General features: G+C 35.6%; 1 protein-coding gene across 4 annotated transcripts; it reads left to right on the top strand.

Moving 5' to 3' along the window:
- The first annotated feature begins 33,040 nt into the window (after nucleotides 1–33,040).
- Nucleotides 33,041–57,532, top strand: LOC106066910 (uncharacterized). 4 transcript variants are annotated; one of them, XM_056041431.1, is made up of 9 exons: nucleotides 33,075–33,150; nucleotides 33,248–33,285; nucleotides 39,481–39,581; nucleotides 41,663–41,839; nucleotides 53,228–53,517; nucleotides 53,859–53,963; nucleotides 54,255–54,413; nucleotides 54,675–54,889; nucleotides 57,299–57,532. In XM_056041431.1, the coding sequence occupies exons 4-9, from the start codon at nucleotides 41,752–41,754 to the stop codon at nucleotides 57,453–57,455; spliced, it is 1,014 nt and encodes a 337-aa protein (XP_055897406.1). In that variant the 5' UTR covers nucleotides 33,075–33,150; nucleotides 33,248–33,285; nucleotides 39,481–39,581; nucleotides 41,663–41,751; the 3' UTR covers nucleotides 57,456–57,532. The 4 variants fall into 4 exon arrangements, with proteins under 4 accessions (XP_055897404.1, XP_055897407.1, XP_055897406.1 ...); XM_056041429.1 differs by lacking the exon at nucleotides 33,248–33,285 and having other exon boundaries at nucleotides 33,041–33,150; XM_056041430.1 differs by lacking the exon at nucleotides 39,481–39,581 and having other exon boundaries at nucleotides 33,081–33,150.
- The last annotated feature ends 14,557 nt before the right edge of the window (nucleotides 57,533–72,089 follow it).

The following is a 72,089-nucleotide window of genomic DNA, read 5'->3' as shown; positions in this document are numbered from 1 at the left end:
AAGGCACAATTGTAAAATAAATTTTCACAAGAATAATAAAGATTATTATTATTATTATGTTAGAAACGAACGATTAGTCATTCTTTAGCGCTGCCAGGGTTGGGTTTCGTTAAAGGGAAACAAAATAGATTCGGTGCGTACAACCACCCCATTATTTACACTCAATGGAGATCGAGTAGCCAAAGATAGAAAAATGGCCGACTTGCTTAACAAATATTTTGCTACAATAAGCAAGTCCGAAAGAAGACAGCCACGTCTATAGCCCTCAATCAACAAGGAGCGTAAAAAACTCGAGAAGAAATCGGATGGATCGGAAGACTTGGACACGTGAAATGCGCCCTTCTGCCGTGCTGAGCTGGACAGAACTATAAGAAAGTGCAAAAACAGAAAGGCTCCGGGGCCAGACAAGTTCACTCCCAGGATGGTAAAACACCTAGGGGGTCTAGCGAAGGGCAAACTCCTTCAGTTTGTGAATCAAACCTGGGTGGAATCCAGACTACCCAAGGCGTGGCGCTGTGCTACCATTTTTCCCATACTCAAAAAGGGCAAAGACGCGACTAGTGTGGAGTCCAACAGACCCATATCCCTGACCTCCACTATCGGTAAGATAGTAGAACGGATGGTCAGCAAGCGTGTGAAGCTTTGAGAGTGCCGGTATCCTAGCGCCAGAGCAGGCTGGCTTTAGGGCAGGCTTAAGCCCGATCGACCAGGTCACAGTTTTAATAAAGGAGGTGGCCGATGGGTTCCAGAGGTCCGAGAGCACATATACAGTATTTATAGACCTAAAACAGGCTTATGACCGGGTGTGGAAGCAAGGCCTCTATCTTAAACTTAGAGCCATGGGCGTACGCGGGCGGACCTACAACTGGATAAAACAGTTCCTAACTGAGAGGAAAACACGAACACAGTTCCAGTACTCTCTAAGTGGGGAAAACACCCCTACAAGAGGGTTACCCCAGGGATCCGCCCTCTCATGTATCCTTTTCATGGCCTATCTTAACGATTTGCCCAGCTCCGATGTCACAAACTGCTATTTGCCGATAGTATTGTCCTCTTGTCAACCGGGAAGAAAGCTGATCAATTAAAGCAGTAATACAAGCCGACCTCCATACCAGAAAATATGTCTGGCAGGAGCATACGATTTTTCATTTGGTAAATGCCTCTATTCTTATTAGAAAGATAATTATTTCTAGTCAGGTATATGTCAAACTAGTGCTCATCAAAATGAACTAAGATCTAGCTTCAGTTACAAAGTTTGCTGTCCTATTCACTAGTTTGAGGGCAGAAGCTCTGAACAGCCACAAAGCTAGTAACAACATCAGCTTGTTTACAATACAACTACTGTTCGTTCACAAATTTCATGGGGTTAATCTGGCATATGGTGGCCAAATATTTGTACTAGAAATAGAAAAACTTAGATGTGGGTATCCATGGTGTACTGTCAGCTTATAGTTAGTGCTAATAGCAATTCAGACACAATACAATAATAATAATAATCTGTTATGTTATTTGCTATGAACTATAGATAGCATAAGTCATCTGCAACTGTACATCTGTCTGAGGATTGTTTTAGACAACACTGACAAGATGTCCTTGTGCAAAATCATGCACTGTAACTTTCACTTACTTGATGGCTCTTCATTAAAAACAAATTAGAATCTTGCACTGTAACCTTGATCTACTTGACTACTTTTGGAATGAAGCAAAGGAAAGATTTATAAAGTAGACATTGACAAGCCAAACTTTAGGCAAAAATGGAAAATCTGCAGACATGATTCTGGCTATTTTAAAACAAAGGTATGTTTTGTATCATATGTGTTTCTATTACCATGCGATAAAATATAAATGGCTAAGTCCTAATGCAAGACTTTTTCAGTCTCATAAAGATAAAATAGACTTAGAAGCAAACACATTTTTTTTTAAACTAGAAGATTATTTCAATTTTTTCTTTGATTCTACATATATCTTTTAATAAAACAAATTTAAAATTAGGTCAACTATAAATTAAATTATTTTTAAATTTATTATTTGGAGAAAGACATTTTCCAAACATTACATTTAGTGTTTTAAAGAAGAAACTGGTGAAAATTAATTTAAAACATCTAATTAGGTATTTTAGCTTTAGGGTTTAAGGAAACTTTTTAAAACCAGAACATGGTTTAAAGTTGGCTGCCCAATTGTATGATATGTCCTTTGGACTGTCATTCAATAGCCTTGATGGGCCTGCTCGCCACCAAACCCTGCTATTCTGCTGAAGTTTAGGTCTAGGAGGATGTCATTATCTTTAAATCTGAACAGACATCTGATACAAACATTAGAGACAATCAAATACCATGTGAATACTCATCAAACAAAATGTAAGTAAATGCTGGCTTTAATAAATAATAATTTAATAAATTAAACAAACTTTCCAAACAGAAAAAACAACTATTTTTAAAAATTTAAAGATAGCAGTCTTGTTAATACTGACTTGTATTTGTATTATCTGTATGGCACTCCTAAGACTAAATAAGGGAAGTAAAAGCAGTTTTTAGAGGTTATAATACCTCCAAGCACTCACTGCCCAAGTCACACCCCAATGACTTAAAGTTATCATTGGTTATCATTGGTACACCCACTGAGATCCATCAACACCTTTCTTAACAAGAGTGTGAGAAAACCTTCTTGCTAATCATTCTTTCTAATCAATACACATAATTGTGAATTATTGCTACTTCCTTATTTCTAATTTGCCCTGTATAATTTATAGAACATCATTACTTAGAATATATAGCTGGCCTACCCTTTGCATATAAATGTTGTGAAGTTTTTAAATTATGGTTTTAATGTTACCCTCATTTTGCATAACAATTGTTGCTTGTTGCTAATAAAATACAAATTATTCATTGACTTTATCATCTGAAAAGGGAATAGATTTGTTCCTATCAATTTTAAAATTAGTTGATGAGCATTACAAATGGAAAAGTGTACCATTATTTCAATTTCCTAGATTTTAAAATCAAAACCAAACTTTGATAGGGAGTAGCAATAAATGGAGATTAATGTGTTCACTCTGTCAGTTGTACATTTATGCTTTTTTTTGGTATTGTCACTGTGGATCTATTTAAATTGTGTCATTATATTGCAAGAATTCTATGTGTCTGCTTATTCTACAAATCAAGTTTGTAAAATTATTTAAATATTTCAATATTATTCATTGTAACCATGTTTCTACATTCTAATCAAACAAATCTGCTGTTTGCTATCATACTGTGCCCTGTGAGTGGGACTAGACTTACATCTAGCATCACTACAATGTGAAAACAACACAGAACTAAGTCAATGACTAAAAAAAGATATAGTAAATTGGGGAAACACAAAATAGCTCAAAAAAAAACTTAGTAAAAGTTATTTCATGTTTTGAATCAACTGTAGTCAGTGTAAAATTTGAAAGCCTAGAAAATTTAAAGTAATAAAACAAAAAGATCAATTAAAATAGAACATTCTGACAAAGAAAAAGATATATTGATATTAAAAACTAAGACGTTAAAAAACAAAAAACAGCAATATATAATGGCATTTGGGTTCAGTTTAAAATATTAGTTTTTGAATGTAACATTTTTACCAGTGGGATGAAGTGACCAGGAATGAAGTGACAATGGTATGAAATGACCATGAGATGAAGTGACCAGGAATGAAGTGACAATGGGATGAAATGACCATGAGATGAAGTGACCAGGAATGAAGTGACCAGGTATGAAATGACCATGAGATGAAGTGACCAGGAATGAAGTGACAATGGGATGAAATGACCATGAGATGAAGTGACCAGGAATGAAATGACCATGAGATGAAGTGACCAGGAATGAAGTGACAATGGGATGAAATGACCATGAGATGAAGTGACAATGGGATGAAATGACCATGAGATGAAGTGACCAGGAATGAAGTGAACATGGGATGAAATGACCAGGAATGAAGTGACCATGGGATGAAATGACCATGAGATGAAGTGACCAGGAATGAAGTGACAATGGGATGAAATGACCATGAGATGAAGTGACCAGGAATGAAATGACCATGAGATGATGTGACCAGGAATGAAGTGACAATGGGATGAAATGACCAGGAATGAAGTGACCATAGGATGAAATGACCATGAGATGAAGTGACCAGGAATGAAATGACCATGAGATGAAGTGACCAGGAATGAAGTGACAATGGGATGAAATGACCATGAGATGAAGTGACCAGGAATGAAATGACCATGAGATGAAGTGACCAGGAATGAAGTGACAATGGGATGAAATGACCATGAGATGAAGTGACCAGGAATGAAGTGAACATGGGATGAAATGACCATGGGATGAATTGACCAGGAATGAAGTGACAATGGGATGAAATGACCATGAGATGAAGTGACCAGGAATGAAGTGACAATGGGATGAAATGACCATGAGATGAAGTGACAATGGGATGAAATGACCATGAGATGAAATGACCATGAGATGAAGTGACTTGGAATAAAGTGACCATAGGATGAAATGACCATGGGATGAATTGATCTGGAATGAAGTGACCATGGGATGAAATGACCATGAGATGAAGTGACCAGGAATGAAGTGACAATGGGATGAAATGACCATGAGATGAAGTGACCAGGAATGAAGTGACAATGGGATGAAATGACCATGAGATGAAATGACCATGAGATGAAGTGACTTGGAATAAAGTGACCATAGGATGAAATGACCATGGGATGAATTGATCTGGAATGAAGTGACCATGGGATGAAATGACCATGAGATGAAGTGACCAGGAATGAAGTGACAATGGGATGAAATGACCATGAGATGAAGTGACCAGGAATGAAGTGACCATGGGATGAAATGACCATGAGATGAAGTGACTTGGAATAAAGTGACCATAGGATGAAATGACCATGGGATGAATTGATCTGGAATGAAGTGACCATGGGATGAAATGACCATGGGATGAAGTGACTGGGGATGAAGTGTCCATGGGATGAAATGACCATGAGATGAAGTGACCAGTAATGAAGTGACCATGGGATGAAATGACTTGGGATGAAGTCCGATGAAGTGACCGGGGATGAAATGACCGGTCACCGGGTTTATCATTTTCAACTTATTAAAAGCCAACCATGTGTAGCTGAAAAGGTTAATTTGTGGTTTTGTTTTTGTTTTTAAGTTAATGTTACATTTTTTGAATTTTGTTTTTCTTATTGTTGTTACCGGTTGTTGACTTGTAGCACCAAACTGCTTGTAGACAACTAAACTGTTGTAGGCTTAATGAATCTTAGCTAATAAAAACACAGATAAATTGAAAAACTTGCTTTTGTGAACAAAGTAAATAACACTTTATTTATAATAAAATCAACTTGTGATAAATGAAACAAATGTAGTAAATCTAACTCTCTACAATAACAAAACCTTTTAGTCTCATGTAGCCCCTCCTAACTGGGACCAAATGATGACAATGCCACCTATGTTGCATCATTCACAACCCATCGCTAACCTCTTCCCACCATATAAACACACACGTACACTCCATAACACACATGCCATTAATGGTTTGCTGTACTTTATTTGTAAGGTTTTAAAATATGAACATATAAAAAGTAGTCAAGGGGAGTTAAGTGTGAGGTATTGAGTGTACTATTGTTGCATGTTCCTTGTGTCTTTGTGAATCTTGAAACTGATCATTTATCATACATATGTTTAAACCTTTTTTTTTTTTTATTAATCAGTTTCGGAATCATTTTATATTCAAGTGTCAATATATTTGTGTTGTAAGTATGAGCTGGCATTTTCTTTTAATGTAAAGTGTAGGTTATTCAAAACTTTGAAATTCTAAAAGTAGCCTTGTAATTTTAAAAATTGTATCTATATTGATCACTTGTATTACACTATTGATACCAAGTCATGCATGTGTGTAATTTCAATTTCTATCAGAGTAAATATAAAATATTGCTTACATCACATTGTTATTTTTCTTTAAAATAAACAAATTGTTATATGTCAAAAAGCTAAATTCATTTAATCATATTACTTGGAAGATAACACAATCTTATGTTTGGTCTGATTGCTAAGAAAATATGTATGTGTAAAATCAAATCAATATTATTCTAAACTGGTATCAGAAAGCTTAGTTTAGACATTCACCTTTTACAAGACCGTTTCATTTGTTCCAATGCTAACATCACGCTGGAGATAAGTTGGCAGCTCATCAGTATGCCTTCTTTTATTCACTACTAATTTTCAAAAGAATGTCAGAGGGTTTGTACACAATAAACTCTTCAATTTAAACATGTACATTATCTCCCTTGTAGAGATTTGTATTGAGTTTACAGGAGCACAGCTCAATGTAGACATGTGTGTATTGTAAGAAAATGTCTCAAGGCATTCAATACAAAAAGATGAATAGAATATGACTGACAGAAACGCAAGAATATTAAAAACATAAATTCAACTTTAATATGATTGTATAACGTAAATACAAAGAGTTAACATTACCCAAGAAATGCGTCACACACATTAAGAGTTAAATATAATGTATCATTTCTTTTGTATTGCTTTCATCGAAGACTTGTGCTGTGATCCACTCTCTGGAGTAGACATGGAGGGGGCGGGGATATATGGAAGAAAGTTACGGTGCTGCTTTAACACGCCAAACGAACTTGGCTCGAGACAAATCAATAATTAAGAAATCTGTACATCAGCATTCGACCTCAGAGGGCTCTGCCACTCAGCCCCACATTTTAGTGACAATAGGGCAGTTTTTTAAAAGTCATGAATATCAGTACAAGAACAATGTTGTTACAAAGCTTTTATCAACTCACCTTCCCATTCACGGACCAACTTTACACTATTATTCAACGTTCCTTATCAACACACGAATCAACAATATCAATTAAATTATGAGTGCTAATTAATAATTTTGTTGGGTATTAAAAAGGGGAAACAATGCATACAGTATTGAGATATGTGGCTTTCAATGTTGAGTTCTTCCCCTTAGATATATTTTTTTTTCTAAGTATTTTGCTTGTCTGTCATTGAAATACTTGTGTGTCTTCCTAGCTATCTGTAGCATACAATTTCACTATGGAATGTCCTAGACCCCATAGAGCTTAGATAAACATACAACAATGCAGGGATGAATAAATGTCCTAGAAAACATGATCCAACGTAAACAGTGAATGAGAACAACGAAAGCAGTTGTTGAATGCTCCATGGTCTCCACCAAAACAAAAACGTGATTTGGTAGTACTAGAAGTGCAAACACTACAGAAAGTAGTAGGGGCATTACATTACCACTGCGAATGTAATTTTCGATAGTTACAACCTGATCACAATCGATATTGGTTTTATTACTATAGCTTATTGATTGAGAACCCAGTCGGGATGTTTGATCATTTTGATAGACCGAGGTGGTAAGTAGGTCACTACACACCCAGAGCTGTGTTGATGAGTTGTGAAGGCAGTCTCTGTTTGTGGATGTTTGGTCTTTATATTCAGATGGATCAATAAAAACGCCAGTCTGTTTCTTTAAGTCTGTATTTGGGACCAAGTGAACTTTTAAATCCCAAGATTTGGGGTCATAAATTTCCCCAGAAGTACCGTGCGACTTGCTATACTGAAATATCACAGACAGAGTGAAAATAACAAGGGATAGGGACAGAGCAAGCGCTAGTGGTAAAAACACAGACAGTGTAGTTATAATGAACACCGTTTCTCTACTTATATTATTTTCATAGTCCATCCTCGCCATGACCAGAGGGTACACCACAGTAGCACACATCACCCATGGCAGAGTGCTCATTATCACAGCATAAGAACAGCCCCTTCTGGTCACTTTGTAGAGGCGCATCAAAAGCATGTCCAGTCCGATAAAGAAGAGGCCAACGCCGTAAAGGAAATGCACCAAATACAATATACAGGCTTTACAAAACATGATCTCATCAAACGTCCCTGGTCTGGAATTATAGAAGAACCTATTTCTCAAGATGATCACTACAGGAGCGTGTGACTGGACAATGTCTCCAATCGCCAAGGAGATGAACATCATGTCTTTTGGACTTTGGTAGAATTTTGGTTTCTCTAAAATCGTACGGATGAGTATTGAATTACAGAAGAATGTTAGCGTGATCGCTATTATGAAATCTTCCATTTTTGAGATTGTAAATTCATCCATCATACAATTTTCTTATTCTGTATAATAATATATCTCTTGTCGTCTGCGCTAGCCAAAATTATTTATTGTACAATATACATTTCTGCGTATATTTGGTTTTATTTATTCTCCACGTTTATGATGCACTGAACATTCTGACTGCCTTTTTTATATGTAATTTCTTAGCGTTGTTCTTCTTCTAGCCAGATTTTTGCTTCTGAGCTGTGCGCTCTTTTGCAGTCAATGCCAAGGAATAATAGTGCGCTGTTCTGTTCAGTTGTTCAGCACTGCCGTACAGAGTGTTGGTTATGTTGGGCTGTAGTGGTAGTAGGCATCTGCCTACACTAATTGGCTTTCAAGAGGAAAGAAGATTCAGAATGTAGTTTAAATATAGCCAGATTTTTGCTTCTGAGCTGTGCGCTCTTTTGCAGTCAATGCCAAGGAATAATAGTGCGCTGTTCTGTTCAGTTGTTCAGCACTGCCGTACAGAGTGTTGGTTATGTTGGGCTGTAGTGGTAGTAGGCGTCTGCCTACACTAATTGGCTTTCAAGAGGAAAGAAGATTCAGAATGTAGTTTAAATATACATGTAGATCCAAGTATTCCCTGAGTTGTAGCCCAAAGCTTGATGTGACCTGCCATCCTGTGTCTAAAGACACATGAACATCTGCAATACAATCATGAATGTTAAGGTATTAAATAAAACAAGTAGAGCTATACATAGTAGACACACAGAATGATAAACACATAGGATGATTGACACATAGGATGATTGACACATAGGACGATAAACACATAGGATGATTGACACATAGGATGATTGACACATAGGACGATAAACACATAGGATGATTGACACATAGGACGATAAACACATAGGATGATTGACACATAGGATGATTGACACATAGGATGATTGACACATAGGACGATAAACACATAGGATGATTGACACATAGGATGATTGACACATAGGACGATAAACACATAGGATGATTGACACATAGGATGATTGACACATAGGATGATTGACACATAGGATGATGGCCAAGAATGCACATTATCACCAGACTTCATTTAAGTTACGGTTTGAGAGGTTCAAATCCTCTCTAGCTAAAAACAGAAATCCTGTTGTTTTGCGTAGTCCATGTATGTTACCATGCAGGTAGAAAAGATGTGATTTCCTGAACCTGTCGAGACGAAGATCAGCAAGTCTGGGGCAGTCTACAACAATATGAGAAACGGTGCACCGTGAGCCAAAGTTTGGACATAACCGTGAGAAATCTGAGCCAACAGGACAGAGGCCTGTCCTCTGATTATCTATAATAGCTTGCTCAAACTGGACAGCCTCCACCATGGGAAGCGAGGTCATGCACTCCCAGCCTCCGTGGGTTTTTTAGCGCTAGTCCGAACACTCAAACCACTTTTCCATTCATAGTTTTTGGGGTAGAGTTATAAATAATAAACACAAAATAATAATTAGTAAATGATAATAAACATGTCTTGCTATTACATATATGCCTATTTAAAAGCATCATGGTAGAAAATTGTTGACCGATCAGCATACTTCCAACTGTCTCCTAAACTCTATGTAGCCTAATCCCATCGGCACGTAATTTATACTAGTGTACAGTAGGCCTACCTGATTTTACTAAGGAGGAGTGGACCTGAGCATCTACCTTCATCAAACTTCGATATGAATCCACTTACAATGATAAAAGTAAATCTACGAGCTTGACTGCTTTACAAAGAAAGCATTAGAGCCCTTCTAGATGGGATCTTATTTCATTTTTTTTAATGCCTGTTTAATAAGCCAGTGTTTATGTGTTTTGAGAGTAGAGGTCCCTTGAAAGTCAAGGCTCTTTATGAAGTTGCACTTTTATCCTACTGTTGTAGATCCGGCCCTGACATGATTTGTTATGTAAACATGTGGGTCAAAATCTCTAATCTCTAAAAATAGATATGATTATCCTTTATAATATTAGCGATAAGGTATTGTTTTTAATTTAACTTATTAAAACTTACCAGAGCCATGAATAATTAAAACCTAATAATCTCCAACACAATCTCTTATTAAGTTCAGACGTGTTGTAATAGAGTTGTATGTACTAGTCTAGAACTTTGCCGGAGATTTAAAAACATGTTTGTCACCTACCTTAGACTTCTGCTTTGAAATAAAACATACAACATATGTCAGCGAATGTTACAAAGTCAATAAAACTTTGGCCCACTTCGTAGTCTTAGCACATTGCATTATTAAACACCGAATGAGAATAATAATAAAGAAGAAAACCATCCAAGTATGATGTGCGATATGTGTCAAGTTTTGTTAGCTTGTAAAGAAGAAAATAATTAAAAGGGGAGGATTAATAAGGGAAAGAGAGACAGACAGACAGACATAGAAAGAGAGAGAGAGAGAGATGTAGCCACATAGGGGTAGAGACGGGTTTGAGATTTAATGAAATATAGAAACGTATAAAGCAGCCTATGGACCTCATTCACCAATCGTAAACAAACAACATTTAGCCACGTGATTCTCTATCTCTTCTATACAAATTACGATCTAATTTTAATACACAATGGATATCACCTTTTTTTGGTTTTATCAATATTATCACATAACTAAATGTTGTTTGTTTACGATTGGTGAACGAGGTCCATTTTTGAGACCAAATGTTATAGAAGGCCTAAGCACTGACCACCAACGTCACAACCTGTAGGCAATTTAGACCAATAGCTCGTTGCCACGTCACAGGTTTGTACAACGTAGCAACGAGCTATTTTTCTAAACTGCCCTCAGATTGTGACGTTGCACGTCGGTGTTGAGGCTTTCTATAACGAATGGCTTCGGTTTTATATTCACGGTAGGGCTAAATATAGAGCCTTACTCTACCTCGGGTGGGGAAAGGTTGATCATGGCTATCACGAGGGGTGAGATCCTGGTCGATAGGTCCACTTGAATATTTGTATGAGGAGTAGGCTCTACAAGCTGTCTAGGATTTTGAGTTAATTGGTGACTGGGCTCTGTGAGAAAGAAAGTGCGGATATTGTCGGAGACTGGAGTTTGATAGATTTAGAGTTGATGACTGGAGTTTGATAGAGTTAGAGTTGATGACTGAAGTTTGATAGAGTTACAGTTGATGTCTTGAGTTTGATAGAGTTAGAGTTGATGACTGAAGTTTGATAGAGTTAGAGTTGATGACTGAAGTTTGATAGAGTTAGAGTTAATGTCTGGAGTTTGATAGAGTTAGAGTTAATGACTGAAGTTTGATAGAGTTAGAGTTGATGTCTGGAGTTTGTTAGAGTTGATGACTGGAGTTTGATAGAGTTAGAGTTAATGACTGAAGTTTGATAGAGTTAGAGTTGATGTCTGGAGTTTGTTAGAGTTGATGACTGGAGTTTGATAGAGTTAGAGTTGATGTCTGGAGTTTGATAGAGTTAGAGTTGATGTCTGGAGTTTGATAGAGTTACAGTTGATGACTGAAGTTTGATAGAGTTAGAGTTGATGACTGAAGTTTGATAGAGTTACAGTTGATGACTGAAGTTTGTTAGAGTTGATGACTGAAGTTTGATAGAGTTAGAGTTGATGTCTGGAGTTTGTTAGAGTTGATGACTGGAGTTTGATAGAGTTAGAGTTGATGTCTGGAGTTTGATAGAGTTAGAGTTGATGTCTGGAGTTTGATAGAGTTACAGTTGATGACTGAAGTTTGATAGAGTTAGAGTTGATGACTGAAGTTTGTTAGAGTTACAGTTGATGACTGAAGTTTGTTAGAGTTGATGACTGAAGTTTGATAGAGTTAGAGTTGATGTCTGGAGTTTGTTAGAGTTGATGACTGGAGTTTGATAGAGTTACAGTTGATGACTGGAGTTTGATAGAGTTACAGTTGATGACTGGAGTTTGATAGAGTTACAGTTGATGACTGGAGTTTGTTAGAGTTGATGACTGGAGTTTGATAGAGTTAGAGTTGATGTCTGGAGTTTGATAGAGTTAGAGTTGATGACTGGAGTTTGATAGAGTTACAGTTGATGACTGGAGTTTGATAGAGTTAGAGTTGATGACTGAAGTTTGATAGAGTTAGAGTTGATGACTGAAGTTTGTTAGAGTTACAGTTGATGACTGAAGTTTGATAGAGTTAGAGTTGATGACTGAAGTTTGATAGAGTTAGAGTTGATGTCTGGAGTTTGTTAGAGTTGATGACTGGAGTTTGATAGAGTTAGAGTTGATGACTGGAGTTTGATAGAGTTAGAGATGATGACTGGAGTTTGATAGAGTTAGAGTTGATGTCTGGAGTTTGATAGAGTTAGAGTTGATGTCTGGAGCTTGATAGAGTTACAGTTGATGACTGGTGTTTGATAGAGCTACAGTTGATGACTGGAGTTTGATAGAATTGATGACTGAAGTTTGATAGAGTTACAGTTGATGTCTGGAGTTTGATAGAGTTAGAGTTGATGACTGGAATTTGATAGAATTGATGACTGAAGTTTGATAGAGTTACAGTTGATGTCTGGAGTTTGATAGAATTGATGACTGAAGTTTGATAGAGTTAAAGTTGATGTCTGGAGTTTGATAGAATTGATGACTGAAGTTTGATAGAGTTACAGTTGATGTCTGGAGTTTGATAGAGTTAGAGTTGATGACTGGAGTTTGTTAGAGTTGATGACTGGAGTTTGTTAGAGTTGATGTCTGGAGTTTGATAGAGTTACAGTTGATGACTGGAGTTTGATAGAGTTACAGTTGATGACTGGAGTTTGATAGAGTTAGAGTTGATGACTGGAGTTTGTTAGAGTTGATGACTGGAGTTTGTTAGAGTTGATGACAGGAGTTTGATAGAGTTACAGTTGATGACTGGAGTTTGATAGAGTTACAGTTGATGACTGGAGTTTGATAGAGTTACAGTTGATGACTGGAGTTTGATAGAGTTACAGTTGATGACTGGAGTTTGATAGAGTTACAGTTGATGACTGGAGTTTGATAGAGTTACAGTTGATGACTGGAGTTTGATAGAGTTACAGTTGATGACTGGAGTTTGATAGAGTTACAGTTGATGACTGGAGTTTGATAGAGTTACAGTTGATGACTGGAGTTTGATAGAGTCACAGTTGATGACTGGAGTTTGATAGAGTTACAGTTGATGACTGGAGTTTAATAGAGTTAGAGTTGATGACTGAAGTTTGATAGAGTTAGAGTTGATGACTGGAGTTTGATAGAGTTAGAGTTGATGTCTGGAGTTTGTTAGAGTTGATGACTGGAGTTTGATAGAGTTAGAGTTAATGACTGAAGTTTGATAGAGTTAGAGTTGATGTCTGGAGTTTGATAGAGTTAGAGTTGATGTCTGGAGTTTGATAGAGTTACAGTTGATGACTGAAGTTTGATAGAGTTAGAGTTGATGACTGAAGTTTGATAGAGTTAGAGTTGATGACTGAAGTTTGTTAGAGTTACAGTTGATGACTGAAGTTTGATAGAGTTAGAGTTGATGACTGAAGTTTGATAGAGTTAGAGTTGATGTCTGGAGTTTGTTAGAGTTGATGACTGGAGTTTGATAGAGTTAGAGTTGATGACTGGAGTTTGATAGAGTTAGAGTTGATGTCTGGAGTTTGATAGAGTTAGAGTTGATGTCTGGAGTTTGATAGAGTTACAGTTGATGACTGGTGTTTGATAGAGCTACAGTTGATGACTGGAGTTTGATAGAATTGATGACTGAAGTTTGATAGAGTTACAGTTGATGTCTGGAGTTTGATAGAGTTAGAGTTGATGACTGGAATTTGATAGAATTGATGACTGAAGTTTGATAGAGTTACAGTTGATGTCTGGAGTTTGATAGAATTGATGACTGAAGTTTGATAGAGTTAGAGTTGATGACTGGAGTTTGATAGAGTTAGAGTTGATGTCTGGAGTTTGATAGAGTTAGAGTTGATGTCTGGAGTTTGATAGAGTTACAGTTGATGACTGAAGTTTGATAGAGTTAGAGTTGATGACTGAAGTTTGATAGAGTTAGAGTTGATGACTGAAGTTTGTTAGAGTTACAGTTGATGACTGAAGTTTGATAGAGTTAGAGTTGATGACTGAAGTTTGATAGAGTTAGAGTTGATGTCTGGAGTTTGTTAGAGTTGATGACTGGAGTTTGATAGAGTTAGAGTTGATGACTGGAGTTTGATAGAGTTAGAGTTGATGTCTGGAGTTTGATAGAGTTAGAGTTGATGTCTGGAGTTTGATAGAGTTACAGTTGATGACTGGTGTTTGATAGAGCTACAGTTGATGACTGGAGTTTGATAGAATTGATGACTGAAGTTTGATAGAGTTACAGTTGATGTCTGGAGTTTGATAGAGTTAGAGTTGATGACTGGAATTTGATAGAATTGATGACTGAAGTTTGATAGAGTTACAGTTGATGTCTGGAGTTTGATAGAATTGATGACTGAAGTTTGATAGAGTTAAAGTTGATGTCTGGAGTTTGATAGAATTGATGACTGAAGTTTGATAGAGTTACAGTTGATGTCTGGAGTTTGATAGAGTTAGAGTTGATGACTGGAGTTTGTTAGAGTTGATGACTGGAGTTTGTTAGAGTTGATGTCTGGAGTTTGATAGAGTTACAGTTGATGACTGGAGTTTGATAGAGTTACAGTTGATGACTGGAGTTTGATAGAGTTAGAGTTGATGACTGGAGTTTGTTAGAGTTGATGACTGGAGTTTGTTAGAGTTGATGACAGGAGTTTGATAGAGTTACAGTTGATGACTGGAGTTTGATAGAGTTACAGTTGATGACTGGAGTTTGATAGAGTTACAGTTGATGACTGGAGTTTGATAGAGTTACAGTTGATGACTGGAGTTTGATAGAGTTACAGTTGATGACTGGAGTTTGATAGAGTTACAGTTGATGACTGGAGTTTGATAGAGTTACAGTTGATGACTGGAGTTTGATAGAGTTACAGTTGATGACTGGAGTTTGTTAGAGTTGATGACTGGAGTTTGATAGAGTTAGAGTTGATGACTGGAGTTTGATAGAGTTAGAGTTGATGTCTGGAGTTTGATAGAGTTACAGTTGATGACTGGAGTTTGATAGAGTTAGAGTTGATGACTGAAGTTTGATAGAGTTAGAGTTGATGACTGGAGTTTGATAGAGTTACAGTTGATGACTGGAGTTTGTTAGAGTTGATGTCTGGAGTTTGATAGAGTTAGAGTTGATGACTGGAGTTTGATAGAGTTAGAGTTGATGTCTGGAGTTTGATAGAGTTAGAGTTGATGACTGGAGTTTGATAGAGTTACAGTTGATGACTGGAGTTTGTTAGAGTTGATGACTGGAGTTTGATAGAGTTAGAGTTGATGACTTGAGTTTGAAAGAGTTAGAGTTGATGACTGGAGTTTGATAGAGTTACAGTTGATGTCTGGAGTTTGATAGAGTTAGAGTTGATGACTGAAGTTTGATAGAGTTAGAGTTGATGTCTGGAGTTTGATAGAGTTAGAGTTGATGACTGGAGTTTGATAGAGTTACAGTTGATGACTGAAGTTTGTTAGAGTTGATGACTGGAGTTTGATAGAGTTAGAGTTGATGACTGGAGTTTGATAGAGTTAGAGTTGATGACTGGAGTTTGATAGAGTTACAGTTGATGACTGGAGTTTGATAGAGTTACAGTTGATGACTGGAGTTTGTTAGAGTTGATGACTGGAGTTTGATAGAGTTAGAGTTGATGTCTGGAGTTTGATAGAATTAATGACTAGAGTTTGATAGAGTTAGAGTTGATGACTGGAGTTTGATAGAATTTGAGTTGATGTCTGGAGTTTGATAGAATTTGAGTTGATGTCTGGAGTTTGATAGAGTTAGAGTTGATGTCTGGAGTTTGTTAGAATTGATGACTGGAGTTTGATAGAGTTAGTTGAGAGTTGTTAAGAGTGAGAAAGTTTTTCCTATCGGAGATAATCTGTGTCACACGATATCCTCTTTGTTAAATTGATCTGATGACCCACATGACGGATATGTTGATAGATTAAGTACTTGATTAAAGTGTTTAGTTACTAAATATCTAATAAGAGTCTATTTGGACAGTGTGTTATTGCTCCTCTGTTTTATGTTAAGATGTTCCTGTCGCCAAAAGAGTGAACTATAGGACTCGGTGTTGCTCGCCAGTGAGCCAAACCCCTAAGCAACCACCTTCACAACCACCCAGGGCAACTCCTGTCTAGAGGCGGTTTATGACTCTATAAGAAAAGGGTGTCTTTAATCAAGATAAGAAAAAAGGAGGGGAGAGAGTCACCTCATAGTCTATAAAGTCTACGTCTTAATTTCTAACCCTATGTAGGCCTATAACGCAAGTATTCTAGGAGGATATTTAAGCAATAAATTTACTGCCTATTTTTAGGTATTCGTTTCGTACTTTTAATATTAGATGATCCGTGATGGGGACACCCCCCCCCCTTTCTTCCTGTGGTAGACAAAGGGGGCATATACATTATAGGAAATGCTAGAGAAAAGGCAGATCAAGCGACGGGAGGACAACATAAAAGAATGGACGGGGTCTGCTATTGAAAGAGGTTCTAACTAAGGCAAAGGACAGAGAAGAATGGAGAAAGATGGTCGACGAGTCTTGCATGGTGCCCCAACGGTCCAACAGACTAAGGGATAGGTAAAGGTAAAAAGGTAAGACAACACAGAATAACTTACACCAGTTCCTTCCTTTGAATGAAAAAAAAACTCATATACTACAAATGTGTTTCATCTGAAGACTCCGCATGAAATGTGAACGCATGCTAAGTAATGTCATGGGCTACATTCAAACACTTAGAAGTATTGTTTGCCCGAGGCGCACACTTCCATTATACGAAGTTCATGCACACCATTCGACGATGATCAATACTAATGTCCAATGTATATTTATAGCAGTAGGTCATGTTTACTTCTCAATAATTTAAAAATAAGAATACATCAAGATGATACTTATGCAATGGAAAGGTCTTCAAAGATGATTTCTTTTATCATTGGGGTCCTCTAACAGCAGGTCTTCTAGCATTAAATCTTGTAATATTAGTTCGTCTGATATTATGTCTCCTAACGTTAGGTCACCTAACATTGGGTCTTCTTAAATTGACTCAAATTAGGTCTTCTCACATAGTAGGTCTTCTAACATTAGGTCATCTAACATTAGGTCATCTAATATTAGGTCTTCTAACATTAGGTCATCTAATATTAGGTCATCTAATATTTGGCCATTTCCAATTGACTCAGATTAGGTCTACTCATTAGGTCTTCTAACATAAGGTCATCTAACACTAAGTCATCTAACATTAGGTCATCTAACATGAGGTCTTCTAACATTGGTCGTCTAATATTTCATTTTCTATCATTAGAACTTCTAACATTTCTCCATCTGTGATTAGGTCTTCTAATTTTAGTCATCAAAGTCTGTCATTTATACGTAAAGACCAGACAGAAAACTCAAGAACATATGATACAACCACACACAACACAAGCAGAAAGAAGGGTGATAATGCAACGGCGCATGGTGATCACATATGCCCAACTTGCGATCGCAGCTGTGTATCAAGGATTGGCCTCTTTAGTCACACAAGAAGTTGCAAAGGGAAAAGATCGTCTCTCGAGACCTGAAATGCCACAGATATATATATATAGATAGATAGATAGATAGATATAGATATAGATATAGATATATATATATATATATATATATATATATATATATATATAAATATACATATATACAAGTCAGAACATAAGAATTAAAAGTAAAGTAGCTATAATACAAAAGACACTAAACCATAATTTACTAAAACAATAACAAAAACTAATGAAATACTCCGAAAGACACAAAAACCCTGACAAAGATAGATTCACACTTCTTATTTCATACGCTAGATTACATATGTACAAGTGCTCTTTCTTCCTTAGTGACATTATAGAATGGAATGGGTTGCCTGAATCAGCCAGGAAAACCGACGACTTAGCAGAGCTTAAGTCATAGATTAACATGTATAACTAGATTAGCACATGAAATGCATTGAAAGTAATTTTTTTGAAGTAACGTCTTTAATATATAAGATAAGATACAGGAGACATATCTTGTTACAGTTCTACCTTGATAGGTAGCCGCATATACCAGGTTAACGATATCGAAGGCTCGTTTCTCGATCTTGCCTTTGTTTTGTTATGTTTCCTACACTATTGCCTTGATTAAGTGTTATATTTTAGTTTGGTTTTAACTAGTAAATAGTAATAAACAATGTAAGTCACGGGAATTACATACTGGTAGATTTAGTACTCTATAGATTTACAGATTGTTGGCTAAGCTCTCTGAAAATGTAGCCTATCAATTACAACTATGACGCTCCAGATCTAGACTGCATAGCTATAAAACTATGCATAACTATATGGACCTAAGATGGAATTATAAATACCCTTTATTAATTCAATCCATATTTAAGTTAGTCAATGAACAGATATAATTGTTTTATTTTTATACTTCACAGGTATTTTTCTTTGCTTTTAGTGAGCTACTCATTCAGTGGGTACAAATGTGTTTATTTGGTGCTGTACTTCCGTTCAAGTTGGTGCGTACACTTACTGTTTCTTATGACCTTTCAAAATATCTTCTTCTCCTTGTTGGCCTTCAATCGTAATAACTATGGTGCATCTTGTGGAACTCTTTTTTCATGTGGTTGTGGAGCCTTATTTTGGAGAGACATTTTATTTAACCTTGGTTAGAACAATAATAGAATATGCATCCTCTGTCTGGGAACCCTCATCTCAAGAAAACATTAAGAAACTGGAACAGATACAAAATAGAGCTGTGAGATTCATAACAATCGAATATTTACATTTCACTAGAGTAACACCTTTAGTAAAATCATTAAATTAGAAAGCCTCAAGGACAGAAGACTCAAAAGTAAAGTAGTAATTATACATAAAACATTGAACCATAATCTTCAAATACAAAAACAAAATTTAATAAACTGCTCAGAAAGACACAAAGATAAAAGCACATTCGTCATCCCATATGCTAGGACAAATTTGTACAAATACTCCTTCTTCCCAAGTGCTCTTAGAGCGTGGAATGGGTTGCCTGAGCTAGACAGGAAAACCAGTGACTTGGCAGAATTTAAGTCATCGGTTAATATGCATGACTGAAAGCATGACGTAATCATGTAATCAGGGCGTAATCATCTTCTTTTTTGAAGTAACGTCTGTATTAGATAAGATAAGATAAGACATTCCCGTCCACTAAGGCTTTGAATAAGTGAGATGAAAGCCTGGGCATTGTTTATGGTCGGAACGATGCCGCCCACACAGCAGTCCCCCCCCCCTCTCCACGCAGCTTATGTGACCAAATAAAAGGGATATCCAATGTTTTTGAAGATCAGTAGAGCAGCAGGCTGTGTCAGGTTATAGACAGGGCCGACTTACGGGTGGGCAGGCGGGGCCCCTAGAATAAAGAGAAAACTCCTTATTTCGACTTGTTAGCAATTTTACATATAATATTTAGATTTGCATTTATACTTTCATTTTACCTATTTTCACCTTTACAAATTTTTTTTTGATAACACTGTTGTGGTTAGGAAGTGTCCGGCGACCCGTAGGCAGTTTGCAGCACACAGTGCTATACCATGACAGAGCCTGCGACGCCGTTAACTCATAACTGACTCAAGAGTTTAATACATTAATATTCTGGAAAAGTTTGCCCATTGACTTCTTGGTCTAGATCTCAAGGCCTATCATTTGAAAGAGTAGAAGCTTTATACCTTCGCTTCATCAGCATTCTTCTCGGGGGAGTGGGGTAGCAGGCTAAAAATGTTCCAGTGTTTTTATTCTAGCATTCATAAGTTATTAACATAAAAACAGCCGCTCTCTAAGTTCTATAAAGGAGGTTTTGTCTGTTTGTTTTTAAATGTAGGCCTATTTTTAATCTTTTTTCTTGTTTTTTTTTTACCAGTGTACATTTCACCATAATTGCTCTAAAACTTTAAAAACAAAAGGGGGCTAATTCAGATTATACCACCACATCAGTCAAGAATGATTTCATTCCCTTGTTCGAGATACCAAAACAAAATAATTAATTACCAATAGTTAATTTAACTAATTGTTTCTTTTTTTATCTTGATTCTTGTGTTGGCATGTAGAAGAAATAATATGAAAAATTTCAGGTAGATCCGAGATTGGGTGCACACACTTTTTAGCAGAGAGACAGAGTTCTTATAGGCTTTGTGTAAAGACACCTTTAGTAAAATCACTAAATTTAGAAAGCCTTCAGGACAGAAGGCTCAAAAGTAAAGTAGCAATAATACATAAAACACTGAACCATAATCTTCAAATACAAAAACAAAATTTAATAAAATACTCTGAAAGACACAAAGATAAAGGCACATTCCTCGTCCCATATGCTAGGACAAATTTGTACAAATACTCCTTCTTCCCTAGTGCTATTAGAGCATGGAATGGGTTGCCTGAGCTAGCCAGGAAAACCAGTGACTTGGCAGAATTTAAGTCATTGGTTAATATGCATGACTAAATGCATGACGCGTAGGACGTAATCATCTTCTTTTTTGAAGTAACGTCTGTATTATATAAGATAAGATATGATAAGACAGTAGTCTAGGCTAGGTAACTGGATCTAGTCAGAGATTTGGTAGTGTAACATCTTTTAGTAAAATCACCAAATTTAGAAAGCTTTCTGGATAGAAGACTCAAAAGTAAAGTAGCAATTATACATAAAACACTGAACCATAATATTCAAATACAAAAACAAAACCTAATTAAGTACTCGGGAAGACACAAAGATAAAAGGCATATTCCTCGTTCCACATGCTAAGACAAACTTCTACAAATGCTCTTTCTTCGCTAGTGCTATTAGAGCAAATGGGTCACCTTATCAGCCAGGAAAACCAATGACTTTGTTGAATTTAATAGCTTGCAAGCTCAAAACATACAATGTCATATATATATATATATATATATATATATATATATATATATATATATATATATATATATATATATATTGTTATAAACCTGGTGGTGACACAGATGGGGGTAGTGGTGTGTGTGTAGTCAGCCGACGCAAATCGCCCCAGGCCAGCGCTAGACGAGCGGTCAACCGTGACGAGCTACGACGGTCAGCTGAGACGAGTATCAACATGAAGGTTCGAGTAGGATCGGCATCGTGAACAGAGCTCAGGAGCGTCACGAGAGTTGTAGTCATCTGACCACCTAGAAACGTCGAGCGGCGTTCTGTCCGGTTCGAGAAGGCCAGTAGGGACCCTATATAAGAGCGGAGGTGTCGCAGTCAAGACGGTTCAGAAAGGAGGTTCACGACAAGAGTTCAGAACACGGTCGACTACAGCACAGTTCAGCGGTATGGTTCTGTACGGAGCATTACGACGATTCAGTGCGGAGTACTATCAAGTACAGTTGAGACGAACGGCGTCTTGATCTTGGTCTACGATTGAGTCCGACACAACGAGCCTAGTGTGTGAAGTCAGTCCTGAACTGTTGAACCCAGTGCAAGCCCGGAACGAGACGGAGAGGCCAGTGCAAGAGTTGATACGGCGGTACGGTGTTATCGGAGAGATATTTGTACAGTGTACGTGTTGCCAATTGTACAGTATTGGCTGTTATTTATTCAACTATTAAAGTGTTACGTTACTTTGGAGCCCTGAGTTGTCAAGTTCTTTAAGTTGGTGGTGCGGTTTGCAGAGAGCCTGGATAGTGAGATTCGTAACAATATATATATATTACAATTGTAAGCCAATTTCATGCTATCTTGCTATTCATATTGGTATGTAAATTTCTGGCCATGTTGCACGTGTTTCACACATAAGACACATTTATTAGGGCCCCTAAGTTCCTTATCTCATGTCATGATGTCGAATGGCAAAATGCAGGGCTCCCTAAAGAAGACAAGCCTCCCTGGAACCCCCTAATTTTGCTACGCTGCTGTGTGTGTATATATATATATATATAGATATAAGTCAACTAAAAGCAAAGATTCGCAACATTTAAACTGGGTGCCACTGATACCAGCATAATTACAGTCTGTATCTCCTTCTACTTAAAAGTTGTATTACGTAGTGATCCGTTGTGTTGGATTAACGTTTGAAAAACAATGTTGGAAGCGTGGTCGAGAGGCCAAGTGCGCTTGAACTTGGCTTGGCTTGGCTACCTAGATGGGGGCTCGAGGTTCGACACCCGACTCTGGCAGAGTTGTGTTTACTGAGCGCCTAAAGTCAATTCCAATTCCTAGATCCCCCCTCCTCCCCCCCCCCCCCCCCACTGGTTCACAAATGAGATTGGACCAAAGCGATCTGAGCATGAAAGTAGCGCTATATAAAAGCTATAAATATATATATAGTATGTTTTACTCACATTATACCCAAATTAAAACTCTACCCAATCGGTTTAATATCTTCTAAACATATAGTTACTCACACACTCACACCGTTTGTCCATCTGTCTGTACAGAAAGTTATACAAGTTAATATTTTTTTTTCTCGCTCTTAACATTTTTTTTTTTTTTGGATTAAGGGGAGATATCCCTGAAAATCTTATTTTTGTTATTTCTAAAGCTAGGCCTTTGAAATTTGTTATGGTATTATGGTATTTGTAATGATATTATAAAATAAATAATGCTAAAAAAGTTTTTTGGTAACAACTTAAGGGGAGGTATTGTTAAGTTGAACATGTGCACTATCTTTCCTTGTCGATGAAACACATCAATCGTTTTAAAAACTAATTGGTTTATTTTTTGTTTATAGCAAAAGGGAGGTAAACCTTGAAGTATTAAGAGAAATGGCAGCGACTGCAATATGCTCTCTCCCCACCTTTTATTTTAAGTAATTTCATATTTCTAGTATTACTGCATGGAATGGGTTGCCTGAGCCAGCCAGGAAACCAATGATTTGGCAGAATTTAAGTCATTGGTTACTATGCATAACTATATGCATGACGCGTAGGACGTAATCATCTTCTTTTTGGAAGTAACGTCTGTATTTTATAAGATAAGATAAAAAAAAATACATTTTAAATATGTTCTTTTCGCTGTAAAACTTAATCAAATCAGTTAAAAACAAAATCTACTTTTTAAATATTTAATATTAAGTCTAGTTAATATGTAATCATATATAACGGTATTTAAATTATCTATTCTTTTGTTTTGTAATGTACTAGTTTAGAGAGTAGGTTAGTTTTGTTAGACACATATATTGTGGTATAGTTTTAGCGACGGTAAAAGTAGTGACGTAGAAAGACAGACTAATGACGTAGTAGACTTAGGCGAACGAGGGACCAGCATGGCGTTAAGTAGGCTGTTTTGAATATTAGTTAAATAGTAGTGCGATATAGCGACTTTTTAGGAAAACTGGACGGATTTCCCAGTGGTTAATAAAGCCTCATTTATAGAAATAAGTATATTTCTATTGTGTAATGTTCTGTGGCTAATGTTAAGTAATAACTGATACATAGTCGAAGTCAGATTAGATTACTCTATAACTGTTTTAATTTAAAAATCGTTTAAGTATTCTGTATTTGATTATTGTTACTATTATTCTGTTTTAAATTATTGAGATCTGTATCTTTGCTGTAGCGTTTCTCAAACTTTGGGTCCCTCTAGAGCAGGGGTTCTCAACATGTGGGTCGCGACCCCTTGAGGGGTCGATTGACGATTTGTCAGGGGTCGCCTAAGTCCATCGAAAATAGGGATTGTATTTTGTGTATTCTTCTATTGCTGGGGGGGGGGGGGTCGCGGCGGAGTTGGGGATTGTAAAATGGGGTCGCCGAGCTTAAAAGATTGAGAACCGCTGCTCTAGGGCCGGGGTCGGCAACCTGCGGCTCGCGAGCCACATGCGGCTCTTTGGATGTGAAGCTGCGGCTCTTTTGTTCCATACGAAAATATTATTTATTTCATCAAAACATTTTTTAAAATATTTCTGAATCGTATAACGAGATTAGGCAGCCTTACATCCCCCCCCCCCCAAATTACACGCGTCGTCACTGCCGTCAGTCCGTCGGAAGCTCTCTAATGACGCCGTCGTCGGGTGTTTCTATGTAGGTTTTAATTCGCTTTCGACGCAAGACGAAACGCATCTTCACCACTTGCTTTGGCTTTGACGTATAGTTTGTTGTTTTAAGTAAATGAGTAAGAAGCGAACGATCTTCTCAATGTTAGAAGCAATCTACAAGTAATGCTATTCTGGCAAGCTTTGCGGTACCAATAGAAATAGCACAAAAAGGCAAACCATTTTCAGATGGTGAGTATGTCAAAAACGGCTTCCTACGTGCGTCTGAAGAACTGTTTCGTGATTTAAAAAAAAAAACAGAAACCTTGAAAAAAAAATCAAAGATTTGCCACTGTTCGCTAAAACAGTACAAGATAGAATAGCTAAAAATATCTTCAAATGTAACATATTTGCAGGTGGAAGATATTCAACTTTCTTCTGCCTTATCACTTGCTAGTCTTGCAGCATAAAGAACACGGCACAAGTTGCCCATTTTGTCAGGTATGTCATTCCAAGGTCCAAAAGAACGTCCTCTAGGATTGCTACTCTCATGACAAACTAGAGGGGAAGATGGAGCAAAAAAATGCCTTGAAGACAATACGATCGAGTTAAATAGAATCGCTTAAACAGCAACTAATGGAGCCAGAAGTATGACAGGAAAAAATAAAGGAGCAACCACGATTCTTTGGAGCAGAATGTCTAAAGTAGTATCGTGACACGACACGCGACACGAATTACTTTAGCACAGTAATAAAAAAATCAAAGATGAATTTCTTGACAGATTTGAGCAATTCAAAACCAACAAAACCTTTCTAGCATTCCTGGTAAATTCTCTCAACACAAATAGTAACAAAATCCACATAGAGCTATTTAGAATTGATACTGGATCTCTAGAAATGCAAATATCGATTTTAAAAAAAAAGCTTTGTGGAGTGGAAAATGTACAGTAAAAAAGCAAGTTGGAAAAGTTGGAGGTCCAGAAATGTATTTTACGCAACAAATGTGACACCTTTAAAAGAAATGTCTCGAGTTGAGACACTTAGCCTATATTCGATGCATGAAATAGTCTTCAGAATGCTACAGTGAGGTGAAGTTGGCATTCGAAGTACTGACTATCTTCGGATCGACATATTCGTGCAAGCAAGTGTTTCTTGAATGAATATAATTAAAAGTAAAGTAAGAAGTCAACTAACAAATGAACATTTAGGGTCGTGTTTGAAACTAAAAACAAGTTATGAGCCTAATCTATCCTAACTTTCTAAAAGCCATGCAAAACCATCGCTCCCACTGAATTTGTTTGCTCAATTATTTGTTAGTGAAGTAGAAGTTAGTGTTGTAAGTAAATGTTTGACTGTTTTGGTAACAACTAAAAAAATAATTATCTAATAATGTAATATATATATAATATATAATATATATACATATATGTATTATCTAATTTGTTTGTGAAAAACACGTATATATTAATAGATTCCTTTTTTTTTATTAAAAAAAAAAAAAAAACACAAGAGTACTATTTATTGTTGGTAAGAAAAATTTGTGGCTCTTTAAAAACTTAAAAATTTCGTAAATTGTAATTTTTGGCTTTTTCGACTCAAAAGGTTGCCGACCCCTGCTCTAGGGGGTGGGGTTCCTCTCATATGGACGGGAGGGGGAGGGCGCAATATCCTGACAAAAAGGGGGTGTTATGGAGTGTGTGTGTGTTTCCCAAGCGGCGGTAAGAACAGGTTAAGCGACTGATTGGCGGGTGGGTTATGCAGTGATGATGGTCATATTAACGTAGCATGTCCAAATGTGAGACGCTCTTGACTCTTTCTCTCCGTAATCATGTAACCACATTCTGGTGGAATGAACGTTGGTATCGTCAGTTAGGAGAGAAAGCGTTAAGACATTTAAAGAGTAAAGAATTTCTCTTTGTTGTTGTTGTTAGCCAGATTTTGTTGAAGTGGCAGTCCATTTTTTTTATTTCAATTAAATCTATTTCTCATCTCAAGTTAAATCTTAATAATAACAACTATAGTGAGTTTTGGTTCACGAACAAAGTTATTAAAAGTTTTTTTGATTTTAAAAATATATGACGCCTACATCGGTTCAATTGTACTATCAGTTTGGAGCTACAAGCTAATAACCGACGACATGGGCGTAGCCAGGATTTTTTTTCGGGGAGGGTTTGGGGGGGGCATTCCCCCCGACCCCCCCCCCCCCCCCCCCGCGGAAAAATATTATATATATCTGTCTCTGTGGCATTTTACGTCTCGTGAGACGATCTTTTCCCTTTGCAACTTCTTGTGTGACTAAAGAGGCCAATCCTTGATACACAGCTGCGATCACAGGTTGGGCATATAAAATCACCAGGCGCCATTGCATTTTCACCCTTCTTTCTGCTTCTGTTGTGTATGACATCTGCAATCTGTGACCCTTCCTTTATGCTCTCTCTCCATGTGGATCTGTCCAGTGCCACCTCTTCCCAGTTGCCAGTGTCGATTTTGAAGAGCTTCATGTCGCGTTTGCATACATCCGTATAACGTAAAAGTGGGCGACCAGCGGCTCTCCTGCCTTCAATTAGATCGCCATACAGGATGTCCTGTGGAAGTCGACCTACTGGCATTCTACGAACGTGGCCAAGCCAGCCAAGGCGTCTGCTGCTGATAACAGAGCGGATATCCTGGCATCCTGCTCTATGTAGCACTTCCTCATTTGTTATCTTATCTTGCCACCTTATTTTAAAGATCCGCCTTAGGCATCGGAGGTGGAAGACATTCAGCTTTTTTTCCTGCCATGAGTAGGTTGACCATGTTTCACTTCCGTACAGCAAGGTGCTCAACACACAGGTCCGGTAGACTAGGGCTTTAGTACTGCTAGTCAGCAATATGTTGTCCCAGACTCTTTTCTGCAACCGTGACATGGTGGCCATTGCCTTGGCTATCCTGTTGTTTATGTCTTTATCCAGTAGAGTGTTGTTGGATATGATGGAGCCAAGGTAACAAAAGTGATCAACAATTTCTAGTGGTTGGCCATTAATGCTTACTTGAGGTGCAGTGTTTGTGTTTTGGACAAGTATCTTAGTCTTGCTTTGACTGATGTTTAAGCCGAACTTCTGGCAAGCAGCAGATAGTTTGTCAACCATGGACTGTAGCTGAATATCAGAATCAGCCACAATAGCTGCATCATCAGCATACAGGAGTTCCCTGACAAGTAGCTTCCTAACCTTGGTTTTTGCCCGCAGCCTTGATACATTAAATAGTTTTCCAGAGGATCTTGTATGGAGAAACACACCTTCGTTTATGTCGCTGTACGCATAATGCAGTAGACAGGAGAAGAATATGCCAAACAGAGTAGGTGCGAGCACACATCCCTGCTTGACACCACTGCAAACCTCAAAAATATTATATATATATGTGTGTGTGTACATAATTAATCTTTATTACATTCTGACCCTTTCGGAAGACGTTTAATGTTTATTGTAGACTCCCCGCCCTTGCTAGCAAGGGGGTCTGGGGGAGTTCGTAGCCCTCCCCCAGCGCGGGGCGAAGCCCCGCCGCCGAGCACTATTTCTGGTATTGAAAGCCAACAAAATGCATATTCTGAGGTATCTTCAGTGCATTATCTTGCTATTAAAAAGTTTTATTTCAAAAACCTAATGTGCTATTCTTACTAACTTAGACCCTCTCGCACCGTTCGGCGCATTTTCCGGCAAGCTGTTTCCGCAACTCTTATTTTGCATAATTCATTTTGTCGGAGAACATGTCCCGCAAAACCTCATGCGACGCTCTGTCACAACCTTACTAAGGATTCGACTCCCAGTTCGACATATGATTTCTTTGATTTAGACCCGATCTCTATGACTGACTCCTAAAATCTGTCTTAGCCATCTTTGTTGAGACAAATTTAACGATTTTCAATTTCGGCAGAAGACTATTCACACTGTATTAATGGAGCCCAAGCCACTGGTAGAAATTTGTAACCTTTCTTGACTACGCTCTTGGAATTACATGCCTGTAATTCGCTTTAGATTTTATATCGAAAAGGAAAGTTTTTTCGTCAAATCATCTGTTGAGGGGTTTTAAACTAAGAAATCTCTGGAGTTTTTTTGTTTTGTTTTTAATTCAAAACCCCATTTAGCTACGATCATAGAATTTGGTGACTGTAGTTTCCTTTAAAATAATATTGAAGAGAGAGGTTTTCAACTCTGAACGCTCTGTAGGGGAATTTTAAACTCAAAATCATCTGGAGATGGGGTTTATCGTAAATTTTGGAGGGGGTTTTAAAATCAAAATCTTCCTCAACTGTGCTGTTGAAATTTGGGGATTGTTGTTTGCATTTTTTTTGTTTCTTCTTATAGCAGAGGGGGATTTAACTGCAAAAACCTCTAGTAGGGGTTTTAAACTCAAAGCTCCCTGGTAGAGGGATTTGTATCTCAAAACTCCCTGATAGGGGTTTTTTAAATCTCAAAACCCCCTGGTAGGGGGATTTAAACTCAAAACCTCCTGGTAGAGGGTTTTTAACTCAAAACTGCCTCGGCTGTGCTGTGGTAAGTGATGATTTAGTATTAAAATCTCACTTAAAATAAACAAAATGAAAGCAAAAATCAGTCACTTAGTTCCGTTCCCCCCCCCCTGCGGGGGGGGGGATTTCATTTCGGTGGGGGGTTTGAACCCCAAGAACCCCCCCCCCTGGCTACGCCCATGACCGACGAACAATAAGGGGCGCGGGTGCGTAAAAAATATTTTTTCAAAATAATTTTTTAAAATCAAGTGAGAATATTTGTAACATATGACATTATGACCAATGTTTTAAAAATTAAACAAAAATATCAAATAAGAAACGTCGTTTCATCTTCTAATAAGATCTCGTGTAATGCAGACCGTTTTGTCAAGAGGCGTATGCAACAAATGGGTCAAATTTTTTTGAAGGAAACATTACAAAACGTCTCCGGTAGTGTAATTCTTCTTGATTTTTTTTTTTTTTTTGCCTCTGGATGGTCGAATTTCTTCCGACCATTCCACTTCATCATAGTGACACATAAAAAAAGATTCCGCGTCAGAGATATTTACAGAAGTCTGTGAATGTCGCCACCCGGTAATATGAGAAACACTGTCTTACTATGCTTTACTTGAAGTCATTGTATAAGTGACTTGTACTTTAGATTATATATTTTTTATTAAACTCAAGAAAAATATTCAGCGCTTAGTTGCTTCATTTCTTGGATACATTTTTAGGGACCTGAATCCGCGTATGTCAGAAGATTGTGGATAGAATGAACATCTTTTCAAAATACAATCATGATAATTTATAATAATTATTATGAAAGTTTACGGAACGTTGAAAAAGTTTCACAGTCAGTGGCTTTTGTTTTACGAGTCTTTTTTTAATTGGGATTACACTTCCATTTACAATAACAAACAAGTAAACATCTCCACTTCCAGACCATAGAACACTGTTGAGCAGTCAAAGTTATCGATATATTGTATATAGATCTTGATCATTTACACTTTTCATTGTAACCTAACCCCGCCGCAGCTCATTAATTATAAATTCATCGTCGCAAATATAAGTGAGTAGTCAGAACGAGATCAGTTTTTAATGTTTATCACACAAAAAAAATGTCAGATTTCTGAATGCATGTAAATCCAAAACTGTTCAAATGCATGATTCGTAGTTGTTCTTGAGGTGCGAATATAAAGTGAACAAATGAAATGGTCTACAAAAAAAAAAGATTTAAATGAAAGAGATCTTTTGGTACAGTTTCCAGCTCAGTCTTAATTGAATTTTGTTTCTCCAAAAAAGAAAAAAAAAAAGAGAGGCATTCCTCGCGGCGGCCCAACAAATGAGAAAAATGCCATATATTTTGTCATTTAATCTTTCAATTCACATATATACTGTATTATACAAGTACATTATTTTTTTTTTACATTGCCAAGTGAGAAAGTACAAGACATAAGCAATTTCTGAAACTAATTTTACGAATATTTTTTATAGCTTTTTATCATTGGCCTTTTACATCACAGCTACCAAGATAAATATAGGATGGGGGATGGGAATGTGTACGAACGACTAACTCTTTGTTGTTGCCGGGGGGGGGGGTGTGCGGTATGGCTAATTAAAAGAGCTACTAAATTAACAAGGTTGACGTGGTAGCTTTTTTAACAATTAACTTGAACTTTTTTTTTACAAACCTTATATGAGCTAACTCCGTCTGTCTTTGTGTCTGTCTGTCTGTTATACATTTTGTACACGTTATTTCTCTTACTTCTCATTCTGAGATCAAGTTGAGACTTTGCACAACTGTCGCTTGCAAAACATTAATCAATAAAAAAAAAAAACTAATTAATTAATATATAATATATATAATGGATGGCTGCCTGGTCGTGCGGTTTGTGCACTAGACTGTCATGTGGATTTATCGATGGTCCCGGGTTCAAACCCTTCCCGCTCCCTTCACCCGTCGTCCTGCGGGAGGTTTGGACTAGGAAGCAAACTATCTTCAACTCTTAAGGAACATCTGAAACATGTCAAACATTTTACAAACAAACATTTTACAAACATAATTAGTTGTTATTAATTTAGTTTGATGTAGAAAAAGGGGGAAAATATTACTTTATTGAGATATATCGCTGTAAATATGTAATTCTTCCCCCTTTGTTTTTCACACACACACACACACACACAATTTTTTTTTTAAATTTTTGCTTGATTGGCTAATCCATTCTGAACAATAACACTATTAGACTAAATGTTCAATTTTTTATGAAATGCGTGAAGCTGGGTAGTTTCTTGAACACATACTTACATTATAGTATGCAGTTATGTTTATCATGGTTAATTCCAACTTGATGATATCAAAAGAATGACTTATTGCATGACGCGTAGCACATAATCATCTTCTTTTTTGAAGTAACGTCTGAATTATACAAGAATATTATAGCGGCGTGCGTAATAACTAGATACTATTTTCATAAGACAGTTTTCCCCATTTAAAGTCTAAAAGATTATGTTTGAAAAAAAATTAATGCCACATTTAATTTCGAGATTGCATCAATGGCTTATTTGTTCTCGGCAAAAGGTAAGTAAAAAAAAAAGCTGATTTTTTTTTTCAACAACGGCCAATGTTAAAATCAGTCAGTCATCAGGATTTCGGGGTAAATGTAGTAGATTTATTGAACAAAAGACACTAAAAAAATGTATTAACTCTTTCTCTTCTTACTGACGATACCAGCGTTGATTCCATCAGAATGTGGTAAATAATTACGTAGAGAAAGAGTTAAGCAATAACTTTAACAAATTTCCTTTATTAACTCTTGCTAGCTCCTCATTTGTTTTCAACTAAGTTATAAGTTAAATATTAAATGTCGAATGTTTCCCCCATATAGACATTACTTTGTACTTCATACTGACATTACTTTGTACTTTATACTGACATTACTTTGTACTTTATACTGACATTACTTTGTACTTTATACTGACATTACTTTGTACTTCATACTGACATTACTTTGTACTTTATACTGACATTACTTTGTACTTCATACTGACATTACTTTATACTTCCAATTAAAGACCTTTGAGAATTTCACTCTGCAGTCTAAAAATGTGTGCAAAGCGTCTCCCATGCATTAAAAAAAAAAAAGCTTAATTAACAAAACATCTCTTATTTTGTTCAGGATGCATTAAATAGCTATTTATAGTTTTTCCGGGAAATCTTCAACAGTAGGAGATCAAATAACTTCTGTCGTATTCGGTTTTAGTTATGTAACAAAATTGGCGTCTTTATAACAGCTATAAACGGGACGAGCAAAGACGGGGCACGCAGCTGCTATGCGATCCTTTAATTCAGTGTTTCCCAAACTGTGTTCCGCGGAACCCTAATGTTCCGCGTGGCCTGACTAGATGTTCCACGAACTGTAGGTAACTGACTTACACGTGAATGAATTTCAAAATTAAAGTTATTGCAGGATACAAAAATATTCTAGGTAACAAAATACATTGTATATCATCGCTAAGAGCTTTGAACGGATCTAGATTCTGACTCTAATTTTAAAGATACAATAACAGATCGACCATTAAATGATTTCTGATCGAGTTTGTCTGAAGAGTTCTACAATATTTTAAAACAGGCTGTCCGTTATATAAAGTGAGTTTCCTAAAACCTATTTGTACGATCAAAATTTTCTTTTGTTGCATCAAAGTCAAAGTCTGGCTTGACATTATACCAGATAATAAAATACTCAGACACAAAGATAAAGGCACATCCATCGTCCCATATGCTAGGACAAATTTGTACAAATACTCCATCCCTAGTGCTATTAGAGCATGGAATGGGTTGCCTGAGCCAGCCAGGAAAACCAGTGACTTGGCAGAATTTAGGTCATTGATCAACAAACATGACTAGATGTATGACGCGTAGGACGTTTTCATCATCTGAAGTAACGTCTTTATTTTATAAGATAAGATAAAAAATTCAGAAATCCAAAATCGTGCCTGATATCAAGAAGCTCTCCAACTACACAATACCTTCAAAGTCATATGACTTCAGGTATATATAAATATCATATCTATATACTTTTTTTAGTTTCATACTTCAAAAGAAAAAAAAACTGCCTAATTTATATGTAAAATTATTTTTTTTTAATTCAAATAATAGAAAAAAAAATGCAACCTAAAAAAATAATTAAAGCGCTTCGCTTATATACTCCGAATATGCCAAGTGTTCCGTTGATAAATACATTTGGGAACCACTGCTTTAGTTATAAGGCTAAAAAAAAACCAGTACTACGTTTTATTGCAACTCTGGAACTTCAGTGAAATAATTGGCTGAACAGTTGCCATATAAATTACGTAAAGGAGAGGATCGATTAGGTCCCTTGGTCTAGGATTAGGTCGTCGTCAGGGTAACACGACACCAAAAAAGTCACGTAGCTGGCTAATATTGGTAATAGTTCTTACAGTTTTTTTGTCCCACCTGGATGTGCACATCCTGTAGTAACATGTAGGTCTAGGCAGATTATTCTCTTATTTGATGTTTTTTTTTAAAGCCTTTTCTTTTATTTTTACTATAATAAAGAAAACATTTTCTCATTTTCCAGTATTGTGTGGTATATTTATATAAGTTTACTTAAAACAGGTAAATCATATATAAAGATGATATATATTAACACAATGCTAACCTAAATGTGTGCACATTGAAATATTTGTAGTGTAAATTTACAACATAAATTTTTTAAAAGTACCTAATTTTACCATCAGCGTGTCATATTTAGACAATTTTTACCATCAGTTTGTCATATTTAGACAATTTTTACCATCAGTTTGTTATATTTAGACAAATTTTTACCATCAGTTTGTCATATTTAGACAATTTTTACCATCAGTTTGTTATATTTAGACAAATTTTTACCATCAGTTTGTCATATTTAGACAATTTTTACCATCAGTTTGTCATATTTAGACAATTTTTACCATCAGTTTGTTATATTTAGACAAATTTTTACCATCAGTTTGTCATATTTAGACAATTTTTACCATCAGTTTGTTATATTTAGACAAATTTTTACCATCAGTTTGTCATATTTAGACAAATTTTTACCATCAGTTTGTCATATTTAGACAAATTTTTACCATCAGTTTGTCATATTTAGACAATTTTACCATCAGCTTGTCATATTTAGACAAAGTCTTACCATCAGCTTGTCATATTTAAACAAAGTCTTACCATCAGCTTGTCATATTTAAACAAAGTCTTACCATCAGCTTGTCATATTTAGACAAAGTCTTACCATCAGCTTGTCATATTTAAACAAAGTCTTACCATCAGCTTGTCATATTTAAACAAAGTCTTACCATCAGCTTGTCATATTTAGACAAAGTCTTACCATCAGCTTGTCATATTTAAACAAAGTCTTACCATCAGAATAACCTCAAGCATTTTTAGCGGAAAAAGCCACTATTAGTCTGTCGGTTTGTCAGGCTCGTTTAGATCTCAAAAACTAGAACAGATATTGAAAATACGATAAAATTATTTCCATACCTTGCAAAGTTCTGATTGCACGGCAAAATTTCTTTTTATTTAATTTTCTAAAAGCGAAGCGTTTAAATAATATTTGGAAGCTGTCTTTTAAAAAATAACAATAAATTATTTTACTATCATTCACTATCAATAGCACAAGAACTGGGAACACTTATTTAAAAAGTATGGTAATTGTTTGTAGACTTTCAATATAATTGTAGAATTACTATAATAAATAAAAAACTGGCAATGAATCCACATATTGATGAAACTATCAAAAAATCAAACAAAGCATTAGGATTTATTAAAAGAAATTACTAAAAATCAAATATAGAACATAAAACTAAAATGTTATTTAACCTTGTTTAGGCCAATAATGGAAAATGCATCCTCTGTTTTGGACCCCTCAAGAAAATATTAAGAAACTGGAACAGACACAAAATAGAGCAGTGAGATTCATAACAAACGAATATTCACATTTGACTAGAGCAACACTTTTAGTAAAATCACTAAATTTAGAAAGCCTTGAGGATAGAAGACTCAAAATTAAAGTAGCAATTATACATAGATTACTGAACCATAATCTTCAACTACAAAAACAAAATTTAACAAGGTTACAAAAGAAAGTTTGTGTGGAAACACAGACTCAAAATCGGCCCCCGAAGTAAAATGTTTTACATAATTCGGATAATCATTCAGAGTTGAAGATAGTTTACTTCTTAGTCCAAACCTTCCGCAGGACGACGGGGGATGGGAGCAGGCAGGTTTTGAACCTTCGCTCGTCGATAAATCCAAACGACAGTCCAGCGAGCAAACCGCACGACCAGTGGTCCACCCAGGTAGGCTTCAATATTTTCAGAAAGAAAATCCAAATGAAATTATATCAAAGACAAATGAGAGATAAGAATGGAGAAAGAAGGTTAACAGATCTTGTGTAGTGCCCCAACCGTCCCGCAGATCAAAGGATACGTGAAAGTGAATGTAAAGCTAGATGTGAACCTGGCCTAACTAGTTTGTGGTCTATAGGGCAGATGATGTAAAGTTCATCTGTTTTTGTGGCCTACGGTTAACGAGGGTGTCATGAAGCCAGCACAACGACCAACCGCCTATGCTTTTCCCCAACTAATGTCAGGTACCCATTAGAGCTGGGTAGACTCAGAAGCTGAAAATCACAGTCTTCACCAGGATTCGAACCCGGGACCCTCGGTTCGAACTAAATAAGTTAATTGTTTTGAAAAGGCTCAATCTCATATTCGAATACTCAAAAAAAAAAAAAAAATTTCCGTTATATAGAAAAATGTTCACGAAAATAATATTTATAAGATTACTATTCGTCTTAAATTAGGTCTAACATATAATGCATACTAATTAGCTTTTTCTTTTAAAAAACTGCTTGCATAATTAATTTTAAAAATTAGAATTTTCGCTTTCAGGAAAAAAAAAAGTAGCCGTTGCATCAGAACTTTGAATGGTCTAAAATATTGTGAAGTCGGATTTTCAATATCTCTTCTAGTTTACGAGATCTAAACGGGACAGACGGACAGACGGACAGACATTTCGCACAAAACTAATAGCGTCTTTTCCCCTTTCGGGGGCCGCTAATAAACTGCTCAGAAAGACACAAAGATAAAGGCACATTCCTCGTTCCATATGCTAGGACAAATTTGTACAAATGCTCCTTCTTCCCTAGTGCTATTAGAGCATGGAATGGGTTGCCTGAGCTATCAAGGAAAACCAGTGACTTGGCAGGTCATTGGTTAATATGCATGACTGAATGCATGACGCGTAGGACGTAATCATCTTCTTTTTTGAAGTAACGTCTGTATTATATAAGATATGATAATTGATGTTGTCATCTTTCTCCTAAAATAATGTTCTAAAAAACTATTTTTAATACTAAATTAAGTGTTTTCTGTTAGACGGGCTACTAATAATGTAAAGAAAGTCCTTTTAAATGGAAAAAAAAAGTCAAATATATTTTAAAATAAAATTTTAATAAGCAAAGTTAACTTTTATAGACTACAGTTATTATTGTACACAACAGTAAAGATTGATCGTTATCCTATTAAATAAGAGAAAGTCTTCTCCCTTGAGCCTTTGACTTATGACCTTCACCTTCACCTTCACCTATCCCTATCCCTATCCCTTAGTCGACCGTTGTTCTCCGTTCCTCTCTGCCTTGGATAGAACCTCTTTCAATGACAAGTCCATCCTTTCTTTTATGTTGTCTTCCCATCGCTATTTCTGTCTGCCTCTTCTTTTTCCTGGTACTGTTCCCTGAAGGAAGGTCTTTGCGAGCTCCCAAGACCTTGTAATGTGGCTTTAGAGTTTTAGCTTGCGTTTTTTTTAATAGTTAGCAGGTCATCAGTGTATTAACCTTGTCTCTATAATCTCTCCGTTTGTGAAACGGTCATTAAATGTAATAGCTAGGATCTGGTTTAGCATCTCAATTCCGTTGCTAGGATCCTCCTTTCTATCTCTGTAGTCAGCGACCAAGACTCGCAAGAATATAAGAATGTGGCCTTGACCAGGGAGCTCATCAGTATGCCTTTACGAAACCTTTAATTAGCTATTCGTTCATTAACATCCGTTATGCCAGACTGACATTGTATCATATCTTCATAACAAATCAGGTCCATTAAATACATATGAATTTTAACAAATGTAATGATAAGAAGCTGGAATGTCTCTGTTTTGCTTTGTAGTTTAGTTATCAAATGTATGTAATAGTAACATTAATAAATCTAAACATCTTATGGTATCATGTCTTCAGTCGGTCTAACAATATATATTTATATTTATAGCTTTTAAATAGCGCTACTTTCATGCTTATAGCATGCTCAGAGCGCTTTGGTCCAATCTCATTTGTGGACCAGTGGGGGGAGGGGGTATCTAGGAGTTGGTTTTCCGTGCTGCCTTTGGGCGCTCAGTAAACACAACTCTGCCCGAGTCGGGTGTTGAACTTCGAGCCCCTTTCTAGGTAGCCAAGCCAAGTTCAAGCGCACTTAGCCTCTCGACCACGCTTCCCAAAATATCTGCAACACTTTCGAAACGAACCTTTTTTTGTATTAAAGGATATAGGATTGTAATTGTTGACAGTTTTCAGTTCTAAACTTCTGATACTATTGCTGAAAATATTAAAATCTGCCTTTTTACGAGCCTTGAGTGGACCACTTCGGGAGTCAATTACAAGCAGGGCCCGCCTTAGCCCACTGAAACCTATGCGGCAGCAGTGGGCCCAGCACTGTCATTTCTAGGTGTAAAGTATTAGTTAAAGCATTATTACTTATAACAGGGTTCTCACGATTTTCTAGGAGCTCCTGGAAATCTCCTAAAAATGCAAGAAATTTCTAGAAATTATCAAAATCTGAAAACTCATAAAACTCTCCTGAAAAATAGACAAAATTGTGGGGTGTCATTCAAATTAGAAAACGCCAATGCTACGCGCGATCAGAAAAAAGGCATTGCCAACTTTCATTTGATAAAAGTGTAATGCAAAGACAAATTTATTGTCTAGTACAAAATCTTAATTTTCACTTATTATCTTTATGCCTGCCCAGACTGGGCCCCACGCAATCCGTTTCGCACAAGGCCCCGCAATAGTTAAGGCAGGCCCTGATTACAAATTTGCGTTTCCACACAAACTTTTTAACCTTGTTTGCTTTTAAGATTGAGTAACCCTTTGCATTCTGATTACATTTTTTTTCCGGTGTGTATTTTTTGTACTATTATTATTGTTATTTATTTAGGTTTGCTATCCATTTTTTTTTCGTTTTATTAACCCTTAAGATGCGTGAGGTAGTTTAGCCTCCAAATATTAGAATTGTAATTTCATTGTGTATGCTCACATTGTAAAACAGATTAGCACTTTAAGGGTTAACAGTAAATGGTTGTAACAACCAAAACTATAGTTGTAACAACCAAAACTTATAGTTGTAACAACCAAAACTATAGTTGTAACAACCAAAACTTATAGTTGTAACAACCAAAACTTATAGTTGTAACAACCAAACCTTAGTTGTAACAACCAAAACTTATAGTTGTAACAACCAAAACTTATAGTTGTAACAACCAAACCTTAGTTGTAACAACCAAAAGTTATAGTTGAATATAAAAATAATATGATTTTCGTTTCTTTCTACGAACATGATAATTTAAATTTCATTAGAGCTGGGTGGACTTATAGGTGCCCTAAGGATCCCGAAATTAACAATCCCAGTCTTCACCTGGATTCGAACCTGGGATCAATCGGTTCGGAAGCCAAGCGTTCTGTCACTCAGCCACCGCGACTCCGTAATATTGGAAGGCTTGCTACAAAAAAAAAGTACTACGTGAGGCTAGTCACGGCTAAAGAAATTTACAAGTTTGTCCATAAAATATTTTCTCCGTGCTTTGTTTATTGGTTCTGTTGGTCCTTTTAGGACAATAAAGGATTACATTCCAAAACAATCAACAACAGTTTTTGTTGTTTTAAAGAATTAAGAGAAATACTAAGATAATCTTTTTTTTTTTTTGAAAACTGTAACAAAATGAAATGCACTTTAAAACAAGAGCCACAGTGTAGAACGGAATGGTTCGTAGGCTCAGATGACACAATGCAATCTGTATAGCGGAGAGCTATCATTGGAACACATAGAGCGATGGGTGGATCTATGCTTAAGATTTGTAAAGACTAAGACTATATCTGTTTCATTGAACAGACAGAACACACATATATGCTCAATGTATGACTATCACCCAGGCGTTTTGATCTTTTTTGTATATAATGAATTTTGTACAATTAATGTAACTTTGTTTGCTAGAAATATACCATGAAAAAACAGCTTAATATTTTTTGATTGTATTATTATAGTATTGGTTTTGTTATTTCCATATTATTAAATCTTAAAAAAAACTGTTCAATCATTTTAGAAATGCGTTTAAGATACGCAAGCTATTAACTCTTACAGTCAGTGAGAATTATTTTGATTGAAAAAAAAAAAAAGAGTTGTCCAATACGAACAAAAAATCTGCAAGGTGATTAGGGTAACCACCAGCGTTAGTAAAGTTACTCCCTTAGAGTAGCCCCGCACTGAAGGAGTCAAAATGTTTTTGTATATTTTAAATTGAAAAAAAGTATGAAAGATAATTAAATGTATAGTTAGCGTTAAATTAAGATTCTTGTATTATTGTAAAGGGCAGTGTCAACTTTATGTCATTTTGTTTGTTTCTATTGTCAGATATTTTGTAGTTTTAATTATTTAATAACAATAAATTTAAAGCTTTGCAGAAAAATATAAAAATACTTATAATATATTTAATTTGTTTATTAAGGGTTAATTTCAGTAAAAAGATATATTTGGCAGTGGCATTTTCGGTTATAATTGGTTTGACAACATACTATACATTAGATAATTGGCCAACTCAACAAAAACGTAAGTAAATATGATATACAAAATATTTGTATGGTACTTAAAAGCAGTTTCTAAAGTATTAACTTTTAACAAAGCTAATATCAACTCACTCTGTCTGTCTTATAGCAGAATGTCTCTACACATTATTTCTCCCTATAATAAAATGTTTTCTAGTCATCTATTGTTAGTTTCAAACTTTTCTCTCTACAAATTTATAAGGGGACTAATTTAAATTATACCTCTTCATCAGTCAAGTACAATATCTTTCCCTTTTCGAGATACAAAACTAAATAATTAATTACCAATGGTTTATTAACTAATTGATCAACTTTTTAAAAAATTGATTCTTGTGTTGTCAGGTCAAAGAAATAATTGTGCAAAATGTCAGCTTGTTCCGAGGTTACGTTTGGAAGACAAAACAGGTCCAAACTTATTACCAAGCAGACGACAGATTTACTGCTATAAGCTTTGTAAGAATTCCACCCTTCTGGTTTTCCCGAAGCAGATCAGCGGCGTCAGGCAATGTAGCAATGTGTGCCAAAGGTCACGGATCGCACTTTATCCTTTAGGTTGACTCCCAAATTATGTGTTTTACTTCTGCTAGGCTTACGCAAAGGAAAAAAAATAGTTTAAAGTGACCTAGTAAGGGTTGGGGGAGGAGGGGGAGAATTTGAAAATCTCTCCGGGCCCCCACTTGATGGCGCATCCAAAAGTTTGTTCGAAATTTATTTTTTTGTTTTTACATTAAATATTACGCAAAACACAGAGGCCACCAAAAAGATCGATAGTTTACCTCATTCTAATTAGTGTACGGATGTGTAATGGACCTCATTCACAGTCGTAAATAAACACATTTAGCCACCTCATAATATTGATAAAACAATGAAAAATACGTATCGAGTGACAGCCTTTATGTATTACATAATTGTATAGAAGATATATAGAATCACGTGGTTAAAGGTTTTCTGTTTACGATTGGTGAATGAGGTCCATTCACAATTATTATAAAAGGTTTATTAATATTAAATCTTATGAAGAGCTATATATAGTTCGTCCATCGTGGTTCGATGATGACCACTTATCTTATATAATACAGACGTTACTTCAAACGCGTCATGCATTTAGTCATGCATATTAACCAATGACTTAAATTCTGCCAAGTCACTGGTTTTCCTGGCTAGCTCAGGCAACCCATTCCATGCTCTAATAGCACTAGTTAAGAAGGAGTATTTGTACAAATTTGTCCTTGCATATGGGATGAGGAATGTGCCTTTATCTTTGTGTCTTTCAGAGTATTTTATTAAATTTTGTTTTTGTATTTGAAGATTATGGTTCAGTGTTTTATGTATGATTGCTACTTTACTTTTGAGCCTTCTGTCCTGAAGGCTTTCTAAATTTAGTGATTTTACTAAAGGTGTTACTCTAGTCAAATGTGAATATTCGTTTGTTATGAATCTCACTGCTCTATTTTGTGTCTGTTCTAGTTTCTTAATGTTTTCTTGAGTTGAGGGGTCCCAAACGGAGGATGCATATTCTATTATTGGCCTAACCAAGGTTAAATAACATTTTAGTTTTATGTTCTTATTTGATTTATAGAAATTTCTTTTGTCATCCAGGGGGCTAAGGGCTTTGAACTGGGGGGTTTGTGCCTCCTCGTGTGGCTGGTGAGACCTACGTGGGCCCGGAAGAGCTATACATGACTCACCACAAACTTATCATTTAACGAAACGATAATTAATTTTTGTTTCCCTTTAGGACCTTGCGGTCTATAGGGCAGATGATCAGAGCGTCATCTTTTTAATGTGGCCCGGGGTTAAGGAGGGTACCATGTGGCCAGCACAACGACCAACTGCTTTTTTTCCCCCAACTAATACTAGGAACTAGTAGGAACCCATTAGAGCTGGTTGGACTCAGGGGCGCCCTAGAGATCCTGAATTATAAATCCCAGTCTTTTAGCCAAGCGCTTTACCTCAGCCCCCCGCGCCTCCAATTAAATATGAACTCTTTCTCTCCTAACCGACGATACCAGCGTTGATTCCACCAGAATGAGGTAAATAATTACTGAGAGAAATAGTTAGAATATATTATTCATTTCTTCTTAGGTCAACGAGAAGGAAATCTAACCGCATGTCCAGAGGAACCAGTGGCCATACATGTAACACCTCCGTCTGCTTTAGACCTGGTGGAAAATATGACAGCCACGCTAGTTCAAATGTTGAATGAGACAACTGACATGTCATCGCACACTGTCACTGCCAATTGTGACGACATCTGGATCGGTAACTTAAATATTCAAACTACTAAAGCCTCTAAATATTTCTTATAACTAAAAAAAAAGCATGTGCAGTGAAGTATGGCTTTATCTTACGGGAATGTTTATTATAAGAAATACTGAAACGGGTCTTGTTTTTTTATGCTAAAAAAAATGTTTTTTTTTTGTTGTTTTTTCGTAAATTCATGGCAAGGGATGACATATATTTACAGGATGAACAGAGAAACACAAATAGACATATGCACTTCATACAGTCAAACATATAACTTAGTTGTAGGCTAACATAGTTTCAACATATTTCAACCCATTTTTAGATTATTTCGCCCCCCCCCCATCTAGTATGTTGGCCGATCTGGTGGGGTCTGTAGAGGGCCATGGCATCAATCCCGCCCCCCCCCCCCCTCATAAACTTTCGAGTGGTGGGGCGATTCAATTTTATCTGTATAAATCACAGCTTTGCTAACAGAATCAATTAAATATCTATATGATTAAAACTTGTTATTGATGTTTTAACCAATCTTTATATTATGTCGTTCCCCTGTCTGCCGATTGGAAGGGGGGGGGGGCGAATACCTCTACTGCCCTTCGCACCTAAACCCTTTGAGTGGGGTGGCGGTCCTACTTTTATGGGGAAATCAAAGTTTGTGAACAATCTTAGTTGAATTAAAATATAATTTTTATATAATATAAATATAGATAATATATATCTACACTATAAAGTGGAAAGTAAGGCATATGTATGTATGTATATATGCATGTATGTATGTATATATGTATGTATGTATGTATGTATGTATGTATGTATGTATGTATGTATGTATGTATGTATGTATGTATGTATGTATGTATGTATGTATGTATGTATGTATGTATGTATATGACGAATAGATATCAAACCCGTTTGACCAATCTTGATAAAACTAGGCAGGAATGTTCCTTGGGTACTAATTTAGACCGTAAAGTATGTATTGTAGCCCTAAAACAAACTTAAGACCCTCAAAAAAAAGTTGCCCAACTCTATTAAACTATTTGTATTTAATAAATCTAGGCTATTTTTATCATGGTTACATGAGAGAAGATCGAAAGTATCTAGATCTAGATCTAATTTTTAAAACTACACTTTGCACTGAGAATTTTTTACTTTTACACACAAAAATTACAAAATATAGTATATTGATTTCATTATTTAGTAAAATTAAGCTTTAAATTTGTGTTTCAAAAGCATTTTTACATAAATTCGTTCCTTATATCTGCTAAGTTAGCAGTCCTGACTAACATTCTTTCATTAGACATTACGCGAAATGTTACACTTCTCTCTATTCCTAGGTCTTCAACTCTATTTCAACTCTAAGATGATACAACTTCTCTTCGCAAAGATAGTTTTATACTTTAATACATGAACATACTAATTATAGTCTATTCATTTCATATTTTAATCAAATTAACATTCAAATTTGTTTTTCTAAGACGAAAAACGGCCAGCTAAAACGTACAATCCGAAAAACGGCCAGCTCCTCTACCATCGAAGCAAAAGCCACCTTAACCTGCGCTATCTGTGGACGGGAGTGTCTCTCCAAAATAGGGCTCCACAGCCACATGAGGAAGTGTGCTCTGTGATGAACCATAGTCGTTCTACGACTGAAGGAGGCCATTGAAACACAGTTCAACTCGAATCGGGTGTCGAGCCTCGAGCCTCCTTCATAGGTAGCTAAGCCAAGCCAAGTTCAAGCGTACTCAGCCTCTCGACCACGCTTCCCACAAAGTATTCTAATGTACTATATCAGTAACACGCATATTTATTTTTATATTATGTCGCTCCCGTTCTGATCTCTTGGCCAATTCTTGCATCTAATGCCCTCTCCACTCTAGCCCTCTGAGCGGGGGGGGGGGTGCTATTTTTATGGAGAATTCATAGTTTCTGAACAAAATTAAATGAATATCTATATAAAATAAGCTACGTATTGATATGTGAGCCCATTTGTATAGTATGTTGCACAACACTCTAATCTTAAATTTTATCATTAGTAAATATAAAATGAAAAAGGATTGTACCGGTCTTATATTGACTTGCCCCACCCTATTGCCCAATGCAACCATTAGCAGAAATTATAAAAATAAGCGAGGATTAATCGTTTTCACTCTACCACCCCTCCACTTTTCAGACGAAAACATGACGTTTTAAAACAGAAAAGTCAAATATGGCGACAGAGTTTATGTAATTTCACATGAATTTATCATAATTTAAGAAAGACTTTGCTTTGGAAAATTTAGAATTCATACGAAATTGTTCAGTGTCAATGTAACGAATGAGTTGAGGTCTGAACCCAAATAATCGTTTCCTAGTCGACTTTTTCCAACCTTTACTCAATCTGATATTTTTCTAGTTAAATAAATTTGGGACTATAGCTCACAATTTATGCTTGAATCCTAAAAAATGCTAAGAAATTTAGAGTAGAATCTAATTGGTCCACTTAACTTTTCCTCCCACTTCTTTTGTTTAGAATTTTGAATTATAGTTCTGTAACAAAACAAAGTTACAAACATGCATATCGAACAAAATGTATCACTTACAAATGAGCTTATTTTTTAATTATTATTTTTCGAATAATTTTTTTCGACGGCGATCCTCAAAGCCTTAATCTAAATATGTGGGGTATCTTCAAATCGTTATATTTGCAATGTAGTAAGGGCCTATAAACTAATATTCGAATATTTTTTTTAAGTAAAACATTATTCAAAAGGTCCTTTTTTAATAGGATAATAGGATGAAATTTGTTTTCTTTGTTTTTTAGCAAAGTAAAAATCTTTTAAACTACTAATACAAAAAACAAAATAGCGTTCTACTATGTATGAGATCTGATCCAAGTATCATATTTTTCTCATAAACATTTGTTTAATTCTGTGCGAGCCCCCACCCCCTACCAATTGAAGGCCCTAGGCAGCCCCCCCCCCCACCAATTGAAGGCCCTAGGCAGACTCCCCCTCCCCTCCTCAGTTTGCCTATGTCTGATGCCGGCCCAGCTACTGAAGACTATTGTATTATCATTGTTAGCGAAGCGAACATTATGACCGCATTTTATGACCCTGTTAAAAAAAAAATGTGCATGCGATCATGTGTCCTTGTTATGTGTCCTTCTCATGTGTCCTTCCTTTTTTGCAGCGACCATAAATGAAAACGTCACTGTTAGTCATTAGTTGTCTGTGTGGTAGTCATCGATTGGAAGTCCAACTAGAAACTATTAAAATTCATATTTCAGTGTATTTTAAAGCTCGCCAAGATTTACAGTTATCTCTACAATCTGCTTTTAGTGTTTAAAAATAGTACCCTTTGTTTTTGAACGAAAATAGTATATTCATTTATATAGTTGTAGGACTAATCAAATATATCTAATATCATATATATATATAATTATACTAGCATTTCCCATTGCAACGCCCGTTGTTGCTGGGGTCTCTATTGTTTATTTTACTGATAGATCTTTTGCCTTTTATTCTCTTACTTACAACAATAATAATATAATATACAATAAATATACATACACATACATTGGGCGTATATATTGCGTTGAATTGGATAGGCCCATAAATTCGAGTATCACTACTCTCTACCCCCCCTCCCCCCATTTTCACAACTGTACGCCTTAACAAACAGTCTTAGTGTACACTAAGTGACTATTCTTCCGCTTTGTCTGTTCTTATTCAAACTATTTGATAGGCTCTCTCTATTTTTGTAGTGTCAGTCTTCTTTCCCTATTACGTGCTGCATAAGATCTAATAACACTTTGGTCGTCCCCCCTTCTTCTTTTGCAATCCTAACTATCCCCTCCCGTTTCGGCCAGTGTGTTCTAGTATATATTCGCTTATGGTAATCGATGCAGTTACGATCATGAAAATATCTTAGTTATCCTAGATCCAAGATAAGTATTAACAGGCTTAATTTGTATTTTTTGGTCCACGGATATAAGTTTGAGAAACACTGCATTAGTTCATACTTAGAAGTTAAATACATTACAGTTAACACATTGCTTTATTACTCGCGTGACTTCAATGATAATCTTTGTGACCAACAGCGAACAAAAGGTTTGCACTTCTTAAGTATTTGTGATTTTCAATGTTTTTTTTGTTAGGATAAAGTCAGAAATATACCAGAATAAATACTGAGTATATTTAGGTTAGAAAATACAAACATATAAATTGCGTACTGCCAACACCTTTTTGTGTTCATTTTAAGAGCTTTTTTTTTTGAACCAGTATTGGTGTGGAGCCAGTATTGATATGGAGCCAGTATTGGTATGGAGCCAGTATTGGTATGAAGCCAGTATTGGTATGGAGCCAGTATTGGTATGGAGCCAGTATTGGTATGGAGCCAGAATTGGTATGGAGCCAGTATTGGTATGAAGCCAGTATTGATATGGAGCCAGTATTGGTATGGAGCCAGTATTGGTATTGAGCCAGTTTTTGGTATTGAGCCAGTATTGGTGTGGTGTCAGTAAGTATTGGTGTGGAGCCAGTTTTGGTGTGGAACCAGTATTGGTGTGGAGCCAGTATTGGTGTGGAACCAGTATTGGTGTGGAGCCAGTATTGGTGTGGAACCAGTATTGGTGTGAAGCCAGTATTGGTGTGGAACCAGTATTGGTATGGAGCCAGTATTGGTGTGGTGTCAGTATTGGTGTGGTGTCAGTATTGGTGTGGAGCCAGTATTGGTGTGGTGCCAGTATTGGTGTGGAGCCAGTATTGGTATTGAGCCAGAATTGGTATTGAGCCAGAATTGGTGTGGAGCCAGCATTGGTATTGAGCCAGTATTGGTGTGTAGCCAGTATTGGTATTGTACCAGTATTGTTATGGAAGCAGTAATTATTATTATTATTATTATTATTATTGGTATTGAGCCAGTATTGGTATGGAACCTGTATTGGTATTCTACCAGTATTGGTATGGAACCTGTATTGGTATTGAGGCAGCGTCTTGAACTATTAGCGCTATTGTTGCTTCGCACCTGGGCATATATATTTGTAGAGCCCATTTTCTAGTGCTATTAGAGCACGGAACTGATTGCTTGAATCAGGTGGTAAAACAAACATCTTGGCAGAATTACGTCATTGATTAACATGCATGACAAGAGTGACCTGGTGACACGCGTAGAACATAATCATCTTCTTTTGAAATGACGTCTGTTTCGTCTGCAGTCTATATAAGATAAAATCCCTCTCGTCATCTTCGGAAAAAAAAAAGACTGGATGAATTTTTAAATGTATTTTCATTAAGATGTGGTTATGTTGTAAAAATGTTTTGTTTTTTTTTTGTAAAATGTTATGTTCTATTTAAGAGCTAGATAAGATCTAGTTCTAGTTAAGATCTATTTAAGGTCAAGTGCTAGTTAAGATCTAGTTCTAGATAAGATATAATTCTAGTGAAGATCTAGTTCTAGATAAGATTTAGTTCTAGATAAGTTCTAGATAAGATCTAGCTAAGATCGAGTTCTAGTTAAAATATAGTTCTAGATAAGTTCTAGTTAAGATCTAGTTCTAGATAAGACCTAGTTCTAGTTAAGATCTAGTTCTAGATAAGTTCTAGTTAAGATATAGTTCTAGAAAAGATCTAGTTAAGATATAGTTCTAGATAAATTCTAGTTAAGATATAGTTCTAGATAAGATCTAGTTCTAGTTAAGATATAGTTCTAGATAAGTTCTAGTTAAGATCTAGTTCTAGTTAAGATCTAGTTCTAGATAAGATCTAGTTAAGATATAGTTCTAGATAAATTCTAGTTAAGATATACTTCTAGATAAGTTCTAGTTAAGATATAGTTCTAGATAAGTTCTAGTTAAGATATAGTTCTAGATAAGTTCTAGTTAAGATATAGTTCTAGATAAGTTCTAGTTAAGATATAGTTCTAGATAAGTTCTAGTTAAGATATAGTTCTAGAAAAGATCTAGTTCAGATCTAGTTCTAGATAAGTTCTAGTTAAGATCTAGTTCTAGATAAGATCTAGTTCTAGTTAAGATATAGTTCTAGATAAGTTCTAGTTAAGATATAGTTCTAGATAAGTTCTAGTTAAGATCTAGTTCTAGTTAAGATCTAGTTCTAGATAAGATCTAGTTAAGATATAGTTCTAGATAAATTCTAGTTAAGATATACTTCTAGATAAGTTCTAGTTAAGATATAGTTCTAGATAAGTTCTAGTTAAGATATAGTTCTAGATAAGTTCTAGTTAAGATATAGTTCTAGATAAGTTCTAGTTAAGATATAGTTCTAGATAAGTTCTAGTTAAGATATAGTTCTAGAAAAGATCTAGTTCAGATCTAGTTCTAGATAAGTTCTAGTTAAGATCTAGTTCTAGATAAGATCTAGTTCTAGTTAAGATATAGTTCTAGATAAGTTCTAGTTAAGATATAGTTCTAGATAAGTTCTAGTTAAGATATAGTTCTAGATAAGATCTAGTTAAGATATAGTTCTAGTTAAGATCTAGTTCTAGATAAGATCTAGTTAAGATATAGTTCTAGATAAGTTCTAGTTAATATCTAGTTCTAGTTAAGATCTAGTTAAGATCTAGTTCTAGTTAAGATCTAGTTCTAGATAAGATCTAGTTCTAGATAAGATTTAGTTCTAGATAAGTTCTAGATAAGATCTAGCTAAGATCGAGTTCTAGTTAAAATATAGTTCTAGATAAGTTCTAGTTAAGATCTAGTTCTAGATAAGACCTAGTTCTAGTTAAGATCTAGTTCTAGATAAGTTCTAGTTAAGATATAGTTCTAGAAAAGATCTAGTTAAGATATAGTTCTAGATAAATTCTAGTTAAGATATAGTTCTAGATAAGATCTAGTTCTAGTTAAGATATAGTTCTAGATAAGTTCTAGTTAAGATCTAGTTCTAGTTAAGATCTAGTTCTAGATAAGATCTAGTTAAGATATAGTTCTAGATAAATTCTAGTTAAGATATACTTCTAGATAAGTTCTAGTTAAGATATAGTTCTAGATAAGTTCTAGTTAAGATATAGTTCTAGATAAGTTCTAGTTAAGATATAGTTCTAGATAAGATCTAGTTCTAGTTAAGATATACTTCTAGATAAGTTCTAGTTAATATATAGTTCTAGAAAAGTTCTAGTTAAGATATAGTTCTAGAAAAGTTCTAGTTAAGATATAGTTCTAGAAAAGTTCTAGTTAAGATATAGTTCTAGATAAGTTCTAGTTAAGATATAGTTCTAGATAAGTTCTAGTTAAGATATAGTTCTAGAAAAGATCTAGTTCAGATCTAGTTCTAGATAAGTTCTAGTTAAGATCTAGTTCTAGATAAGATCTAGTTCTAGTTAAGATATAGTTCTAGATAAGTTCTAGTTAAGATATAGTTCTAGATAAGTTCTAGTTAAGATATAGTTCTAGATAAGATCTAGTTAAGATATAGTTCTAGTTAAGATCTAGTTCTAGATAAGATCTAGTTAATATATAGTTCTAGATAAGTTCTAGTTAAGATCTAGTTCTAGTTAAGATCTAGTTAAGATCTAGTTCTAGTTAAGATCTAGTTCTAGTTAAGATCTAGTTCTAGATAAGATCTAGTTAAGATCTAGTTAAGATCTAGTTCTAGATAAGATCTAGTTCTAGTTAAGATCTAGTTTTAGTTAAGATCTAGTTCTAGTTAAGATCTAGTTCTAGATAAGATCTAGTTAAGATCTAGTTCTAGATAAGATCTAGTTAAGATCTAGTTCTAGATAAGATCTAGTTAAGATCTAGTTCTAGATAAGATCTAGTTAAGATCTAGTTCTAGTTAAGATCTAGTTCTAGATAAGATCTAGTTAAGATCTAGTTCTAGTTAAGATCTAGTTCTAGATAAGATCTAGTTAAGATCTAGTTCTAGATAAGATCTAGTTAAGATCTAGTTCTAGATAAGATCTAGTTAAGATCTAGTTATAGTTAAGATCTAGTTCTAGATAAGATCTAGTTAAGATCTAGTTCTAGTTAAGATCTAGTTCTAGATAAGATCTAGTTAAGATCTAGTTCTAGATAAGATCTAGTTAAGATCTAGTTCTAGATAAGATCTAGTTCTAGATAAGATCTAGTTAAGATCTAGTTATAGTTAAGATCTAGTTGAGATCTTCCAACTATAGATTGGGATTTTGAAATCTAGTTTTCCGTGAGTGTGTGTGTTTGTGTTTAATCTAGTAATATATATTTTTTCAAATTTTTTTTTTCGTGGGGGGTAAATTTCATTACTAGCAGGATTTTGAAAATTAAGTATTTTAAGTTAGAGACGCTGTTTCATCTTGGCCTAAGGACATTTAAAATGAATGCGTCTTTCGGTAGAGAAGTCTGTTTAACATAGAAATTGTACCACAAAATTTCAGTATATAATTTGGAGTCATAAAAATACCATTTGAACACGGAGTCTAATTTACGGTCTTATTATGGGATAGGGACAGTAAATGTTAACCCAGATGTTGGCCATATCTTTAGATTGAACTACATCTAGTAATTGCATTACAGGGCTTCACAGAAATTTGAACACGGAGTCTTATTTTCGGCAGACGAGAAGCGTATTATGGGATAGGGGCAGTAAATGTTAATCCAGATGTTGGCCATATCTTTAGATTGAACTACATCTAGTCAATTGTATTATTTATTTTCAAAGTGTGAAAGAAGAGAATATAAATTTCCTCGTTGTGTATAGTAAAATCATTAAATTTAGAAAGCCTTCAGGACAGAAGACTCAAAAGTAAAGTAGCAATTATACATAAAACACTGAACCATAATCTTCAAATACAAAAACAAAATTTAATAAAATACTCTGAAAAACACAAAGATAAAGACGCATTCCTCATCCCATATGCTAGGACAAATTTGTACAAATACTCCTTCTTCCCTAGTGCTATTAGAGCATGGAATGGATTGCCTGAGCTAGCCAGGAAAACCAGTGACTTGGCAGAATTTAAGTCATTGGTTAATATGCAGGACTAAATGCATGACGCGTAGGACGTAATCATCTTCTTTTTTGAAGTAACGTCTGTATTATATAAGATAAGATAAGATCTACAGGACAGATGATGTTCAGGTCATCTGTTTCTTTTGCCAACGGTTGACGAGCAGGGTGTCATGTGGCCAGAACAACGACCAACCGCCTTTACTTCTGCCCAACTGCCTCTTCAATAATAATAATAAGGATTGTCTTCGAGTCTGACGATTAATGATGAATGCAGTATTTTCCGTGGCTACCTAGCCCCAGCTGTGACCTACATATTTTGCCACATCCAGGGCAAGCATAACCATTGTCCACCGGTGGTCGATTAAGATTTTCTTTTCGCCGTCTGCGTCTCAAATGTGTTTTCCGCGGATTTTGACCTCCAGTTGGGCGGGGCACGTATCCAGTATGAGGGACGAACGCATGCCAAAGGCAGTCTTTTTTGGTGAGCTAAAAGGTGGTCGACGTAATAGAGGCGCCCCACGGAAACGCTTTAAAGACCAACTTAGGTGCCAGCTTGACTTAGCTGACATAGTAGAGAGCACCTGGTTGCATGCGGCCTCTTCAACACTATCTCTATAAAAATATTTTATAGTATAAAAACACATACATATTATCTATGGAGCACTGTTCCTGAAAAACAACTACAGGAACTAACTTTAGTGAATATTTATTATGTATTTTAAATTAGGATTCTAAACAAATTTGAAATATGTATACAAAATTTAAAAATTTTATCACATTCTTCGAATCCTCCCGGTCGCCACTTTGGGACCCGTCGATGTTTTCAGTTGGCTAAAGGGGATTTCGAACGAATTAATTTTCGTATGAAGGGGAAAGGTACCATCGGTGAGATTTTGAGCAAACACATAGGATAAACACATAGGATAAACACATAGGATAAACACATAGGATAAACACATAGGATAAAAACATAGGATAAACACATAGGATAAACACATAGGATAAACGCATAGGATAAACACATAGGATAAACACATAGGAAAAACACATAGGATAAACACATAGGATAAACACATAGGATAAACACATAGGATAAACGCATAGGATAAACACATAGGATAAACGCATAGGATAAACACATAGGATAAACACATAGGATAAACACATAGGATAAACGCATAGGATAAACATAGGATAAACACATATGATAAACACATAGGATAAACACATGAGATAAACACATAGGATAAACACAGAGGATAAACACATAGGATAAACGCATAAGATAAACACATAGGATGAACACATAGGATAAACACATAGGATAAACACATAGGATAAACACATAGGATAAACGCATAGGATAAACACATAGGATAAACGCATAGGATAAACACATAGGATAAACACATAGGATAAACACATAGGATAAACGCATAGGATAAACACATAGGATAAACATAGGATAAACACATATGATAAACACATAGGATAAACACATGGGATAAACACATAGGATAAACACAGAGGATAAACACATAGGATAAACGCATAAGATAAACACATAGGATGAACACATAGGATAAACACATAGGATAAACACATAGGGTAAACACATAGGATAAACACATAGGATAAACACATGATATTACAGCGTTGACATTGTGCTAGTGCGGTAGGTATTTTAGCAACATTATCTTTCTGTATTACCTATAGGTTTTATTTCTTATATTAGCCTAAATCTCTCTGTTTGTCTGTCTGTCTGGCAAACAGTTTGTACACGTTACTTCTCCAACACTCACTCGCGTATTAAGCTGAAATTTTTACAAGTATTTTACCTGACAATACAAGAATAAAAAAAAATAATTAACCAATTAGTTAATTAACCATTGGTAATTAATTATTTTGTTTGATATCTTGAACAAGGGAAAGAATTCGTTATTGACATGTGGTGGTAATAAGTTGAATTAGTCCCCTTGATGACTCTTGAGCCCTTAGAAAATAATTTGTATCCATTTAAAAAACGACCATGTAAACATTCACCAAGATACTCTCATCTTCCCTCCCCCTTTCCTAACTGGTCCAGACAAGTGATAAGGATCATAGCGCATTGAGAAAGCTAAAAGCTAAACAAAGCCGATTGGTAAAAAAATAATTTCTAATCGCAAAGATTTGTTATGGCATTGCAACAACCGATAGATAATTACAAGACTGATCCAAACTAAATAACATAGACGTACTTAATATGAGCCTTATTTTTGAAAATGTATTTTCTGACAGAGGAGTAGCTATGGTGCGGAGAGGGATAGAATTTGAAAATATCCCCGGCCCCAACTTGAGTGGGGCCAAATGAGTGTTGTTTTTTTTTTACATAAAAAATATTAAAAATTACACAAAATGCAGAGGCCACTGATGAGGTCAAGCCCAAATGGTGACACATTCCTATCTACGCCCCTGTTTTTTTTGTTGTTTTTTCTTGTTTTAGCTTGTCGGCCAGAGACCTGCTTCCGACCACTGAGCCAAAATCCTAAAGAAAGAATATGGGACATCTTATCACCAAAGTTGACATTAACAGAACAGAATCGTCAACAAATAGTGGAGCTCTCCTCTACCATACCAGTCAGTGATGTGATCTTTGTGACAGCCACGTCCGATAACCACTATGACGAGACACAATATTCAGTTCACAATCTACACGCAGTTGTCTACCCTAAAGTTAAAAATATGACTTTTGTTATCTTTGATATTGGACTCACTCCGGAACAAAGAGAAAAGGTAAAATAATAGTCAGTATTACAGTTGACATTTATACAGCTAATAGTTGCTATTAAAAATGTGATTAAATGTAGAGTCTTGTAGAGTTTTAACATTGCCTTATCGCCAAAGCTTAGACAACGGGCAGGAGCCACAAGAATAAGAACGTGCTTGAGTGACATATGAGTGCTTCACAATAATAACTCGAATCGTTGCCAAGGTAACGAAGGCTTATGCTACTCATCCTGACATAGCGTATGTGTATTTCGGTATTCTTTCTGCCGGACATGCCGTAGACGCCATTTTGAAAGTACACTTCATATCAATATTTATGAATCATTAATTTTTTTTTTTTGTTTCAGACGATAAATGCGTGCAGGTGTCACGTGATCGTGTTTCCATTTGAAAAGTTTCCAAGTTTCTTTAAAGAGCGAGGATGTTACACCTGGAAACCACTCATAGTCATGGTAATAGTCAAATAGTTTGTGGGGTAACCACTCATAGTCATGGTAATAGTCAAATAGTTTGTGTGGAAACCACTCATAGTCATGGTAATAGTCAAATAGTTTGTGTGGAAACCACTCATAGTCATGGTAATAGTCAAATAGTTTGTGTGGAAACCACTCATTGTCATGTTAATAGTCAACTACTTTGTGTGGGAACCACTCTTCGCTACGGTAAAAACGAACTGTTTGTATCAATGTGTTTAATATCTGAATACTTCATGTACATAATCATTTTTAAACACTTTTCTCCAGGCTTCCATGATGAAGTCGAACAAGTTTGTTGTCTACCAAGATGCCTCACTATCTTGGAAAGATACAGTCCTTGAGTTACTCGACAGGGGAGATAAACTAGGCTTACAACTATGGGGAGTTAATGGAATGCACAATATCCCTGTAGCAACTTTGAAAGGTGTAAGTTGGGCCTATAACTGTATTATTTATTACTTTTAAGATGCACTAGTAAATCTCTCAAGATATTTGACTTATGTCTATCATCTTATGACATGTTTTAGACTTAAAACTAGGTTTTAGCTCGCCGTTCAGCGTACAGGAGTGAAGCTCTTTCCATAGAGATAAGTTGTAGGCGACATACACAGCCTATTTCCTAGACGTTTCACTAGCGTAATGTTATATTTCCCAGATGTTTCACTAATGTAATGTTCTATTTCCTAGATGTTTGACTACATGGGAGACATGCCTTGTGCTTATCTAAACTACACGCAAATACAAAGTGGAATTATTGTATTTAAACAGACACCGTTTATAGTGAGAGCTGTGCTGGAACCGTGGGCCAAGTGTGGCTTTGAGAAAGATTGTTTCTGTCCGCTTACCAAGGAGAACAGCGTGGACTGCTTTACCCCAAAGAAAGAAATTCATATGTGTCACAGGTTTGTAGGGCGCAAATAGTCATTGTAAATAAAGGTCATTACTCATGCATCACACACACATCACACACACATCACACACACATCATAAACACATCACACACACATCACACACACACACATCACACATACATCATAAACACATCACACACACACATCACACACACATCACACACACACATCACACACACATCATAAACACATCACACACACATCACACACACACATCACACACACACATCATAAACACATCACACACACATCACACACACATCACACAAAATCATAACTACAATACAAAACCCTAACATCACTCATATCGCACGTGTATCACAAAATTCTTTACACACATCATTTATAAAATATATATGCATCGCGTATATATCTATACCTATCTCTCTCTCTCCATCTCTTTCTCTCTCTCTCTCTCTCTCTCTATATATATATATATATATATATATATATATATATATATATATATATATATATATATATATATATATATGGTCTTTTTTAGTAAAAAAAAAAAGACTAGTGGCCATCTCATAAGAATGAGATGAAAGCCTGGGCATTAGTTGTGGTCTTCCACAAAGCAGTTTCCCCCTCTCCACGCAGCTGTTGTATACAATACAGTTTGCTATCAGCAACACCGCAGGCTCTGCCAGGGTGTAGCGCTGTTTGCCTACCCACATCACACATGTATCAGTCAATTAGCACATAAACCATCACACAATCATAGCACACATCAAGCAATCATCCGAAAATCCCAACTTATCTCACAATCGTCACGCAACCATCTCGCCATTTGCACAATCGTCAAAATATCACGCACAAAACAAGTCATCGCGACACTGTTTTATGTTACAGAATCATCACACACTCATAGCACACATCAAGCAATCATCCGAAAACCTGCGGTTAATGTTATGTTTGTATCTAAACAAAAAAACTAGAAAGGCTGTTTCTTTACCTGTGTTTGATGTTATATTTGTATCTAAACAAAAAAACTAGAAAGGCTGTTTCTTTACCTGTGTTTGATGTTATATTTGTATCTAAACAAAAAAACTAGAAAGGCTGTTTCTTTACCTGTGTTTGATGTTATATTTGTATCTAAACAAAAAAACTAGAAAGGCTGTTTCTTTACCTGTGTTTGATGTTATATTTGTATCTAAACAAAAAAACTAGAAAGGCTGTTTCTTTACCTGTGTTTGATGTTATATTTGTATCTAAACAAAAAAAAACAACTAGAAAGGCTGTTTCTTTACCTGTGTTTGATGTTATATTTGTATCTAAACAAAACAACTAGAAAGGCTGTTTCTTTACCTGTGTTTGATGTTATATTTGTATCTAAACAAAAAAACTAGAAAGGCTGTTTCTTTACCTGTGTTTGATGTTATATTTGTATCTAAACAAAAAAACTAGAAAGGCTGTTTCTTTACCTGTGTTTGATGTTATATTTGTATCTAAACAAAAAAAAACAAACTAGAAAGGCTGTTTCTTTACCTGTGTTTGATGTTATATTTGTATCTAAACAAAAAAAAACAACTAGAAAGGCTGTTTAAAAATCTACTCTTACCTTATTTTGTACCTTCTTAAGTTTAAATATAACGGCTTTTTTTTTTTCTAACTTAAGGAAGCGAGCCGGAAAAAAACAACACTTTATTTCTATGTTTCTTTGTTTGTTTGTTGAGTAATGTAAGCAAACATTTAACAGAAAACTTTCTTTTTTTTATTTGGCTTAAAGAAAATGAAGAGCATGTATGTACATATATTTACACAAATAAACAAAGTTCATTAAGCAAGTGACCGTACTGTCTAAACAGTTGGGTTGTACACTATTACCCATATATGTAAAGGAATAGTGTACACGGCCTTAGAAACTCTTGAAGTAAGGGATATCTTTCAAAGGCTATTCTCTCTGTCCAATGGCCTGTTCGAATGACCGCCATGTACTACTAGATGACAATTTAATTTCATTGATATGTAACAGACTCACACAAAGTCTCCACTATCTCCATCCATTTCTCTTTGTCTACCCATAATGCAATAATGGTGACGACTTCCATAAATAGACAGTTAACAAGGAGGTCAGTATGCATTGGGTGAGCGCACCCAATAAGGCTCTAGATTAGCATTTCGTATGGATGAAAACATGATTGTGAACTACTGGTAGTTTTTAGTTCATATTCACTGACATAATATTCGTGCTGAAATTTGGAACCCCGGCTTTGGCTTCCCTTAAATCCCCATGGACGGATTCCTTGGGCCAACCTGAGTTAGTGAGATAACACAAACTCTCTCTTTAGTCTAGTTTTAATTATAAATTACTTTCAATGAAAAAGGTTTTGTGGACAATTTGTTTACATAAAACTAGATGAAACAATACATTGACAAAAAATGTTCATTTCACAGGTTTGACCAATCGGCACTATCTATGATTGTCACCAAGCTTTTTGTCAATGAACGCTACAGATACCATATGCCAGGTATAGATAAAGATAGGTATATTGCTATCAACAGAGGACAAAGAGATCCTACTTACTTTGATGAGGTCTTGAAAACTGTATAATACTTTGAGCTGTGTTATATTTGTATTTATTAATATTTATTTTATTTATATTTATATTTATTTATCTTAAAACTATATTTTAAAAAAAAGTGGTTTGTATACATGTGTCTTGTTGTTTTATTCATGTACTGTTGAAAGACACTATATTTGCTTTGTAAATGTACTGCTTCAAGTCAACACTGAGGCTGGCTAAAGAGAAAGAATTCCTCAATACTGTGGAGAGAAGAAAGCTGAGCTGGTTTGGTCATATTGTAAGACATATCTCACCGTCTAAAGTCATTCTTCAAGGTCCAGTGGAGGGAGCACGAAGAAAGGGTCGTCCAAAGAAAAGCTGGACAAGGTAAAACAATGGACCGGACTCTCTTTTGATATCCTGTTAAGAGCAGCTGCTAACCGAGAAAAGTGGAGGGATTCGGTTACGCGAACTGTCACAGCACCCCTGCGTCGAAAGTTAAGAGCAGATTAAGATGAAGATGATGTAGAGAGATGAAGAGGGAGAGAGAGATTATATGAGGAAAGAAAGAGAGATAGATGAGAGACAGAGAGAGAGAGAGAAAAAGAAAGAAAAAGAGCAACATACCAGCATTCCAGTCTACCATCCTACCATCAGACTAAAATTTAAAAACAACACACGTTTCAACAAACCCACGCATTCCATCAACAAACTTTATACATTATGACCATTAACCCTTATAGTGCTGAACTGTTTTACAATGAGTGCAAACACTAGTCTGATAGCTAAACTACCACTAAGGGTTAACGCGCAATGTCAAGGCCGGATTGTTTAGTAAAGTTAAGACCTAATGTGGAACCCAGTCATTCTCTGCTAATCTGTATCAAAAACATAATTTTTTTTTTGTAATATTAAATTTATTTAAAAGGTGAAGCCGGATATTGATGTATTTTCTTAAGTAGTGAAAGAACAGAATATAAATCTGTATGTTATCACACTTGGTGAACCTTTAATTGACTGTGAAAGGAGGTAACTTTGTGCCGACGCGTCTCTCCCCCCGACGGATACTAATATGTCACTTTATAAAACTTACAGATATATTCCCTAACATTCATGGATTTTAATGGATTTTTTTTTATTATTATTCTTGTCGGTCAGACTGGTCAAACCTTGTACCTACTAATTGTTTGTTTATTTTAAAATAGTTAAACATTCGTATCAGCTAGCAGAATTATTCAAATATAGATTATGAACTATTTTTGAGAGTGCATTCCTTAAACATACATACCTTGAGGAACAAAACAAAATATAGTCATACCCGTTCGTTTTGGTACTTAAAAATATTGCAAAAATGTCAGTATTCATCAACATAAACACCATCTTATTATAGGGCCTACATTACAATGGATGTAAACCTGAGCCAGTTATTATTTTGTAGAATGGCAATGCTGCATTATCACATTTACATTCAGTCATAGAGACTTACAATCTTCTACAATGTAAAATACAAAATGTACATCAAGTAAAAGAAGATACTAATGTATAAGACTTTAAATCCTATATTAAACAAATGGAACTCTCATTAGAGAATAGAGAGACAAAATGGGAAAAGAATGAAAGAAAGAGTTGTTTGTTGTTATTTTTTTTGTTTTTTTTTAAATTAAAATCGTACATAGACAGTGAAAACCTGTGGCGTAGCAAGGTCCCCGTGGGCCCGGGCTCAAGAATATGTTCGTGCCCGCCCCCCCCCCTCTTTCCGATAAGACAAATTTAGTCATGTGACCTAGATCATCAAGTTGTCTGTAAGTGTCGGCACACTGACCAGGTCATACACTCATTTCGTCTCCGTGCAAAGTAATAGTGGACACCTTATAACAGTATATAACAGCTGAACTTACTGAGACTGAGATCCTCTCGCATTGGGTGGTAAGCCGTCTCCACAAAGATCTGTCACTGGCAATGTCTGAAGCCACTTTCTACTTGTGTCCCCTGCTCTGAGGTCCTCCATGCAGGTGTGGCGCCAATTATACAAGGACGCTCCTGTTATCGCTTTCCTCGTATTGACCTCTATGTCATCACAATTTTTAATATGCGTAGTTCATATTTTCGCCTTGAATTAAAGCCTTCAGAAAAGAAGGGTACCTTTCTTTTTTTAAAGTTATTGACTTTTATATAACGAAGCCTTACAGTACAAATGAACCCTTAAGGATTACTCTCTCTCTACATAACAAGGGGTAAATTTTATACAGTTAAATCATTAAAATCAAGGTCTATTCACAGTTACAATAGATTTAGATGCCTACTAAAAAAAAAAAAAATTCTTGAGTTTTAAGAAATATTTGACAAGTGTAACTATTTTGGTGTAGATCTACGTACATATGCCTGACAACCATTACGATGCTTTTGTTCTAACACCAAAAAAAAAAAAACCCTAGTGTCTTTGTAAGGGCTCATATTCTGAAACGTCATAACAATCTGTGTCACGTCACTAGTACTAACGTCTCTAACTAAAGTAAACAATTTATATTTATATTACTCAATTCTCTAAGCTTTAATGTTATTGGTTTGAGATAATACATTTAATTTAACTTTTGAAATTAAAACAAATAAATTGTGCAAAACTTAACAATCTGTTTCATTAGAACCGTGGGAACTTTTATCAAAATTTAAGCGATATTTTGTTTAGAAAATCCGTTGTTTTTTTTTACAACCGTAGTATCTTTATTTTATTTAGTTATATTTATTTATTTATAGTTATAATTTTTTTTTTAAATTCCTTTTAAAATGAACATTAATATACTGTAGCTCAAACCTTCAGATGGAAGGCTAGGTAGGGCAGCTTGAGGGGTTTGAACTCAGGATCGTCGTTACGTCTGGAATGCATACTGCACGACCATGTAGCTATGTCGACCAGGCAGATATAAAGACCAAGTAACATTTTTGAATAGGTAGCCATTTCGACCAGGTAGCCATTTCGACCAGGTAGCCATTTCGACCAGGTAGCCATTTCGACCAGGTAGCCATTTCGACCAGGTAGCCATTTCGACCAGGTAGCCATGCCGACCAGGTAGCCATTTCGACCAGGTAGCCATTTCGACCAGGTAGCCATTTCGACCAGGTAGCCATGCCGACCAGGTAGCCATTTCGACCAGGTAGCCATGCCGACCAGGTAGACATAATTACGACCAGGTAGCCATGCCGACCAGGTAGCCATTTCGACCAGGTAGCCATGCCGACCAGGTAGACATAATTACGACCAGGTAGCCATGCCGACCAGGTAGCCATGCCGACCAGGTAGCCATGCCGACCAGGTAGACATAATTACGACCAGGTAGCCATGCCGACCAGGTAGACATAATTACGACCAGGTAGCCATGCCGACCAGGTAGACATAATTACGACCAGGTAGCCATGCCGACCAGGTAGCCATGCCGACCAGGTAGCCATGCCGACCAGGTAGACATAATTACGACCAGGTAGCCATGCCGACCAGGTAGACATAATTACGACCAGGTAGCCATGCCGACCAGGTAGACATAATTACGACCAGGTAGCCATGCCGACCAGGTAGACATAATTACGACCAGGTAGCAATGCCGACCAGGTAGCCATGCCGACCAGGTAGCCATGCCGACCAGGTAGACATAATTACGACCAGGTAGCCATGTCGACAGGATAGCTAAGTCTACCAGCTTGTCATGTCAAGCAGGTTGCCATTTTGACCAGTTAGCCATTCCAATTAGGTAGCTATGTCGACCAAGTAACAATGTCGACCATTTAGTTATGTAGGCCATGTAACCATAGTCTTATCAACTAAGTAGCAATTACAACCAGGTAGCCACGTTCACCAGTTAACATTGTCTATTAGGTAGCCATGTCGACCACTTAGGTATGTTGACAAGGTAGCCTTGTTGACCAGGTATCGATGACGACCCGGCAGTCATCATTTTATGACATAAAATCACACATATAGACAAATACAAATTGCTTACAAACATATTGTTTTTATTTTTAGATTTGAGTCACATAATTATAATACACATTATGGTGGATTTTTGTTATTATAAAAATGTGAAAAATAAAGTACATAACAAGTGTGAAATAAATTACATAACAAGTTTAAGATGAAGTGCAGATGAATTTTCAATACTGTTAAACTGCTGAGCTAACCTCATAATTCAATGTATTTTAAATGTATACATATATATATATAATACTCTATTTATTTTTACAAAATGTAAAAAAGATTTTAAAAAATAATTTAAATGTCAGAAATACAAATTATTAATAATCTTAATGGTTCTCTCACAAAAATAACTTCTCTATCATAGTATTTCTGTTGATATAGTGCGCAAGGGTGCGCTCGTTCAAGATAATAAAGTAGTGTTTTCCACCATGACACTAATGGTAGTTGTTTGCTTGTTGCTGACTGTGGACCTAGATCCTAATCATTTTTTTTTTAAAGTTATTGTTATTGTATAAAAAACTGTTAATAAACTAAGCTAAGTTTAGAGAAACGCGTGGTCGAAAGGCTAAGCACTCCTGAACAGTATTGGTTGATTTCAGCAGTGTATTAATGATGAGAGGTAATCATTAGATAGATACAGATTTATCGTTTGCAATAGTAAATAGACAACAAGGCTACGCCTTACAATGGCTGCCAGAAATATCCTTCCTGTACCCGAGCTGCTCGAGGAGAAGGTAACATGGCCGCGAATCGGCAAAAAGTTTCACCGGAGCAATCAAGGGATCAGTTGAAGAAACCGACAAGATTCAAGGACTATGTTTCTTAATGAACTCTTAAATATTTATTTTTAAATCTGACATGTTTCATATGTGTTGAAACGTATATATGGATATTATATGTTGTTGTTTATATTAGTTGTGTTTTTTTGTTGTTTTTTTATATTCTCCGAAATTTTTTTTTTAAAGAAGAGGGGATGTTGATATGGTGCGCAAAGGTGCATTCGTTCAAAATAATAAAGTATTGTTTTTCCACCATGACAGTAATGGTAGTTGGTTGTTTATTGTTGACTGTGAACGTAGATTATAGTGTATTAGTATTTTACTTTTACCTACAAACACGAATACACGTAGGGTTCATAATTCAGTGGAATCGAATTTCACGTTCAGTAAAAAAAAACAAAAAAAACTCTTCCTTGACAAGCAAGTTTAAAATTGATAAAATAATGTTTCAGATGAAATTGTAGACATCTGAATTGCATCGCCTTCTTTTCTGTTTTGTCTGCATTTCAGAAATGGCGCTTTCATGTAATTCTTGAGCTTAATAATCTTTTCTTTGAAAGTGTCCTTGAACCCTGGGCTCTTCAGAGAATAAACAATAAAATTACTGAAGTGAGAAACTGTGTGAAACAGATGGGCCACACGTGTGATTATGTAAAAATCCGAAGACCCGGGACTTTCCGCAATAAATGCGTAAGCTTTTGCACCTGTAAAAGGGGACACCAGTAGCAAATATGAACAACTGACTAGAAAAACAAACATGAAAGAGTTCCACTTTCTAGAATTTAAGTCTTCTATGTTTTTCCTGTAGGTTGAAACATCCGTCACACTTCTGTTCAGTCTGGAAATCTGCTTGTAATGGTTGTATAGCACTACTGTAATATGTGTGTAGATGAAAACAAGAAATATCAAGCAGACGACATGGAAAACCGGAAAGATATATTTGTGGTGAACGACAAAATACATATGAATGGAATCAAAATTGTCACAATAGCAGAAGGGACAACTAACAAAGAAAGAAATCCCCAAAGAGGAGACAATGAAAAAAATAATTTTTCTAGAGGTGATAGATTTGTGATAGTAGGGGTAGATCAAGTATACCCATCTCTCTAAGGAAATGAGGATAATGCACGAGTAGCTTATATAACTGTGTAGGACCCCAGGGAAATTGAAGGGTACAGATTCTGAAAGAGTTTTATCGCAGAGGAAGAGAATGATGGACACCAGAGCGAACAGAGCGTCATTGCAGGACTGGTACATGACGAACGCGCTGGTTTTCCTTAAGTGAGGTGTCGTGAACATGACGTGAATACAAATGCAGTTAACTATGAATGTCGCAAAATAGAAAATGTTTAAAACAGCATCTAATAGTATGTTGACTTCTGTGGACAGATACTCAGTCGTGTTGGCCACCACGTGATCGGAAGGGCATTGATCGTTGATTGTGCTCATTCTAGAAAATGTTTTTGTTATCTAGCTCTAGGAAATATTTTATGTGCACTAAATCTAGGAAACCTTTACATGCACTAAATCTAGGATATGTTTATGTGCACTAAATCTAGGAAATGTTTATGTGCACTAAATTGAAGAAATGTGTTTGTGAGCACAAAATTACATAAATGTTTACGAGGTTTAAGTCTTTTATTAGATGAATATCTCTTTTACGAGTTTTTGCGTTGTAGGTCGACTGAAAGATGAAAGTGCATTTTACGAGTTTTAGAGTTGTAGGTCGCCTTAAAGATGAATTTGTCTTTTACGAGTTGTAGCGTTGTAGGTCGCTTAAAAGATGAATGTGTCTTTTACGAATTCTAGCCTTCCAGGTCACTTGAAAGATAAACATCTTTTGTCTGAGTTCTATTTAAATTTAACAGATGAGTATCCCTTTTATGAGTTTCCAACCTTCTAGGTCGCATGAAAGGGAACGTCTCTCCTACGAGTTCAAGGTCGCTGGAAATGTGAACGTCTCTCCTACGAGTTCAAGGTCGCTTGAAAGGGAACGTCTCTCCTACGAGTTCAAGGTCGCTGGAAATGTGAACGTCTCTATTACGAGTTCAAGGTCGCTTGAAAGGGACCGTCTCTCCTACGAGTTCAAGGTCGATGGAAATGTGAACGTATCTCCTACAAGTTCAAGGTCGCTTGAAAGGACACGTCTCTCCTACGAGTTCAAGGTCGCTTGAAAGGTGAATGTCTCTCCTACGAGTTCAAGGTCGCCTGAAAGGTGAACGTCTAGATCGCTACAATGCTTCAGTGCCAATATCTTTTCTCTTAGTTCTAGCTCGCTTGAAAGACGAAGGAATCTCTGCATGAATCTCTGCATGAATCTCTGCATGAATCTCTGCATGAGCTCCAGGCTGCTTAGAATACGAATATATTTTCTTTCGAGTCCGTTTTATCTAGTTATTTTTACAAGCACTTGTTTTGATTTTTAGACTGTCCCTTTAGAAAATAGTCTCCAGACTATCTGCATACCAGGATGGAAGCGAACAGGATTTCAGTAACTTATTAGCGGGAGTTCAGGACTCTTCAGCCAAATATTTGGTACTGGTTTCAATCTTGTGTCTTTATCAAAGATGTTTTACTTTATTCTGTAGGAACATTGATTCTCCATAGATTGCCTATTCTAGTCGACATACAAATCAAACCTGAAATAAAAAAGAGAAGTAATAATCAGATAAAATATTTTTTTAATTTAATTTTTTATTATATTTTAAGTTTTATAATGGAGGTATTGTCTTTTACAAAAATGTATTTTAATGTTGTTTTTTTTTTAATATCTAATTTAGCACAAATCAAAAGCTCTATCTAGACAATCTGGTTTTGGTATATAGACTAAAACAACTTTATCAAGAAATTAGCAAAAACAATTATACAATTTTGTATTTTTAGAACTTTATTGTTTTTATTCAAGTTTTAATTATTTTTTAACATGCGGCGTGAACCTTAGTATTAATAAAGAAATTAGAATGAATGGTTGAAACTGCGTCGTTGTTTAACAAGGCGGATATGGTTTAAATCCCGATTTGGATCGATCTGTTGCATCTGCCAAACCACGAACACCTTTAGTCAGCTAGCTCCATCAGTCCCAAGAGATTAACTCCGTCAGACCACAGAGATTAGCTCCATCAGACCACAGAGATTAGCTCCATGAGACCACAGTGATTAGCTCCGTCAGACCACAGAGATTAGCTCCATCAGTTTACAGAGATTAGTTCCATCAGTCCCAAGAGATTAGCTCCATCAGACCACAGAGATTAGCTCCAACAGTCCACAGAGATTAACTCCGTCAGACCACAGAGATTAGCTCCATCAGTCCACAGAGATTAGTTCCATCAGTCCCAAGAGATTAGCTCCATCAGACCACAGAGATTAGCTCCATGAGACCACAGAGATTAGCTCCATCAGAACTCAGAGATTAGCTCCATCAGTCCACAGAGATTAGCTCCATCAGTCCCCAGAGATTAACTTCGTCAGACCACAGAGATTAGCTCCATCAGTCCACAGAGATTAGTTCCATCAGTCCCAAGAGATTAGCTCCGTCAGACCACAGAGATTAGCTCCATGAGACCACAGAGATTAGCTCCATCAGAACTCAGAGATTAGCTCCATCAGTCCACAGAGATTAGCTCCATCAGTCCCCAGAGATTAACTTCGTCAGACCACAGAGATTAGCTCCATCAGTCCACAGAGATTAGTTCCATCAGTCCCAAGAGATTAGCTCCATCAGACCACAGAGATTAGCTCCAACAGTCCACAGAGATTAACTCCGTCAGACCACAGAGATTAGCTCCATCAGTCCACAGAGATTAGCTCCATCAGACCACAGAGATTAGCTCCAACAGTCCACAGAGATTAACTCCGTCAGACCACAGAGATTAGCTCCATCAGTCCACAGAGATTAGCTCCATCAGACCACAGAGATTAGCTCCATCAGTCCACAGAGATTAGCTTCGTCAGACCACAGAAATTAGCTTCGTCAGACCACAGAGATTAGCTCCATCAAACCACAGAGATTAGTTCCGTCAGACCACAGAAATTAGCTCCATCAAACCACAGAGATTAGCTTCGTCAGACCACAGAGATTAGCTCCATCAAACCACAGAGATTAGCTTCGTCAGACCACAGAGATTAGCTCCATCAGACCAAAGAGATTAGGTCCATCAGTATACAGAAATTAACTCCGTTAGACCACTTAGATTAGCTCCTTCAGACCACCGAAATTAGCTCCATCAAACCACAGAGATTAGCTCCATCAGACCACAGATATTAGCTGAATCAGTCCACAGAGATTAGCTCCATCAGACCACAGACATTAGCTCCAACAGTCCACAGAGATTAACTCCGACAGACCACAGAGATTAGCTCCATCAGTCCACAGAGATTAGCTCCGTCAGACCACAGAGATTAGCTCCATCAGACCACCTATATTAGGTCCATCAGTCCACAGAAATTATCTCCGTTAGACCACTTAGATTAGCTCCGTCAGACCACAGAAATTAGCTCCATCAAACCACAGAGATTAGCTCCGTCAGACCCCATAAGAGATAAGATCAGAGAACTGCTAAACTACAATTGTTCAATAAATGATATATCAACAGAACTAAGATTTGAGAAGATAAAAACATTTTGGGCGAAATGACAATTGGAATAAATTAATCAAAGAAATGTGGCGTGCTGGATGAGTGGTAATTACTTCGCTTCTAAACTGAAGTGTCTCTGGTTCAAATCTTGGTGAAGATTGGAATTTTGATTTTTAGGATTTTTTGGACGCCTCCGTATGCAGCCAACTTAAATGAAAGCCTCACTTTAGTTTGGGCAATAAATGCTGTCTGTTACTGTGCTGGCCACATGACATCCTCGTTAACCGTCGGCCAACGAAGTAGGTGACCTTAACATCATCTGACCTTTAAATCACCCTTTTGAAAGCGCTATTTTACTTTTTTTTAAATGACAAAAGATGTAAGTCATAACTTTAAAAGAAATAATATCCTTACTGAAAAGTTATGTACATAAGTATATAACTTGAAAGTTATGTGCATATTGAGAAAATGAAAGTATTTTGTAAATTTTTAAAGAACTATTTAGATGAAACTCTTTGAAGCGATCAACTTAAACTATAGTGAACTATTCGATGCCAGGTTTGGGTGGACAAGTTAAAGTGGCCAGGAGTCATACTGCACGACAGTTTCTGATGCTTACTTTCAATCCCTCCTGTAAACTATGAAATGCCTAGTATGTTGTTATGTTGTTAATATTCTGTTTTACTAATTTTTAAATAGAAATTATAACATAGTATTATTTACTTTTTTTTTAAGCATTTGTAGTCATGTAATCATAGAAGGCCAGTTTTATTAAGGCCATCTTCTATATCAAATAATCTCAAGTCGCTGTAATGCTGAGTACGCTCTGTCAAATTCTTATAGATACATATTAAAATGTCCTCGCTTTTAAAAGAGCAGATGAATTTGTATACAGACAGATAAAGATATAGATAATTTTAAAATATAGATAGATATCGATATAGTTTTAGTAATAACAACTCACTGAAAAGATCATGTCCAATGCGTATATCAATTGAAAGGTTGAAGCCCGATGTTTGAGCTCAAACTGGCTACTGCTAGTCCTGCAAATGTCTTTATAGAAGTCTTTTTTTACCCACTTACACGCATACCCTTTTTCAGGTGTCCATAAGTGTGTGTGTGTGTGTGTGTGTCTGGAGTAAAAGAGGGTTTGAGTATCACCTCTGTGTGTAGGTGTGAAGTGTGTGAGTATCAAGTGTGTGTGTGTGGGGTGTGATCTAAAAGAGTGTATCTGAAGCAATGCGTGTGTGTGTGTATGTGTGTGTCTCAGAGGGTCGTGAATGTTCCTGAAGACAATAGGAGTTGTTTTTAAGTGAACAAATTTTGTATTCTTTACGACAGACTTGCAATTCCTGTCAATTCGTTCGAATGTCCGGTTTGACTTATATTTCTAGCTAGGTAATAGATAGTAAGTTTATTCCCCTACTTAGTCATAAGCAAGGCTACCGATATAACTTTTAAAATCAGGCTAGTTATATATTTTTTGAAAAGATTATATCTATACACAAAAGCACGAGGACTAGTTGGTAAAAAGAGTTTACACGTTATTTCTCACACACCCAATCTCCGATCAAACAGAAACTTTGCACAATTATTTCTTTAACCTGACAAAACAAGGATCACAATACAAAAAATTACTAATTAAGATATTAGTAAGAACATTTTTGGAAAATTAATTATTAAATAAGATGGTCTTTGTTTCATCTCCTAATCAAGATCTTTCAAAAAGCTCAACTGTAACTGTTGTCGACATTTGTCTTACAATATGTCTTTCAATATGTCTTACAATATGTCTTACAATACGTCTTTCAATATGTCTTTCAATATGTCTTTCAATATGTCTTACAATATGTCTTTCAATATGTCTTTCAATATGTCTTTCAATATGTCTTACAATATGTCTTTCAATATGTCTTACAATATGTCTTTCAATATGTCTTTCAATATGTCTTTTAATATGTTTTTCAATATGTCTTTCAATATGTCTTACAATATGTCTTTCAATATGTCTTTCAATATGTCTTACAATATGTCTTTTAATATGTCTTTCAATATGTCTTTTAATATGTCTTTTAATATGTCTTTTAATATGTCTTTCAATATGTCTTTTAATATGTCTTTTAATATGTCTTTCAATATGTCTTTCAATATGTCTTTCAATATGTCTTTCAATATGTCTTTTAATATGTCTTTCAATATGTCTTTTAATATGTCTTTCAATATGTCTTTCAATATGTCTTTCAATATGTCTTTCAATATGTCTTTTAATATGTCTTTCAATATGTCTTTTAATATGTCTTTTAATATGTCTTTCAATATGTCTTTCAATATGTCTTTCAAAATGTCTTTCAATATGTCTTTTAATATGTCTTTTAATATGTCTTTTAATATGTCTTTCAATATGTCTTTCAATATGTCTTTCAATATGTCTTACAATATGTCTTTCAATATGTCTTTCAATATGTCTTACAATATGTCTTTTAATATGTCTTTCAATATGTCTTTTAATATGTCTTTTAATATGTCTTTTAATATGTCTTTTAATATGTCTTTCAATATGTCTTTTAATATGTCTTTTAATATGTCTTTCAATATGTCTTTTAATATGTCTTTCAATATGTCTTTCAATATGTCTTTTAATATGTCTTTTAATATGTCTTTTAATATGTCTTTCAATATGTCTTTCAATATGTCTTTCAATATGTCTTTTAATGTCTTTTAATATGTCTTTCAATATGTCTTTCAATATGTCTTTTAATATGTCTTTTAATATGTCTTTTAATATGTCTTTCAATATGTCTTTTAATATGTCTTTTAATATGTCTTTCAATATGTCTTTCAATATGTCTTTTAATATGTCTTTCAATATGTCTTTCAATATGTCTTTTAATATGTCTTTTAATATGTCTTTCAATATGTCTTTCAATATGTCTTTTAATATGTCTTTCAATATGTCTTTCAATATGTCTTTTAATATGTCTTTCAATATGTCTTTCAATATGTCTTTTAATATGTCTTTCAATATGTCTTTCAATATGTCTTTTAATATGTCTTTCAATTTGTCTTTCAATATGTCTTTCAATATGTCTTTCAATATGTCTTTCAATATGTCTTTCAATATGTCTTTTAATATGTCTTTCAATATGTCTTTCAATATGTCTTTTAATATGTCTTTTAATATGTCTTTCAATATGTCTTTCAATATGTCTTTCAATATGTCTTTTAATATGTCTTTTAATGTCTTTTAATATGTCTTTCAATATGTCTTTCAATATGTCTTTTAATATGTCTTTTAATATGTCTTTTAATATGTCTTTTAATATGTCTTTCAATATGTCTTTCAATATGTCTTTTAATATGTCTTTCAATATGTCTTTCAATATGTCTTTTAATATGTCTTTCAATATGTCTTTCAATATGTCTTTTAATATGTCTTTCAATATGTCTTTCAATATGTCTTTTAATATGTCTTTCAATATGTCTTTCAATATGTCTTTTAATATGTCTTTCAATATGTCTTTCAATATGTCTTTTAATATGTCTTTCAATATGTCTTTCAATATGTCTTTTAATATGTCTTTCAATATGTCTTTCAATATGTCTTTTAATATGTCTTTCAATATGTCTTTCAATATGTCTTTTAATATGTCTTTCAATATGTCTTTCAATATGTCTTTCAATATGTCTTTCAATATGTCTTTTAATATGTCTTTCAATATATCTTTCAAAACGTCAATATGTCTCTCAATATGTCTTTGTTGTAGCCATTCTAGAAAGTCCGTTTTTATGACGCCAATAATGGTCACAATCTTACAAGCAACAACATCGACGACGACGCTTTGTCATGTTGACATCTTTTGTGTGAACAAAACAGGCCCGCCACAAAACACGAACAATGTTTTCAGACGAACATACTCATTACAAAATACATTCTTGTGTAGCCTGTCATTCACTCTTTAAGAGCGAGCGGATGCATTTCTTTTTATAAAGCTTATATCAACTCTGTCTGTCAGTCGGTCTGTCTGTCTGGTAACAAGCGTGTACACTTTACTTTTCCAAACACCCATTCTCGGATTAGCTGATACTTCGCAGAATTATTTATTAACATAGACAAGACATGATCAATTTTTTTTTAATTAGACAATTATACAATTAATTACTTGTAGTTATTTTTCTTTGTATAGTAGCAACAAAGGATATAAAGCAACTTATATATATATATATATTAAGGATGGAGTTCTTCCCCTTTAGAAAAGTTTAGGATGTTTGTATATTTTGCTTGCTTAATTGTCACGTCATTTAAATGTCTCTCTTATTACAAGATATAGTGCATTAAAGATGACAGCTTAGCCATTTTCTAGACCCGGGAGAATTTTGTTCGTTTTTCGTGTAGGGGGTTCACTACAACAAATGTTTGAGAAACACTGCTGGAGAAAAGAGCGTAATGTTTGATTGTTCTACCTGGATTTTAAACTTTCAAGGTTGCTTCTGTTATGATCATTAAAAGAGATCTATGTTGTCTGTTACCTCCCCCTCCCCCTTTTTTTTTTGACATTCTCACCTCTGACATTTCTGAACCAGACCCCAGGATATATCACTGAATACATACGAATTATTGACCGGGCGAAGAGACGAATGGAGACAACTTTCGAGATTTTTTTTTTACTCATACGAGTTACATGACTAAATTACGTCTTTAAACTTGACTGCCAAAGTTGGTCTATTAACACTGGTGTACATAAAGCTTGAGTGTACGAGTACACAATACATAGAACTTCTATGTACGTAAATATATATATAAGGCTTGTCTTCAAGTCCGAAGATTAGTAAAGAATGCAGTATTTCCCGTTGCTGCGCATCCCCAGCTGTGACCTACATATTTTCCCACATCCAGGGCAAGCATAACCATTGTCCGCAGGTGGTGGATTTAGATTTTCTATACGCCGTCTGCGTTTGTCCTCGGCAGCCGATTTTTTTTTCTGGTCTCAAATGTGTATCCCGCGGCCTTCGTGAGTGACCTCCAGCTGTCTCGTTCTGAGGCAGCATGCCACCAGCTGCTCTCTTCTATGTCAGCTAAGAAAAGTTGACGCCTAAGCTGGTCTTTGAAGCGTTTCCTTGGGGCGCCTCTGTTACGTTGACCACCTTTCAGCTAAAAAAAATTGCTTTTGGCATACGTTCGTCTCCCATACGTAAATACGTAAATAAATTACATATAACTTGTATATAGGTAGACACACTACATATAACTTGTACGTACGTGGACACACTACATATAACTTGTATGTACGTAGACACACTACATATAACTTGTATGTACGTAGACACACTACATATAACTTGTATGTACGTAGACACACTATA

Source organism: Biomphalaria glabrata, chromosome 9 (genome assembly GCF_947242115.1).
Source record: "Biomphalaria glabrata chromosome 9, xgBioGlab47.1, whole genome shotgun sequence".
NCBI classification, from domain to species: Eukaryota; Metazoa; Mollusca; class Gastropoda; family Planorbidae; genus Biomphalaria; species Biomphalaria glabrata.
Note: the sequence above shows the minus strand (reverse complement) of the source record. Positions and strands in the feature narration are given on the sequence as shown.

What these genes read in the sequence shown, in the direction of transcription:
- LOC106066910 (XM_056041429.1), top strand. Translation starts at nt 33,128, where the DNA reads ATGTGCACATCCTGTAGTAACAT. An exon ending in CTCCGGAACAAAGAGAAAAG is followed by an intron (nt 53,518 to 53,858) that starts GTAAAATAATAG and finishes TTTTTGTTTCAG; the next exon opens with ACGATAAATGCGTGCAGGTG. An exon ending in CTGTAGCAACTTTGAAAGGT is followed by an intron (nt 54,414 to 54,674) that starts GTAAGTTGGGCC and finishes TCTATTTCCTAG; the next exon opens with ATGTTTGACTACATGGGAGA.